The 71,454-nt window shown below is 47.3% G+C and overlaps 4 protein-coding genes across 4 annotated transcripts; 1 reads left to right on the top strand and 3 right to left on the bottom strand.

Moving 5' to 3' along the window:
* Positions 1-751: 751 nt before the first annotated feature.
* Positions 752-2,232, bottom strand: LOC109773604 (probable glutathione S-transferase GSTU6). The gene has a single exon (XM_020332302.4). The coding sequence runs from the start codon at positions 2,169-2,171 to the stop codon at positions 1,464-1,466; it is 708 nt and encodes a 235-aa protein (XP_020187891.1). The 5' UTR covers positions 2,172-2,232; the 3' UTR covers positions 752-1,463.
* A 34,492-nt stretch (positions 2,233-36,724) lies between these two features.
* On the bottom strand, positions 36,725-37,769 carry LOC141020493 (probable glutathione S-transferase GSTU6). Its single transcript, XM_020332300.4, has 2 exons — positions 37,347-37,769; positions 36,725-37,243 (listed from the first exon to the last, which is right to left on the bottom strand). Exons 1-2 carry the CDS (start codon positions 37,671-37,673, stop codon positions 36,860-36,862), a joined length of 711 nt encoding a protein of 236 aa, XP_020187889.1. The 5' UTR covers positions 37,674-37,769; the 3' UTR covers positions 36,725-36,859.
* Positions 37,770-40,233: 2,464 nt separating this feature from the next.
* Positions 40,234-41,294, top strand: LOC109773603 (probable glutathione S-transferase GSTU6). The gene is made up of 2 exons (XM_020332301.4): positions 40,234-40,624; positions 40,743-41,294. The coding sequence occupies exons 1-2, from the start codon at positions 40,301-40,303 to the stop codon at positions 41,124-41,126; spliced, it is 708 nt and encodes a 235-aa protein (XP_020187890.1). The 5' UTR covers positions 40,234-40,300; the 3' UTR covers positions 41,127-41,294.
* A 402-nt stretch (positions 41,295-41,696) lies between these two features.
* LOC109773602 (probable glutathione S-transferase GSTU6) lies at positions 41,697-42,703 on the bottom strand. The gene is made up of 2 exons (XM_020332299.3): positions 42,304-42,703; positions 41,697-42,217 (listed from the first exon to the last, which is right to left on the bottom strand). Exons 1-2 carry the CDS (start codon positions 42,625-42,627, stop codon positions 41,831-41,833), a joined length of 711 nt encoding a protein of 236 aa, XP_020187888.1. The 5' UTR covers positions 42,628-42,703; the 3' UTR covers positions 41,697-41,830.
* Between the last annotated feature and the right edge of the window lie 28,751 nt (positions 42,704-71,454).

The following is a 71,454-nucleotide window of genomic DNA, read 5'->3' as shown; positions in this document are numbered from 1 at the left end:
CGCCTGCTGGGCTGTGATGCGGGCCTCAGCCGCCAAGAGCAACGAGAAGAGCTCAGTGAGCCTGACCTGTTGATCCATGGCGGCGCGTGTGGAGATAGCAGAGACGAAGCCGTTGTAGTCGGGTTCGTGCACCAGGCCTTGGAGAATTTGGTCGACGAGGTCATCTTCTCCAAGGGGCTTCCCGGCGGCTGCGAGTTCATCGGCGATGCCCTTCATCTTGGTGAAGTAGGCTGCGGCCGAGAGGTCCCCCTTGCGCGTGTTTCCCAGGGCGGAGCGAAGCTGGATGGTGTGCGCCCTGGACTGCGGTGAAAAGCTCTGGAGCAGGGCTTGCCAGATGCTAACAGAGGTGGTGTGGTTGGAGACTTGCATGAGAACATCGCGAGAGAGAAGCAATCAGGATCGTGAGCACCTGTTGATCATGCGTTACCCAGATGGCGTGCTCCGAGTTGGGCGTGGTGACGATCTCCTTCTTCCCGTCTCCGATCTCCTTCTCAGAGACGAGGAGGGCGTCCGGCTCCTTGATCGAGCCGTCGAGGTAGCCCATCATCCCTGCCGCTTTGATATGCGGCAGGACTTGCGCCTTCCATACCAGAAAGTTTTCCCTGGTGAGCTTTTCGGTGATGGTGTGGCCGAGCGATGCGAGGGAAGGGGAGGCCATGGCGACAGAGGAGGAGGAGGATGACATAACTAGATGCGTTAGAATAGAGAGGCTCTGTATACCATGTAGAAAATGAGGCTAAAGCGTACGCTCTTAGCAGGGACGCGTGCATGTTAATATAGGCACAATGCCACGGGATATACAAGGTTGTTGGGCTGTGGATTGATCTCCAAGTCACAATCAAGGATAAGATGCAATCTCAACAGCCCAACTATGGTTACAACAAACTACACACACGCACACATATACGGTTTATAGATATACCGTATGTACATTGTTTAACAAGTACACTCTTTCAAGAATGGAGGAAGTAAGTGACTTGGTGGGTCCCACATGTAAGCGGCTTGGTTGGGAAGAGAGATGGTCCCTTTTTTCCATTTGGATGGGACCCATGTGTAAGTGACATTACCTAACAGGCACATACAGCGAGGTATTTTGAAGCAAAGAAATGATCAGAGGCGTTTCACCGGACAAAATCTTGACGAAAGAAGGACAAATCATAAAGACATAAGCTTTCAATGGAAAAATTGAGCAACCTAAAAAACAAAAGACAAACCCCACTAATGTGACAAAGCCAAGGACAAAAATGTAAATATCCCTTAAAAACAGAGGAGGAGCTGTCACGATGACCACACAAGTTTTTAAACTGGTAATATCACATGCTTGTATGTTATGTGTTCCTGAGAAACGACGCCATTATTCGGGAAAAAGGAAACAGAAACGTGGCCAGTTTAATAATTTCAGCTAATTGCACACTTGGCTATTTTCTCCTTGCATCAGCCACGCACCATGTCGCCATGCCGCTTTATTGGGTGCTTGCAGCCGCGGCGGAAAGCCGGGTCTGTATTCCCCCGGCGTACTCAACCACCCTGTCGACGTCCTGGAAGACCGCCTTGGCGGCGTCGAGCTCGCTAATGCGGTCCATCCATGCCGCCAGCAGCGGGGCCTTGCCGGCGTCGACTAACTTGTCGCCGGAGAGCCTCTCGGTGGCGCGCACCCACGGCACCATGCTGCCGAGCAGGACGTCGACGTACCCGACGCAGTCGCCGCCAAAGAACCCCTTCCCCTTGGAGCACTCCCTGAGGCCATCCTCCAGAGGACCCAGGGCCGCCGCCGTCTGCCGCGTCCACTCGGCCCTCTCCTCGTCGGTGGTCACCCTGAACACCTTCCCCCACGGCGCCAGCAGCTTGTCCTCGACGTAGGCGGCCCAGAAGCGCGCGACGGCGCGCTCGTAGGGGTCGGCGGGGAGGAGGGGCGGGCCGACGCCGGCGAAGGCCTCGTCGATGTACTGGAGGATGACCTGGGACTCGCAGACGGGCTTGCCGTTGTGGATGAGGATCGGGACCGTCTTGTGAACCGGGTTGGAGCGGAGGAAGAGCTCGCTCTTGTTGGCGAGGTCCTCCTCGACGTACTCGTAGCTCACGCCCTTGAGGCGGAGTGCGAGCTGCACCCTGACCACGTACGGGCTCGCCCACATGCCCAGCAGCTTCAGCTCGTCTCCTGTGTCTGCCATTTTCTCCCGTGGGTGTGCCTCAAGGTTCCGTGTGATTCAGTATTCTGTGGTTAGTGTGGAGTGTGGAATATATAAAGGATCGATGCGTCATTCATGATGCTTGTGCCGACGACTTTTCTCCTAAGCATGTGGTCACGCTCTCGTGCATGACCTGTGTTTACTTGCACAACGGTACTCAGCTACATTTTGGGAGATAAATATTTTTCGGAATTGCTAACTCATATCTAGATGAAATTTAAGGATGTCACATCTAAGTCTCTGGCCATTGGATCTGTTTGTTGTAATCTCGTGCAAAAATCTCGATCTTTTGTTTGCCTGTGTCGCTGTCGCCGTCGCTCTTTTTTTTCGGCCCATTCTTGTTTGTTGGCCCGTTATGGTTGTTACGCCAGGGAAGGGGCGGGCCACTTTTTTTGTTTCGTTGGAAAAAAAAAACTGCATGGTGTGCATGTTCGTGTCAGATAGCTGGACAATTTGTTTTCTTTTCGAGCTTCATTTTCTTGTCTATTTTTTGTGGTGTGTTCACTCACTGCAGAAATTTCATTTGCAAGCTCTTTTTATATTTTTCTTTTTCTTCATTTTTCTCCGTTGTTGCCCCTGTTGACCTGCTGTATGCTGCTGCTCTTTGGCATCTCTACGTGGGCTGCTGGCGTGTTTTTTTTTGCCCTCTCTTGTGTGTTTTAGGCTTGGCTTTTTTCCCTTTTGTTTTTTAGGCTGTGATGCTCAATTTTTTGCTTTTCTCTCTCTCTCTCTCTCTCTCTCTCTCTCTCTCTCTCTCTATATATATATATATATATATATATATATATATATATATATGCAATTTTCAATATTCATATTTTTAGCACGGCTCACGTGTTGTTGTTGTCCCAGCACGAGCGATCTGCGCATCCTTGTCCATGTGTTTTTCGGTCATTTCCGTATTTGTGTTTCTTTTTTCTTAGTTTTTTGAGCGGGATTGCTAAAATACATCTAGACGAAATTTAGTGATCACACATCTAGATGTCCAGCCGTCCGATCTAATGTGTCTTTGTTTTCGCGCTAGAGTGATCACGCGTGTCATGAACGATCTGGGCCGCGTTGTAGAGTATGTCGGGCCAGGAGGCCTACAGCGGCGCAGGACTGTTTTGCCTTTTTTTACTTTTTTTAGGCCGCCTTGCCTTTGTTTGTGTTTTTTTAGAAAACAAAGAGTGTAGTCCAGAAAATATTACATCGATACGGCAGCCTCCCTCGAGTCGTCACTCCCCTCTTATGTTCTTCCATTTATATTGTTTTGTTTCGAATCCAAAGGAGACGACCTGACCTGGCGGATTTGAGGCTCGGAGATGGCAGGGAACGTTGTTTTTTGGTTTTCCCTATTTGTTTCATGCACTCTTTTTTCCATGTCATTTTTTTATACTGCGTAAGCAAGTGTTTGCCTAATTGTTTTTTCACACACACACAAAAAATCCTGATTTTAGTTTGTATGTAAACCCCTCGACTCCAGAATAGAGCTATTTGTAGTTTTTGTAGTCGCCTCATTTGCAAGTAGGCATCTCGAAAATGATTTTTCTGTAGTTGCCTAAGTTGCAAGTCAACCGTCGACTCGCAACTACAGGGACATATGTTTGTACGGGCCCAGTTGTAAGTCAACTATCGACTCGCAACTAGAGGGGGCGTATGTTTGTAGGGCCCCTAGTTGTAAGTCAACCATCAACTCGCAACTAGGGCGGACGTACGTTAGTAGGATCCCAGTTGCAAGTCAACTATCGACTCACAACTAGGACGCGTTATACTTTTCTGTAGTTGCCCCAATTGCATGTCAACCATCGGACTTGCAACTAGGGGCGTATGTTTCTAGGGGCCTAGTTGCAAGTCAACCATCAACACGCAATTAGGACGCTTTGTACTTTTTTGTAGTGGCCCGAGTTGCATGTCAACCATCGACTCACAACTAGGGGACGTATGTTTCTAGGGGCCAAGTTGCAAGTCAACCATCGACTCGCAACTAGGACGCATTGTACTTTTTTGTAGTGACCCTAGTTGCATGTCAACCATCGACTCGCAACTAGGAGGGGCGTATATTTGTAGGGGCCCAGTTACAAGTCAACCATCAAATCGCAAGTGGGACATGTCAAACTTTTTTGTAGTTACCCTAGTTAAAAGTCAACCATCGACTCGTAACTAGGGGCTACATATGTTTGTAGGGGGCCAGTTGCAAGTCAACCATCGACTCGGAACTAGGGGGCGTATGTTTGTGGGGACCCAATTGCCAATGAACCATCAACTCGCGTCATACTTTTTTGTACTTGCCCCAGTTGCAAGTCGACCATCAACTCGCAACTAGGATGCGTCATACTTCTTTGTAGTGGCCCCAATTGCATGTCAACCATCGACTCGCAACTAGGGACGTATGTTTGGAGGGGGCCAGTTGTAAGTCAACCATCGGCTCGCAACTAGAGGGGGCATATGTTTGTAGGGCCCCTAGTTGCAAGTCAAGCATCGACTCACAAGTAGGGCGGACGTATGTGTGTAGGACGCGTCATAATTTTTTGTAGTGGCCCTAGTTGCATGTCAACCATCGACTTGCAACTAGGACGCGTCATAATTTTTTTTATAGTGGCCCTATTTGCATGCCAACCATCGACTCGCAACTAGGGGGACGTATGTTTGTAGGGGCCTAGTTGCAAGTCAACCATCGACACGCAACTAGGACGCATCGTACTTTTCTGTAGTGACCCTAGTTACATGTCAACCATCGACTCGCAACTAGGAGGGGTGTATGTTTGTAGGGGGGCAGTGGCAAGTGAACCATTGACTCGCAAGTTGGACGTGTCATACTTTTTGTAGTTACCCTAGTTGCAAGTCAACTATGAACTCGCAACTAGGGGAAAGGGCGTACATTTATAGGGGCCTAGTTGCAAGTCAACCATCGAATCGCAACTGGGGGTATGTTTGTAGGGGCCCAGTTGCAAGTCAACCATCGACTCGCAACTGGGGGGTATGTTTGTAGGGGCCCAGTTGCAAGTCAACCATCGACTCGCAACTAGGATGTGTCGTAATTTTTTATAGTGGCCCAGTTGCATGTCAAACACCGACTCGCAATTAGGGGGCGTATGTCTGCATTGGCTCAGATGAGTGTCAACCATCAAGTCGCAACTAGGACGCCTCGTGCTTTTTTGTAGTGGCCCCAGCTGCATGCCAACCATTGACTCGCAACTATAGGGGGTTGTATGTTTGTAGGGGCTCAATTGCAAGTCAACCATCAATTCACAACCAGGACGCGTCGTCCTTTCACAAGTAAAAAAAGACACATCCGTGACATTTTGGGCCGAACGAAAAAAGTTCTGTCATACATATGACACTTCTATGACGATAATTGTGACAAAACCCGGTATCATCATAGATGTGGTGGGCTCCTACTTCTATGACAAAAAATCATGACAGAAAATGGGCTTTTCGTCCTAGGCGGGCCAGAGACGCAGCTACATGACATTCTTTGGGCCGTCCATGACGGAAAAACCGTGGTAGAAGCGAGGGCGAGGAAAATTTCGGGGAGTTCCCGGTTACGGTGGGAGGTCGGGGGCCGAGCGATGCGCGTTTCTCTCGTACACGTACGCGCGTGTGTGTGAGGCGTTGGCTCTAACTGAACCCGAGCGAGGCGTTGGGCTCTAACTGAACGCGAGCGATTGCACTGCAAGCTACGCGTTACTGAACCCCAGCGATCGATCGATGGCTGTTAACTGAACCCGATCGAGCGATTCCTTCGCTACTGCTGCTAACTGAAGCCGATCGATGCTGCATCTGGGATGAACAGTGAGTGTTGCTGGGGGGTTTGGATGAACAGTTCCCGGTGGGGGTGGATGAACAGGACCCCGTGGTGTTGCCTCTGGATGATTAGGACCCCAATCGATTGAGCCGGTTGGGGCTGGATGAACAAGACCCCGTGGAGGGCAGGATGAACAGGACCACCCCGTGGAGGGCAGAATGAACAGTAGACGGTGGAGGGCTGGATGAACAGTAGCCCGTGGAGGGGTGGTTGAGCAGGAGCCCGTGGAGATGGCTGGTTGAACAGTAGCCGGTGGAGTAGCGCGTGGTGGAGGCTGGATGAACAGGAGCCCGTGGATGAACAGTCGCAGGTGGAGGCTGGAGGAGGTCGACGGTGGATGAACAGTAGCCCGTGGAGGCTGGAGGGGGTCGACGGTGGAGATGAACAGTATCCCGTGGAGTCCCGTTTTGCGGTACGCCACACCCCTCCCGATGAACAGGACCCCCGTCTCGACCGTAGCGCTCCAACACAAGTCCGTTTCCTCCGTTTTGCGGTACGCCACACCCCTCCCGATCAACAGGACCCCCGTTTCGACCGTAGGAGGTCCGTTTCCTACGTTTTGCGGCACGCCAGACCCCTCCCGATGAACAGGATCCCGTTTCAAACGTGGCCGGTCGAGCACAAGGCCGTTTCCTCCGTTCTGCGGTACACCAAGCCTCGTTTCCATCGGCTGTTCCGTCCAAGCCCTCGTGATGAACACGACGACGCATTCCGTTCCGACCCAGCCGGTTGGCTCCCCATGAACACGACGACGATGTTGTTTCTCCGTTCCGACCCAGCCATGTACACGAGCCCTGGCCATACGTATGCGCGAGTAGGCGTTCAAGACCCTGCCCGTATGTACGTACGTGGCCGTATTTTCTTTCTTGCACACTGGCCGTTGTACGTACGTGTACATGCTACGTGCGCGCCTCTACTACGACACGTGCGCGCCTCTACATCGACCAGTATGTATGTACACGTTCGCGACCAGAATGACAATGCTACGTACGCTTCGACCAGGTGGGTCTCGACTGTCAGGCACTTCCTTGCCTGCGAAGATGTAGCTGGTGGATCCCTGCAGTCAGGGGGGCGAATCGTTTTTTTTGCCCGGACGCACTTCCTTGCGTGCGAAGATGTAGCTGGCGGGTCCCCGCAGTCAGGGGGAAACGTTTTTTTCATGAAATACGGTGGCCCGTCCGGTGGGTCCCCGCTGTCAGGTGGAGGAATAATTATTTTGCGCGTAATAAGGAGGCACTTCCTTGCTGCGGCTGTGGACCCAGCTGTCAGCCTCTCCATGTACAGTCCACGTCCGATGGAAGCCGTTCCTTGACCACGTCGACCACGCCGCGCCGAGAGCACCAGGGCGGTGGACGACGGCGAGGCCTAGGAAGGGGATGATGCGGAGCCGGGGAAGACGCGGCAGTGGAAGCCTGCGCCGAGAGGAGTACGAGGGTTCACTGGTTCGGCTGCGGTGTGAGGCTGCCGTCGCCGCAGGGCCTGGCCAGCGCTGGGAATAGTAGGGGTCGGTGAGTTCTCCGCGGCAGCACAGCCGACCACGGGAGGCAGGAGCATGCGGCACGACCGGCGCTGCTTTGGGCGGCTGGAGCAACAAGACCAGAGGTTGAAGAAGCACTACGGTCATTGGATGGACATCATACGGTCACTGGAGCTAGAATCGTGCATATTGACTAAGTTGACATCATACGGTCCCAGATGTCAGGTGGAGAAATCATTATTTTGCGCGTCATAAGGAGGCATTTCCTTGCGTGCGGCCGTGGACCTAGTTGTCAGCCTCTCCACGTACAGTCCACTTCAGATGCTTGTCGGCCGTTGACCACGTTGACCAGGCCACGCCGGGAGCACCAGGGCGGTGGACGACGGCGAGGCCTAGGAAGGGAACGACACGGAGGCAGGGAAGACTCGGCAGTTGTTTCCCACGCGGAGGGGAGTACGACTATACGAGGGTTTACTGGTTCGTCTGCCGTCGCCGGAGAATAACAACAGGTGTGGGTGAGTAGAGGGATGGCTAGGCCAGCGATGGGAGTACGGTGGGGCGGTGAAGCCTGCGCGGCAGCACAGCCGGCCGCGGGGAGGAGGGAGCAGGCAGTCCCGCCGGCGCTAGTTTGAGCGGCTGGAGCAGGAAGAGCAGAGATTGAAGAAGCACGACGGCCGTTGGATGGACATCCAACAGTCACTGCTTGTGCGTCAACCTTTTTTTAGGAAAGCCTCAAATCTGTGGAAAACAGCATACAACCCATCTGCCATTATTTCTAATAATTTACAGCCCATTTGCTAATTCTGAAGGTTTTTTTGGAGCCCATATTCTTTTTGTTAGCATTACAGCCCATATTGTGGCCACGGTTAAAAAATTATACGAAATGTTGCATATTTCGGTGCGGTCCGAACTGTTTTTAATCCCGAAATTTTGAGTCACATTCAAACTGATTTTAAAAATAAATGTATATCAATATAAAATCCAACAAATTGTCCACGCATAAAAATTAATGCAATTTAAAATCTTGAAATGAAAAAAAGAAATTTGGAATTAATTGCCGGTTTGATGTGTTTTAAAAATATACAGCCCATTTCTCATTACTGATAGGCCATTTTCTCGTCCAGCCGAATGAAGCTCTCCTCGTCTTGAAAGATTTGCAGCCCAATAGGCCTGACAAAGCGACTTACTTGGCAAATCACAAAAAACTGGGCTAGCCATTTAAAAAAAACTATTGGGCTGGTATGTGGTAACATAAAAGAGAAGGCTCTCTAGACATGCTAGAGTGCCCCGCACAGCCCAGTTGACACCCTGCTTCCGTCTCAAAAACAAATTAGATAAATGCCACAACAAATATGGCGATTCATAAAAATGTCACTGCAATTTCCAAACTTTGAAAAATGCCACTGCAATTTTTGCAAACTTTGGAAAACGCCACTGCAATTTGCAAACTTTGAAAAACGCCACTCCGGACTTCGAAAAATGCCACTGGGGATGGCATGAAATGGCATTTTTCAAAGTTTGGAAATTGCAATGGCATTTCTTAGAAACACCAGATTTGGAGTGGCATTTATCAAATTAACCCAAAACAAAAAAACTGGGCGAGCTGCTGGGTCCCTGATGTCAGCCGCTCGTTGTGCAACTCTCTCGTTTATTGACTACGTTGACAATGGCATGGGACCGAGATGTCAGAAATCCATTACGAGGAGCCTTTTTTTATTGGATTGAAATAAGGAGGCACTTTGCTTGCGTACTGCCATGACCTTGGCGGGTCCCTGCTGTCATCCTCTCTACGTATAATCATCTCCTGGTTGTGTACGCGTCAATTTGGTAGGCCCACAAGTCAGCCTCTAAACCCGTGGAGGACAAATACAACCCATTTAAAAAAATAACAGCCCACTCCATATGTTCAAACGGAAAGTTCAACATTCAGAGCAAAGTAACAGGTCTGATCCACATATAGAGTACTGAACTTCCACGTTGACAACCATCATAGCCAATTTAACTATCTACTTCCACTAATACTCTAGTAGCGTACAAGTACTAACTTACTCTTAGCTAACTAGAAGATGCCGGCCGCCATCTGCGGTACACGCTAAACGCCGGCACCGGCGTCCTCCGCCTCGCCTCGGACTTGTCAGGTGGGTCCCAGCAGTCAGGGGGCAAACATTTTTTTCGCAAAATACGGTGGCCCGTCCAGTGGGTCCCTGTTGTCAGTTGGAAGAATCATTATTTTCCGCGTAATAAGGAGGCACTTACTTGTTGCGGCCGTGGACCCACTGAGACTCTCCACGTACAGTATACTTCCGATGGAAGTCGTTCCTTGACCACGTTGACCTCGCCGCGTTCCGTTGCATGCATGCGTCCATGGGTGTGGTGCATCCCCACTGTCAGCCTCTCACGTACAGTCATCTTCTGATGACTCTCGGTTGTTGACCACGTTGATCTCACCGTGCCGAGCGCACCCAGACTGGAACAACCCGGAGATGGGGAAGACGGGGCAGTGGATTGCAGATGGAGAGGAGTGGGAAACTTCACTGGTTCGGGTGCGCGGCAGCACAGTCGCGGTGCCGCCCACGGGAGACAGGAGCAAGAACACAGGTTGAAGAAGGAGCAGGGCTGTTGGATTAACATCCAACGGTCCAGCTGCTAGAATCATTTGTTGATTAAGTTGACAAAGCCGTGCGTACACGTCCGCTTAGTAGGCCCACAAGTCAGTCACCAAATCTGACGGGTCCCAGCTGTCAACGGGATGAATAATTTTTTCGCAAAACAAGGAGGCACTTCCTTCCGTGCGAAGATACAGCCGGTGGGTCCCAGCTGTCAGGTGGAGGAAACATTTTTTTCAGCTTAATAAGGAGGAACTTTCCTTGCGTGCGACCATGGACCTCGTGGGTTCCAGCCATCAGGCTCTCCACGTACAGTCCTCTTCTGATGACTCCCGTTTGTTGACCACGCCGCACCGAACGCAGCGAGGCGGTGGACGACGGCGAGGCCCCGGACGGGAATGACTCGGGGATGGGAAAACGCGGCAGTGGAGTCGTAGATTGAGAGGAGGAGAAGGGTTATAACTGGTTCTGTTGCGGCGTGGGGCTGTAGTCTGTGGAGAATAACAGGAGGTGTCGAGGGGTGGAGGGATAGCCTGGCCGGCGGTGGGGTAGCGCTTCGCAGCGATGCATGCTAAGCAGAGCCGCTAGCCGCCGGAGGCCGGACCAGGCGGTCCCAGCGACGCTGGAGGAAGAAGACAAGAGATTGAAGGTGCATGCCGGCCGTTGGATATAAATCCAATGGCTGTGGATGACACAATCATTTGTTGACCAAGTTGACAACGCCCTGTGTAGGCTTCGACCTATTGGCCCACATGTCAGCCTGCAAAAATGTGGCATATATTTAACCCGTGTTTTCTAGAATGTACAGTCCATTTGCTGGGCTGGGTGAACAAATAATTTCGCGTCAATCAGGCGCATTTATATTTTCTAAGAAATCCCAGCCCATTTGCACTTCCTTGAAATACACGTATTAGGTGGGCTCGTTATATATATAATGTTATGTTAGAAGGAGCAACTAATATCAAACAATAAACCGGAGAGGCACATTATATATATAATTAAGAAATTAGTGAGTTATTTCTCAAAATAAAAATGAGCGCGTTATTATTAAATTGGTCCTTAAAATCTTCGCAAGCTTTTGTACGCAATCACCAGGATTTTCCTTGCCTGTGAGTCAAAAACAACCAGGATTTTCCTTGCCAACTTCCGTTAAACATTTACTTTTATAAGTTAATAACACGTGGGATGTTTTTATAATGTATATATAAGTCTCTATAAAATATACGATAATAGTAATAATATAAATATATATAATGTGGTTAGAAGGGAAAACATAAATTGGACACAGCATTACTTTTATAAGAGACCTGCATTTTATACCCCACAGTAGGCATACTAACAAGTTCACACACAAATACAACAGAAAAGGTAAACATTCATATCAAACTCAGGTTCACAGGACACGTTCATATTCATAGCCAACTCAAAAGATTCATATATACACAAGCTCAACATATCTATGCATCCAAATGATTGATAGATCACACGACAATATTCATACATAATTCACAAAAAGATTCAGATATACACATGTTCAGTATGTTTATGCATCCAAATGATTGAGATCATAGCCAATATGATCCATGGACGAACTTTAATTACCTAGGGTACAGACTGGTAAATGGTGTTCAATCGGAGGCACTTCTTGCTAAAATTAGTTCTTGTACGAGTAAACTTTCGAGTACATAAGAGGCAGCACAGACAATCTGAACTTTGCTTGTAGGTTTATCCTGAAATAGTGGCCTCGTGCCGAGGGAGGTTTGAGCAACTTGGCCACTACTTTCATCCAACTAGTTTACTGGCTCATCTTGGTCCTGTATCTCGCCAAAATTCTACATTGCAGACGAGAAAGGAGGTGGTTGAGAAAATGAACCACCCAAATTTTTTGTGCAGTTCAACTGAAATGGAGCATCCTTGGCGTGCAGACTGATTAAGTGCCAGATGAATATACGCGTCAACCAACTTGTCTGGAATCTTTAGACTCCATGCCATATAGTTCGCTACCATATGTGCCGATAACCAAAAGGCACAAATTGGGACCAAAGACTGGACTGCGTTTTTCTGGGCTATGCACCAAGCAATATTTTTGGCGTTCACTCTCCTAATACTTGGAGTTTGACAATTGGTTGACGCCGGTTGATACTCGAATGAATATAGGCACTTCTTGTCAACATCGATGCTTGTCTGAGTGAACTTTGGAGTACATAGCAGCAGCATAAGTACCTGTCCATCTGATCATTTTGTGCAGTTCTACTGAAATCACCCGATGTAATGATTTGCCTGCGAGTTCAGGCTCCAAATTACTCCTTTATGAAATTGGCAAACAGTAGCACAATACCAAATTACCAATACATACGACAGGCACAATAATCAGGATAAAGACCAGTACCAACCTGTGTGAGGTAGCATATCAATTACTATTTCCTTTGACTGGAAGCCGAGATAAGCCAAGCGACTGACAGCAAAGGAAGAAAGCAAGCAGAGATTAGCGACTGACAGGAAAGGACGGAAGCTGTCGAGGCAATGAAGCACCCAAAGTTTTTGTGCAGTTCCACCAAAATCGAGCATCCCTGTTGGCACGTATATTGAGAGAGTGAGATTACTGTAATAGTGGGACTAGTTGATGAAACATACACTAACAAATAGAAGCACCCTCATTATCTTAATGGGTAAAGTTAGCAACATAGTAGTCTTGCTTAAAGAGAGGTATTAGTTTATTTAATCAGTGCCAATTAGCTCAACTCAACACTCAAAGCATTGCCATTTATCATAGGTTGCAAAACTTTAACATGCAAAGATAAAGGAGTTTCTCATGACAGTAGCACGATACAAATAGAGATGACAACAAACTAATATGGATGAAGGCCTTAGGCCCGTGCCAACCTGAGAAAAAAAGCTTATTCATGTAGTCCCATAAGAGATGATAAAGCACTCACTGGAATCATACAATAGTATATATTTTTGTGCACTTCAAATGTATGGTTGAAATCACTCTTGTTTACCAGTGCTGAGATTATATCGAAAGATTATCAAGAACTTCCAGCAGAGTTAAAGCACTGGCTAGGATACAGTTCATTGTATTGTCTTGTGTAGTTCCACTAAAATGTATGATTGGCACAACATGATCCCTGTTTGCACAAGTAGAAACAAGGTGAAACCTTCATTAGCTTAGTGAGAAAGGATAGGAAGACATTAGCATATTACTCAAACAGTAGCATCAAATTCATGATGGACAATACGCAAAACATTGCCTCATTGAACCAATGGCAATAAATTGACATGCAAAATAATAGCACTATTATGTCATGACACTAATAATATTCCCTCCCTGCTCCACCACATGATTCACCTCCATAGAAAAACATACACACGTACATGATTCAGCATAGGGTCCTACTAAAGATTTGTTTAACTCCAACAGGAAAATTAGGCAGTAATAAATTAGTGGTACTTAAGTACTCCTAATTAATTAAGTGAGACAGCAGAAGTGGAAGGGCTCCCTGGAGGATCGTCTCACATGTAAGGTAGTCATTGCCGGAGCCCTTGAATGGCCTCGACTGAGACCTCTGGCTTCAGCAAGATCGCCTTGGCACTGTTTATTCTTCTTCTTCTTCTTCCTCTTCATGCTCTATTTCTCTTTCCCCTCACTAGTTGGTGAAACCAAGTACATGATTGGCCTTCTAATTCAGAATTGGTTTTGTCAGTGAGGGAGTACAAGTGTACTAGTAAAAACAGCATTATTTTCTCATGGCAGTCGGAAAATAGAGATGAACACATGCATTAAATATCATTCTTACCTAAAGGAAGGTTATGGCGCCAATATGGATGATGAGGATTGGAACACAGATCTCCCTTTGTGCAGTTCCACCAAAATGAACCAACTGTTCCATTCTGACATTCCAGTTAAACAGCACAAAAGTCACTTCTTTTAAGAAGAGTTTTGTGTAGTGCACCAAAAGGTCACAACAGCAACCAGGTGAATTGGATATCCCTGTTTGCACAAAAAAAGGCACAGAGGAAACAGTCAGAGTCTCAAACAATTACAGGAAAAAACATTTGGCGAAACTTGTCATGGCTTATAACAGTGGCATGGCTTCATTTCTACCAGGGACATTAGATTAAGAACAGCTAAGGCTGCGTTCGGTTCACAGGTTTGGTGCAGGATTTTCGTAGGAACACAATTCCTACGGTATTCTTTCCCTTCCAACCGTTTGGAACACAGGAAAGGTGAATAGTGTTTCATAGGAAAGCTGGTCTGGTAGTACTGATTCCATAGGATTAGAAACATCCATGCGCTGCTCATTTTTTGGGCGGAAGCCCAAGGCAGGCGCTCGCTGTCATGCGTTAGACAGGTTGCTGTGCTGTGTTGCCGGAATAAAAAAATCAACCTATGTGTGGTACGTGAGGTGAGGACAAGAGTAGTCACTGTGCAGCTGAATAAACAAATAGCATCTCATACTGCCAAGCATGCTACTCTAAAAAAACAAATCTGTACATTTCGTAGTCCATCCGAACACATTCTCTTGAGAGTTTCCTCCGGTTCGCTGTTCCATAGTTTTATACCTACATTCCTTTGCTATTCCTCTATTTTCATCAAGACCTATGTTTTCTGCCCCTTTATTCCGAACGGAGCCTAAATATTTGGTATAAGGGCATGGGACAGTGGGTGCACCAGCAGTCCAGCACCATGTACGTAAACAGGGGCATAAAGTGGTGATTCATAGTTTGTTGCCCCGAGAAACAAACATCCAAGAAACATATCTGGGTTGGTCCCATTTTTGTTCACTCTAGCCACCTACTCCTATGTGTGGATAGCAAATCTAGTCCTGGTCATACCACTGTGTACAACGTTACCCCTATATTTCCCTTTTCGACCAAGAGACCGGTTGGATGACCAGTTTGTACTACTTTCACCCCTTTTCCTTCCTGTTTGTACCAAGTCCGATGTACATACTAAATTCCCCCACCCCCACTTTATTTCTTGTTTGAACCAAGTACTCCCTCCGTTCGGAATTACTTGTCATCAAAATGGATGTGTCTAGAACTAAAATACATCTAGATACATCCATTTCAATGACAAGTATTTTCGGACGGAGGGAGTACAAGATTCGACTCCATGAAGTAGCTTTACCTCTAAGAATAGAAAAAATATGTGACATTGGACCATCCGATCGAGAGGGGTTGAGAGGTAGAAAATGATGCACATGCAGCGATGTAGCGAGCTGGGGAAGTAGACCTAAGGCGGTTTCGAACGAAGATATACCTGAAGGTCGTCGGGATGTGGATAGGTGGGCGGCGGGAGGCCGGATCCGCCCACAGGCAACGACGAAGGGATCGGAGGACCTCCCGCGCCGACGCTCGGCCAGAGATAACGGTGCGGCCGGCAGTGGGTCTCCTCCCTCGCTGTCGACGACGGCCTAAACGCTGCCCCTCCTCCCCTTCACCGGCGGAGGGGGATACGTCCGGATCTGTAACCAGCGGTGAGGATAGAAAGCCAGTGTTTTTTGAAGGGAGAAAGACAGTGTTACTACCCCTATCTTGTTTAGATCTGGAGAGGATGAGAGTGTGTGAATAGAGCAACCCTAGTAAGCAAGCGCGGAGGCTCCGGCCTATATATACGTAGTGGGGTAGTTTTCCTTTTTCACTCCATCAAAACAATCGTTTAAAATTGTGTACTACTACATGCCAGGTCGCGATTTTTTTTAGTTGTTGATTGTTTTCTGAGATAGCTACCCGCTTGTTCCAAGTGGTGTTACGGTGTGCCAGGTCGCACTTTGTATCGTTCAAGTCTGGTACTACAAGTCCCTCCATTAAATGAACAACCACCCCCTCGTAAAAGTTGTGAACAAGCCCATGGCTAAAATTAGCGGAAACGTGGGTTGCCCCAACATGCATTATTATTTATATTTTCTACTCCCTCCGTTCCTAAATATAAGTCTTTTTTATTAGCCACACCTAAGACAAGAATTTTTTTATTAGCAGTGAACCCCACATGTCATAGACACAAAAATTGTGGCAAGATTCCCTTAGGCAAGCCAAAGTGTGTCTAACAATTTGAGCAACTCAGGTTAGGCAAGTGTGGCAAGTGTGGGAAAAATAATGTGGCAACATAAGACAAACATAGTCACAATCCAAACAGCCCCGTAATTTTTTGTGACATGCATGAAAATTTGTTAGTTAAATTTATAGTCAAAATTTGGCAAGGTGCATCAAATCAACACATGCAAGTATCAAAAGGAAAGTCACGGCATGCATGCATGCATGCGTTGTACTCGCTCCGTTTCCAAATATAAGTCTTTTTAGAGATTGCAACAAGTGACTACATACGAAGCAGAATATGTCTACTCCTACATACGAAGTAGCCCATTTGAAATGTGTAAAAAGACTTATATTGAGTGCAGTGCTTTGATGTGTCGCGTCAACTCGTACAAGACCGAGAAATTTGATTACTACGGTGCTGTTTGGTTTCTAGCCACACCTTGCCACACTTTGCCACACCTAACCTTAGGCAACTTTGACCAAGTTAGATAGGTGTTTGGTTCTAGCCACACCTAAGGCAAGAATTTTTTTTATGAGCAATGAACCCCACATGTCATAGACACAAAAAGTGTGGCAAGATTCCCAAAGGCAAGCCAAAGTGTGGCTAACAATTTGAGCAACTCAACTAAGGCAAGTGTGGCAAGTGTGGCTAAAATCATGTGGCAACATATGGCAAAGATAATCACAGTCCAAACAGCCCCTACAATGCCCTCTCCCTCGCGGACTGAGCTCCGTTGCCTTAACTGCACCTGCCTTTGGCTGCATGACAGGAGGGCCAACCACCTGTTGGGCCCACCTGTCATAGACGCAAAGGCAGGAGCAGTAAGTAGAAGCTTTCACTACACGCTATCCCTCCCGCACGAGGTGGACGGACATGCAGTAGTGGATTCAATACTGTAGAAGTAGGAGTAACATCATTGTTCGTCTTCTCGAAGAGGCGAAGAGCCAAGCGCAACCCGAACGTGGCAGTTGCGAACGCTCGCGTGGTGCGGTTCCTTGGAGTACTAGCCAGACTCTTGCATGAGACAAAATTGCTATTGTTTAACAATTAAACTCCATTATCCATTGGTTGATACTCATTCTACATAGGTCCACGCGCTTAGCACCGTTTCCTCCTGGGGTCACCAATGTTTATTTGCTAATTAATAGCATTGCATGCAATGAACTAGCCATTGCAAGTCATTAAAAGCATGCACACCTCTCATCTCTTATTGGTTGATATGTCAAGAAACAAGAAACAAGGTAGAAGTTAATGCACCGCGCTTAAGTGTTTTGGGACTATTTGGTTTTCGTAAGATGACTTACACACCTAGACGGAGGGAGTAGTACAACCCTGTAAACCGGAAAGGAGTATTTGCCTTTCTAGAGATTTCAACAAGTGACTAGACTACACCGTGTGCAGTACTCCCTCCCTTCCGGTTTATAGGGCTCAAATCTCATGAACCAAGGCATTTTGCGATTGGAGGAATGTATCTCGTACTTTACAAAACTACCCTAATTAAACTCATGCATTAATTACATAGTTCCCTCATTTTCCTCTCCGCCTTGGTCGCGGTGCACAATATTGAGCACTCCTATATGAATAGCCGCTCCATCTACATGCGGGACATTTCAAAGCATCCAGGCCAGCGTGCCATCCACCAAATCACAGCGAGGTGCTACAGTCATGACTCACCTGTCACCCCGGTGTGGCCGTCATGACCCGTCATATCACAAAACCCACACCTTTACCAGCAGTGGTAAGGTGTCCTCCAAGTTGGACTGGACGAAGCAACCATCATTTCATGGGAACGCTCGTTCAAGCCCTTTCTTCCCTTTCTTGAAGAAAACCTCACTCTAGGCTACTCACTTCTGCCATTTTCTTTTGTACCGACGAAGGAAAGGTGGGCGAATCAGTTATGCTGCTATATTTTCATTCCAAGAATCTTCTTTTTGCGAAGCACCGACCGATTCTCACATCCTATTCTTTTCCCATTTTCATTGCGATTGTGGTTTCCTTTCGATTGCTTTTTGTTTGTCAGTTCATTGATGGATCCTGGAGCACTAGGCAAAGAGTTGTCGGTGGACAACCCATTGGAGACAGCGATCTCCAGGAAGCGAGCACCGACCAACGAGTTGACCATGTTGGCGGGCCAACCCATAGAGACGAAGAACTCCAAGAAACAAGCACTGGCCAAAGAGTTGAGGACGTTGGCGGACGAACTCCTCAAAGAAAGTTGGAAGAACAGCAAGGGCCCCACCGTGCCTACCCCAGGAACTCTGATTGCCACCTATGTGAGGCTCAACACCGAGTTTGAGGAGATAGTCGCCGTTGAGAAGCAGTATTCCCCTGGCAAGGTGATGGCCCCCATCAAGGACGAGGAGATGGCCCCCGGAGGGATGAGATCCCCAGGTGAGCTGCACAAGGTAAAAAATAATGGCTTATTACCATAGTTGTGGTTTTTGATTATTTGCAATGTGCTTGCTAATATGTTAGGGTTGTGCAGGCCGGTGGACGTCCTTGATGATTCCAATGTCGTGGCCCATCCTGTTGGCATCGCCCCGGAGATCGATTCCGATGCCGCTGTCCATCCTGTGGACATCGCCCCAGAGATCGATTCCGATGTCGCGGTCAGTCCTGTGGACATCACCCCAGAAATCGATTCCCATGCCGCTGTCCGTGCTGTGGTCATTGCCCGAGAGATCGATGACAAGAAATAGTTGGTCGCGCTAATCCTTCAGGGTAGTTTGCATTGCCCTGTGTTTAATTACCAGAACGATGCGTGTTATCAAACCATCTTAGGGCTAGTGCACTGTCTTGTGTGGGCGGATCTTGCTACTTTTGTTTGATAGTGAATCATGCAAACCCTCTCTGAGTTATGGAAACAGATGTATCCTCACCAGCTTTTGATGTAATATATGGCATGCTTAGATGTAAGTTTGAACTGTTTATCATATCAGCAGGGCTTGTTTGATGATTCTTGGTGTTAATAGGCTAGCTACTGTGTGAGCTATAGTACTTGCAAAACACTCACCGAAGAGAAACGTTGGGGCCGATGAGCTCGTGGTACGCTTATACTTATCCCTCGTCGATCGACCAATAGCCCTAGCTCCTAAAATTGTAGGCTTAGCGATCGATCAGACAATAGTCGACATACATTCAGGCCTCATTTGGTTCATAGGGTAGGAAAATCGTAGCAAAAGTACAGAGAACGTGCAACACAAAATCATAGTAGTGCAGAGACGTACTCCCTCCGTTCCAAAATAGTAGATGACCTAGGCGGGCTAGTTTGGCCTAGTGGGTTTCAGTGATATGACGTGGTACAGTGCCGTCCAGTCTTCGCGTGTGGTAGCAGTATTGCGGGTACAGTAAGTTTTCTTGAAGAAGCGGAATTCAATGAAGTCATGATGGTTCCTTCGTCCGAACAACTTACAGTGGGAAAGGTTGGGCCTGCGATACGACCGGGGTAGACCAGGATAATTTTGTGCATGGCAGGTGGACCAAGATGGTCGACGTCCCACATGTCGGCGAATGAAAGTATTCTTTCCGATATAGAGGACGAGCAACGAGTATTCATTATTTATTTTTGATGAAAGCTATTGTCTCCACTGTTACGACGGAGGAGTGTGAAACGCGGCAGCCCAGTGAACTTGGCATGTGCACCACTCCCTCCTTCCTCATGTAATGCCCAGGTTACAGCTTTTTCTCACTTTCTCTCTATCTATTTCCTCTCAAATGTTTTTTACCTTTCTTTTTTAAGACACAATTGTTTTTATGCCTTTTTTAGAATTATTTTTTTATACCTAGGAGCACGTGTAGAGACGGGCTCTTGCAGAGCCCACTCCTTGACTTTGTCAATGCCTCTCTCTCCTCCACATAAGGAGTACTACTTGCTATGCATGCATGCGGCGGGCAGCTGGCGTCTTGAGGGGCCAGGGCGGTGAGAGCGGGCTCCAGAAGCGGTCCGGACTCCAGCATGGCCCACCTCACATTATCACCATATATTTCCTGGAGTCCGTGCGCGGCGGGCGGGCGATCTCTTCTCCCTCCCCCGTTTCTCTCTTCTCAATCGACGCCCGCCGAGCGATTAGATTTCGGCTATCGACGCTTTATTCAATTACGGTCCCACATGTCAGTGAAATTGCAAGACAACGCGTGTCCCCTCTGGTGAGTGGCGTGCGAGCCGGACTGTCGGGGTTGCGACGCGTACGAGTCGTAAGTGTGCCGCCTTTTCCTTTAGAACTTGCGAAGCGTAACATTTTTGCGCGATCGATCGATAGAAATCCAGAACAAAATGATGAGGGCGGTGCTTTCCCACTCGTTAGGTGGGCTAGTTCGAGTGATATGACGTGCTACAGTGCCATCCACTTGCTCCATTTTTATGTAAGCAAGAGTTTACACTCTTACGCGGGAGGAGTGCGAAACACCGCGGATTTGATTTTGATCGAGGGATAACTGTTCCCTGCCAAATAATGGAGGATTGTTAGCGATTATAGCATGATAGTTAGGGCATCTCCGGCGCTGGCCCACAAATTTACACCGGCATCTGTCCGAGGACACTGATGGATGCCATCTGATGCTACCCGCATACCTTTCGACAACTATATGAACTAACCGGACGAAATTCGTGCAAACAAAGCAAATTTCAAATTAACCGGATGAAATTCATTACATTTCGAAAACTTTTCCTACAAACTGGACGAAATTCATTACATATTTCGCACAAACCGTACTAAAACCTACTGTAAACCTAATCTAAACGATCGCCGGCGCCCGACCACCATGTCCGGCCATGAACCCGGGAAAGCCGGCCATTGCCTTTGCCTTCTCCTCATCCGCCTCGATAACCTCCTCCTCCAGAGCGGCGGCGACCTACCGTGTACTACTCTTCCTCGCTGCCGGCTGCGCCCCCGCACGCGCGCCGGCTTCGTGGTCGTGGCGGCGGAGGGCGGCCCGGGGGGGGGTGCCGGCGATCTCCTTCGTTTGCTCCTGCGACAGTACGTCGAAGAGAGCTTTGGAGCGCGCCCGGAGCGGATCCGCCGATGTCCCTCGTCAGCTCCTGCGACAGTACGTCCAAGAGAGCTTCAGAGCGCCAGGAGGCCATGGTTGAAGTGGTGCCGACAGAAGGAAGGGACCGGAGGAGAATAAGTGTGGGTCTTTGGCTATGGCTGGGAGCTAGGGCTCAAGTTATTATAGCGGGCGAATGGCAATGAGCCGCGGCAGACGGATGGACAACTGGTGCCGGAGTAGGTTCGTCGGGCGTGAATGCGGACGCTGCTTCAGTGACTTAACTACAGATGCGTTTGGGTTACTGACATGTGGGCCCAACGGGCATCTGGCCCGCATGTTAGTGACGCACCAATTGCACCTGTAGTTAAGTCCGGTGAATGCGGCATTGACATTCTGGAGAGACGGTGACCGTTTCAGGCGGGAAGCACGCGCTAGCGATGGAAGGGGTTTCGGTGTGCTGTGGCACTAAGATCGGTCGCTCACGATAGTACATACTCCGTACCATACTACCATAGTACCCTCTCTAGCTTAGGCTGTTTTATAGATTGTCGTTGTGATGGACGATATACATGAGCAAGGCGGTCTGAGTATGACCGTTGGTGTTGAGCCAGGTGAATACATGCTCGGCGTTCGCGTAGGCCTCCATCAAACGTCTAAACAGTAATGTCAGGCACCGCCGGGGCGCGCAGGTGATGGGCTCGCCGTTTGCGTTGCGCCATGAGCAGGACTTTGATTTAGAGGGCGACGTGCATGCATTAGCATGCTTTGACAGCGTGAGCGTGAGTGTCTGACGCGAAGTATTTCATTTTCATTTGGCTGACGAGGGTGCGTTGCAGCGACGAGTCCGTGGTTTGATTCCCCACATACGCATAATTTTGGTTTTTACAGTATTTCTTTCTCCATTGACAGGTAGGCCCGCGTAGATAGATAAAGAACACGAGCTGATGAGGCGCATGCGAACTGTTTGACTGGGCAACCAGACAAATATGGACGCTGAGCCAGTGACCGTATAATCACCATATCTCGTATACAATGATCAAAGTGAGCTATCAAGACAAGTTCGATGACCGCCAATGCAATTTACTCGGTAATAAATGACCAGGATGGAAGAGGAATCCAAATTTGCTTCGTCTTCTGTCCTTGAGCTCTTGACAAACCAATGCACTATACGGTTGTCCGGCCACTCCACCCCAGAGCTCTCACCAAGCGTCGTTCATGCCACCGCGCCGCACACTAACCGGTAAGGCAGCGATGGCATCCCGCCGCGCCGAGTTCCTCGCCGCCCACGACCGCACACAAAATGGTAGGGAAGCGATGGCATCCCGCCGTGCCGAGTTCATCGCCGCTCGGGACCTCACAACTATGTGGGGGGAATTTGAAAATGCCAAGGCCGAATGGGCGGTAGAGCAAGAGGCGGCCAAAGCCGCACAGAGGGAGCGGAAAAGTCAGAAAGCACTCGAGAAAAGAGAGGCCCGCCGCCGCAAGAAAGAAAAGGACGCACGCGCTGCTGCGGAGAGGTCGGCGGAGATCCAAGCACGGTGGGGTGTCGCGACAAAGCCGGGAAGGAGAACGACGGCATCTGGCCAGCATGTGAGAAGTAGTAGTACTAGTAGTTAGTGTGTGTGTCTGTGTCTGAGTACGGGCATCTACCAATACTACTAGTTACTACTGTAGTTTTTAGAGCAAATTACCAGTACATTAGCCTAGACTAAATGGAAAAATTCCTATCCTAAGCATCAAATGGCATCTCTTTCTCTATAGGAATTGAGATGCATGTCATCTCACTTCCTATGATTTTCATATTCCTATCCTATGAACGAAAGGAGGCCTCTGTTGGAGTAACTACTGTAGCTAGCAGTACTGCTGGTACAGTAGTTTTCTTTAAGAAGCGGAATTCAACGAAGTCATGATGGTTCCTTCGTCCGAGCAACTTCAAAGTGGGAAGTGGGCCTGTGATTTGACGGCTCATTAGTCATTGTTACTGCGGCGCGACGAGCTGGGTGACTCTCCCTTGGAGTTCTGCGTGCATGGCAAGTGGACCAGGATGGTCGACGTCCCACATGTTGGCGAAAGGAAGTATTCTTTTCGATATCGAGGAGCAAGGAAACCGCGTGGTATAGTATCACTGCTGATTGGTTCGCAAAAAAAAAGTATCACTGCCGATTTATAATTATTTTTTATTTCTGATGAATGCTAGCGTTTCAACTCTTACGACGAAGGGTGCCAAACACGGCACGTGCTGGATGTCCCACACGTCAGCGAAAGGAGTGGGACATGAACAGCGTGGTAGAGCCCAGTGTAAAAAAACAGCGTGGTAGAGCGTCTCCACTTCTTCCGCTTCTGGATCGGAGACCACACGTAGTAGTACTTAGTGGTATGAACGATACAAAGTGCGACCTGGAGAGAAAGACACGTCTAGTTGGAAGGTCTCGGGGCATACACATAAACAAATATAAAAGTTAATATGTGCCTCAAACTAATATAGTAGTAGTTGAGTACTTAGGCACGTACTCCATAACATCACCGTGCATTGCACGTACAACATTTAGTGGTAGTACGTAGTAAGAGACAAATGCCGCCCAAGAGTTCCCTTCTCGACCTACTTTTGGGTGTTTGGTAGAGTGTATGGAGGGTGCATGAGTCCACACTAGTTTAGCACAAATACACTAGAAGCATGCATGAAGAGAGCATGCATGAAGAGGGGTGTTGAGTTGAGCATGCATGAAGAGGGAACAACTATGCTGAGACGAGAACGCAACCAAACACACCCTATATGCCACGCATGTTCATACCATTTGTGCCTTTCTACTTCACTTACTGCGCTACATTACTCAGGTTCGTACGTCCACTCCTGGGTACATGTCCGTCTCGTAGTTCCAGTCCCACGTGTTCTTCATATAGATGGAACGATCCTTGCATAACACGTGCACCTTGATGCTAGATGTCTCGCGTGTTGGCAAAAGGATGAACAAAGCTCACGTAAAAAAAATAGAGTGGAAGAACATATATTCCGGATGACCGAAAAGGATCAAGGAACCTCGTGGTGGAGCGTCTGCACTCATAATATTTAATATTATTCAGCGATATAAAATTAACCAATCATCTCCATAGTGGACTGGAAGAGTAAGAAACACGGCAACCCAGTGTAGTTACATCATACTAGTACATGGCTAACCCACGCTATCACCATATTTCTTGGCTTCCGTGCGATACCTATCTCTAGTAATCTAGCAGCCTGTATCGCTTCTCCCTCCTCGTCTCTATCAAAGTGCGGCGGGCTGGCGTTTCTGCCGTCTATTGAGGTCGGTTAACTATCACATGTTAGCGACATGCCAAGAGCATTCTAAATTTTTTTTCCTTTCACGTTCCGTTTTCAAAAAGAAAAAAATCCTTCCACGTACGAATTTGCCTGTATGCTTTGAGCAACTTGCACGTCCTATACTGCTCCTATTTGATACTCTAACTTAGCTAGAGGTTAGACTAACTCATGACTGACCCTGAACTAACTGTAGCCAAAGAGGTGTTTGGGTGACAGGGTTAGATTGACAATAAATGCACTTCATGGAGAGAGAAAAGTTATTTTCCAGTGGTCCCAATGAGAACTATCTCCAGTTAGCACCTCTTGGGTGGGATAGTTTTTTTTGGTGGGTTCGGTGCAACTTGCTCCAATTTAAACCCTCATGCTTGGATACTTTAGGGCTATTTGAGCCCCAACTAGCTCAAACTAACTCTAACCCATGGATCCAAATAGGGCCTATGGCTAGTCTCGACGTGGAGCAGTCGCGTCCACCGGGAAGCGGCGCTCTCTCGGCCGTCGTGCCACTTCAAAGCCGGCGCCAGTGAGAGGTCGCCTCCGCTCTGGCCAGGCATTAATGCGGCACTGACGCTCCAGGGCGACGCTGACCGTTTCACGCGGGAAGCGCGCGCTGGCAAGGGAGTATAGGTTTTGAACCGTTTCAGGTGTAGTACTGGTAGTTTGCAAAACTACTCAATTATTGCACTCAGTTTCCTAAGAAATTGTGGTAAAAACTGTTACTCCACAGCCTGCTTCCCTTCTCCTTCCTCTTCCACCGCCCGCGCACGTCCGCGGGAAGCGACCGGTCAACCCTTATATAGGAGTGCTAGCACAAAAAGATGCATGCATGACCACTAAAATTTCCATATTAAAGCGCCACTCCGGCGGGAGTATGGCGTATGTTGTTACCTTCGGCCGGCCCATGGCTACCGGGCGACGGCGACCAGAGAAGAGGCGGCGGGAGGGGAATGAATGCAGCTACTGTTTGGGTTCGCCTTCCGGCTTAAATAAATGCGCAGCATCACGTGTACCCGCGGGTGCACAAATTGTAACATACGTGTCTGCTTAAGTGGGCGTCACGTAACTGGTGTGTGTGAGAGAGAGAGATTCTGAGAGACAGAGTGCATGTGTGCGACTCTACTCTTCGGACATGTACTCAACCTTTTGCATCGGGATATAAGTATAATGGTATTTACTTTAGATAGTGATTTACGTGGCCATGTTAACGTGGTTGTGTCAAAAAAATGTCACTTCCTGCTCGTGATTTGCATTATATAATTACAAGCAAGATTCTCGTGCATTGCACGGAACATCAATATGCATTTTTTTACAGAACACCTGTTGTGATTGACCCATGCAGGAGTAACCCCATGTGTAAAAACTAATGATATCTCGAGAATTTTATCGGAAAACTGGTATCTCGAGAATGTCATCGAAAAAATGAAAGATGAGAGATAAGGCGAGGAGGAGTGGAGCATGGTGGTGACTGGTGGTCGGATGGGCGGAGGCATGGGGATGGACGGCGCCGGCAGGCGGCAGCGGCCACCATGCATGCTAGATTGTTCCAGAGACTTATTCCTTTTTTAATTGCTGAGCAATGAGGTTGCGGGAGATAATGATGTGGAGAGAGGTGCGGGTATCTTTTGTAAAATTATCATAGTTTGCTTTCTATCCTCAGATATAGATCATACGGTCTGTATTACAAGATGGCAGGCACACCATCACCGCCAACTCGTTTTTTTATAAGGGTACAGATGATAAGTTTGCTGACTACTAAAGTAAAGTGGAATTTGTCCATGTTATGCAAGTAAATAAAGGTGATTGTTTATCATACGGGTAAGGTTGAATGAAGGGTGGTAGGAACAAATGCTCCGCCTAGAGCATGTGTGTGTGAGATGGAGTCTTAGTGTGTGTGTGGGGTGTGTGTGTGAGAGAGAGAGAGAGAGGAGAGAGAGAGAGATGGAGTCTTAGTTTGTGTGTGTGTGTGAGAGAGAGAGAGATGGAGTCTTAGTGTGTGGGGGGGGGTGTGCGTGCGTGCGTGTGTGTGTGTGTGTGTTTGTGTGTGTGTGAGAGAGAGAGAGATGGAGTCTTAGTGTGTGTGTGGGGGGGTGCGTGCGTGCGTGTGTGTGTGTGCGTGTGTGTGTGTGTGTGTCGCGGGGTCCTCTATGGCGGATGTAATTTAAGTGTGCATGGCTTCATCATAGAGAGGTGTATGTGTATGGCAGAGTCCACCAACGATGGGGTGCGAGAGAGAAAATGCACGTAGAGAGGGAAGAGAAGGTGTGTGCGCGTGAGAGGAGTCGACATCGAGAGAGCGTGTTTGTTCGAGAGACACCGAGGAAGACTACTATATATCGATGGTGCATGTAGGCGGGAATTAAACAAAGGGATGGTCTTATTGGTTTCGGGGATATAGGAGAAGAGTGAGAGGCGGGGGGGGGGGGGTAGCTAGAAGGAGATTGTTAAGTGTGAGTGTGTGTTTTACCCATCCAGGCGGAAGTTATGTGCACAAAAGAGGAGAACGATTCGATGTGGCGTTAGGATTGAGGGTAATTAACTACGTATGGAGACATAGAGACCTTGAACGTGCATGTGTGAGAGGTATACATGTATACGTGGGATGTGTGTGTGCGCGCGCGCATGATCGAGATAAAAGAAAGAAGACATAAGTCATAAGATCAACGACATGGGAGAGACGGATCGGTATGACAATATGCATGCATGTGAGAATGCAGGGAAGAAGGCCCGACAATTGAGCATGTGTTTTTGTCTTTAAGAGATAGTGGCGTGGGCTGGAGCTCCATCTATGGCGAGCAGAGGGAGTGAGGCGCAACGATTGTGCAAAAGAGACCAACCTATAAATGCATATGTATGGAGAGACATATATAGTGTGGGTGATAGGAAGCAAGATTCCGTGTGAGAAAGAAATGTTGACGGAGAAACTACAGATAGATACAGAGATGGAGATGCTAGCTAGAGGGACATCCGCTAGTTTGGGTGTTGGAGATGACCGTCGGGTGGTTCAAAGGGAGAAGTTATATATGTGTGTGAGAGGGCACTTGACTGCATGTAGAGAGAAACATATGTTGCGTGATAGGAATCAAGAGTGAGGCGAGAAAGAAGGTTGATGGAGAAACAGATAAATAGAAAGATAAAGATGCTAGCTAGTGTGCGTTAGAGATAGGAGTCGGGTGGATCAGAAGGCTGGGTTATGTGTGTGGGTGTGAGAGAGATAGAGAGATGGTGCATGTGAGTCACATACAAACAGATATCAGAGAGAAATGAGATCCAGAGAGACGGAGTTTTGTGTCTGCGAGAGAGAAAGATATTTCACAACGAGAGTGATAGCTAGAGAGACATACGAGGGAACACAATATATCTCTAGGGAGAGAGGGTGTGTGTGAGTGACATACAAGAGAACAATGGAGAAATATGAGACCCTGGGAGACAGAGTTTGTGTTTGTGTGTGAGAAAGAGATATTGAAGAGGAAGAGTCGTAGGTTCTCATATCTAAGGAGCGAAAGACATCTCTGTATGAGGGGTGTGCGAGTGGCACACATGGGAATAATAGAGAGAAATGAGACCCCGGAAGACAAAGTTTTGTGTTTGTGTGAGAGAAAGAGATTCCACATGGAGAATCATAGTTAGAGACACATAGCAGGGAGCAAGATATACTTAGAGAGAGATAGAGTGATGAAGGTCGAGGGAGAGAGTACCGTCAGTGTGTTACGAAGATAAAAGATCATTGTCGACATACAGGTAGCACGAGAGATACCTGAGAGACGATGAACGCGTATAGGTCCAGAGAGATAGTCCTATATAAGCATGAGTGATAGCTATATGAGACGAATATCTGGATTAAAGGGGATTCAAATATTTAAACTGGAGATCACGACATCGATAATATCATAACGCAAATTGGTGTATCGAACATGCATCTTCATTTGAATTTGGGCACACGTGTAATGTTATATAGTTTATCAATATTGGTGATCCATAGATTCTTCAATTACAAACAATGCATGGTTTATATGCAATTAATGTCTAAACGGGATTACACTATATGTTGCATGTGTGAAACACATTATACATGTTTGAGAAGTAAAAAAACCCCGCATGAAACACACATTAATTGGAGACAGTTAACGAGGAATGCATACATTGGATTTCAACATAAAGTGGTTTCAAATATTTGAAAATCCAAATTGATGGATACAACCTTATGAATCTGAGATCATGCCATTTGTAAACCATATTTATGTATAGATGGTGTTGTACTTTTGAAAGTATATAAAAAAATGATGTATATAGAATGTAATTCCAATTGAAAATGGATCCCGCCCGAAAAAAATAGAATACAAACGGGATTCGAATTGAGTTGGCACGGTAAACGTGCACTCTGCAAAATTTAAACGAAGCGGGGAAAGTCGCAGTAACCGCCCGAAACCAAAATCTGCGAGATGGAAATCACTACTGCCTATCCCTGCCACACAAAGCCTATCTGCTGGATTTCTATAGGTTTCGATAGGGGTAGGTTTGTAATTTCACCCAAACGTGACGTAACCGCCTCTCACCCGGATTCATACACGGTGGGCACCAAAACATAGTGTGTCCTTGGCCGAAATCGACTCCCTCCCCGATTCATATTCATACACGGTGGGCGCCAAAAACAAACTCTTGTCGGCAAATATTCGGTGTATGCGAGATTACCGTCCTATCCCCAACCGACTAATGTTGTTGTGATGTAGTAGAAATTTGAAACGGGGGCTAAGTTTGTAAATTTCCTCGCATTTGAGACAAGCGCGCCCTGAGTACATGGTTCCCCCCTTCCTCTCTACCTCCCTTTTCCCCATTCGTACTCCGTGGGCGCCAAAAACACCCTCTCCACCCCACCCTCCTCCGTCCGCTGCCGTCCGCCACCCCATCCACCGCTGTCCTCCTCCACCATGCCAGAGCTGATACCCCGACGCCACCGTCCATTACAAGAGATCGACCTCTCTCATCCACGGCTTCGGACCGGGATCCTTGCATCCCGTCCTCTCGCTTCATCCCCGCCGTCGTCCACCTTGCCGGCGCCGCTCCTACGACCGTCTCGTCCACCGCGCCCCGCCGCCATCGTCTACCCTCCTAGATCTGCTTCCATGCCGCCGACAGCCATCGCTACCGCATCACCGTCAAATTCTCAGCAGATGCATATACGGCGCCGCACCAGAGGCGCTACTCTTTCGTATCTGCTCAACTTATTTATCGCAGCAAGAAAATAGATCGCCACTGCTTTCCTCTGATTTCTTGTCTTGGTTGCGAAGTTGCCTTTGTCCAGTTTGCACCTTCAGATGCGCCATGGCACGCTCAACACTATACTCCCAATGCTTATGGTTTTCCCCTTTTATATTCCACACTAGTTAAATCACAGTAGATTAAATTTCAAAATTGGGCCAGTCGATTTTTCAGAGCTCGCCGGAGTTCGCCGGTGCGATCGAAGGGGCTCGGGTGGTTGTGGGGCCTCGCCGAACGGAGAAAACTCGACGTGGGTGGGGGTTGGGGCGGGGGTGGGGGTGGGGTGGCGGAGGAACACAGGCGGTGGGGGCCGGTGGTCCGGCCGGCGGCCCGTGCGGTGTTCTGTATGAGAAGAATCAGAGACGAGGAAGAAGAAGGGTTAGGAGACGTAGGATCTTCATCCAACCGCCTGAAATGGTCGAGAGACAGCTGGGAGTTGCATTCTTAATGCGCTCTGGTTCATCATGTGTGCGCACTGCGCAACCAACATTTTATTATCCAAAATCTGCTTGCTCTTCTTTACCATGTTCCTCTTCCGTTCTTCTTTAATATGTACTCTCTCCGTTCCTAAATACAAGTCTTTGTATAGATTCCACCATGGACTACATATGGAGCAAAATGAGTGAATCTACACTCTAAAATGTATCTGGATAAATCTGTATGTGATCCATAGTGGAAATCTCTACCAAGACTTATATTTTGAAACGGAGGGAGTATGATAGTAGTACAGTATGTTCCTTGTACTGAAGATGAGCAGGGACATTTGCAGTGTAGAGGTCTATATGGTCGGTTGTGATGGACACTTTGAGCCTCTTTGATTCGTAGGATCTTGTAAACATAGGAATAGGATTTGTAGTGGCCTGCCCACTTGAATCCTTTAAGAATAGCAAGGAAATGCGGGGAGCTGTGTCGCCTTTGAGAGTTACACTGGTATTAACAGTACCGCACCTTCACTTTGATGGCAAGTCTATAAACGAATTTCTGGTGAAGTCTCCTGTACTAAATTTAGAAGACATTGAATGGAAAAACCTTGTTATGCACTGGTCTCGTTCCCAGGATGAGGTACTGTCTATGAAATCACATGACAATTTGAACTTCTACTTTTCCGCATGTGCCTTACGGATCTTTTTTGCAGGAAATCTGCTCAAAGAAGAATTCCGGTTTGACAAGAACGACAGGATATCGCAAATATGCTGCCCGCTGCTTTGCTCTTGCTAGTACCTGTTGTCCTGTATCACTGTACTTGCATACATACCTGGTTCATTATGTGACAGCAGTATGCATGATAGCTTGCTTATCAATTGTTCGCTCCAAATTATCTGATCTGTATGAATGGTTACATTAGTGTAGAATATATCCAATGCCAATGTTTTTTAGCTCTGCATTGTTCTTGTAAGTACATGCTGTCATTTATCAGTGTACTTATAATGACAGGTAGTTGTTCATGTACCATCACTCTGTAGCTTATTTTCCTTTGCCCTCCATTTTCTACACATCAGATCTATATTTACTCTTACCATAAGGTTGGTACTGAAGAAGTTTAGCTGTGCATTGCTCTTGGCTGTACCTTTTGCCTGTATCGCTGCACTTACATTTATAGCTACTTGGTTATGTAGCATCACTCTTCATCTTATCTTAAATATTCTCCATTTTTCGTATATTATCACATCTATATTTAATCTTAACAAAATGTAGAATAAAGGCAATGCTTTTGAAGAAGATTCTGTGGTAAACTTCTTGAATTGCACCCCCATCAGCATGGACAAGGCCTTTATAGAGCCTGTCTTCACCAATAATGTAAGTTTGTCCATCTCAAGCCTTCAAACTTTGTTGTATATATTTGGTTAGGCATGACTGCAACAGCTGTTTATTTTTGGTGTTTGCATCAAATTGCTTGTTTAAAGTTTATTATGTAGTTCATAAACAAAAGTTTGTCCTTTCTCAATTTAAGTTTTCAGTTGTACAACCAAGTTCCTTCTTCATACCATGTAAATTAAACTATACAGAGCAAGTGATCTTCTTTTGCACTGCATGTATGCTTCTGTTCTTCATCCGTAATCCAGTGGTGTGGTGAACCTACCCACTACAGCACAATGTCATATTCTGCAATGTCTTAACTATGAACAATGTCATATCATTCTACTATTATTTAAACCGTCTCTTTATTTGTCAATCTGAAATGGTATAAATTGACATCACACTAACCATTGATACTTATGAGTTCTTGATCTGTAATCCAGTGGTGTCGTGAAGCTGCCAACTCCTTCACAATGTCATTTCCTGCCATGTCTTGACCTGAACAATACCATATTGTGTTAATGCAATTTTAAACTGTGTCACTTTATTCGTCAGTAACAAATGTGATGAATTGTCAGCACTGATACTTTTATGTGCAAAACCTGTCATCTGTCTGCTTGTTTATCTTTCAGAGTGAGGAAGATATAAGTGTTGAACAAGTGTAGTCTCATCATCTTGCTCAGCTGCTTGCGCTGCAGCTCCCCGGCATGGCTAACCTTTCTTGAACTCTATTGAAGTGCTGTCGGTTTTGTATATTATTTTGTCGGCGTGTTTATTTGCACTGGTGGCGATCTTTGATGCCCAGTGTATGTAATCTGCTGTCTGCTTGTGCTTTATTATCATAGTGGCGAACTTTGATGCCAAGTGGATGTAATATGCTGTAATTTCTTTATTGTATAGTCTAGGTTTATTCTTATTCACGATGCTGCAGTTATTTTACTGTATATATATCCTGTCTTCGCAGTAAACCGGCCAAACCGTAAAATTACGGTACATAATCGGGCCGTCATGCAATCACGATGTAGGTTGGGCCTGAAACGTGCCGAACAGCTCATGGGCCGGCAGCAGCCCGAAATGAACCCCGGCCCATGATTGTGCGAATCAAATCACGGGCTTTTACCAGGCCAAAATTGTCTCGGTCCTTGTTTGGCCCAGTCAGATATCGGCTGCGAGCAGGCCGGATGCAAACCGGGCCGTAGTTAGGCCCAACTATATGACGGGCTTTTAACAGGCCGAAATTAATATAGGGCCGAAATGTTAAACGGGCCCTTAACAGGCCAAAACTAATATCAGGCCGAATTACTAAGTGGGCCTTTAGCAAGTGGGCCCAAAAGCATAGTGTCCAGTTGACGGGCCAAATCCGATATGGGCCATAATTGAGCCTAAAGCCTCTTAAAGGGCCGGACCTGTTCTGGGCCGTAATTTGGCCCACAACATGGTAGGCTTTTAACGGGCCGGATCTCATATGGGCCACTATTAGGCCCGGAGCGTGGCAGGCCATTAATGGACCGGATCAAATATGGGCCGGTATTTGGCCCAAAACATGGCAGCCAGTTAATGGGCCGGCCTACTAGGGTCCTCAAAATCTTGTGGGCCTACAGCTGGGCCGGCCCATTAATGTCGGCGAAATCTCATGGGCCTTTAGCTGGGCCAGCCCATTATGATCCGCAAGAATCTTGTGGGCCTTTACCTGGGCCGGCCCATTATGGCACACAAAAATCTTGTGGGCCTTTACCTGGGCCGGCCCATTATGGCCCGCAAAATCTTGTGGGCCTTTAGCTGGGCCAGCCCATTATGGCCCGCAAAATCTTGTGGGCCTTTAGCTGGGCCAGCCCATTATGGTCCGCAAAATCTCGTGGGCCTTTAGCTGGGCCGGCCCATTATGGTCCACAAAATCTTGTGGGCCTTCAATTGGGCCGGCCCATTTAAACTTGATGGGCCGGTCCACGTGTCAACATACCATAGGCGCGTCTCGCCCATTGGATGAGTGACACCTATGCCAACGCGGACCTGACAGGTGTCTCCTCCAGCCAATGATGATTTTACACGTGGAAAATCCCCATTGGTCGGGGCTGTTAACGGGTTATCGGATCCAAAACCCGACCCGATAGCTTAACGGCGTTCCGTTACGATGGATGCCACGTGTCGGTCACCCTTGACGAAAGCACTTCTATAATGCGCGATTTATCGTCATGGAAGTGGACACTTTCGTGATGATAATTTTGGTAATGTCATGGAACACTTCTACGACAGCACAGGTATGACTATCTTGATTCTGTCATAAATTTGTCACGGATGTACATGCATGACAAAAAACGTGACCTACTGTGACAAACACGTATCATCACGAAAGTGTATTTTTTTGTAGTGTTTCTTGCAGTAGCCCCAGTTGCATGTCAACCATCGACACACAACTAGGGGGTGTGTGTTTGTGGGGGCCCAGTTGCAAGTTCATCATCGACTCGCAATTAGGACGTGTCGTACTTTTTTGTAGTTGCCCCAGTTGCAAGTCAACCATCGACTTGCACATGACGCATTGTACTTTTTTGTAATGGCCCTAGTTGCATGTCAACTATCGACTCGCAAGTAGGAAGGGGGCGTATGTTTGTAGGGGCCCAGTTGCAAGTTAACCATCGGTTTGCAACTAGAATGCATCGCACTTTTTTGGAGTTACCCAGTTGCAAGTCAATGATCGACTCGCAACTAGGGCGAGGGGCGTATATTTTTGTAGGGGCCCAGTTGCAAGTCAACCATTCACTCGCAACTAGGGGGGCAAATGTTTGTAGGGGCCCAGTTGCAAGTCAACCATCGACTCGCAACTAGGGGTCAAATGTTTGTAGGGCCCAGTTGCAAGTCAACCATCGACTCACAACTAGGGGACAAATGTTTGGAGGGTCCCAGTTGCAAGTCAACCATCGACTCGCAACTAACTCTTTGATCTCCATATTAAGTTTAACCTTTTTTATTTCTCTCCAAGACAATCATTGATACAAATTATTGGAAAGTAAAATGATTTTTTGTGCAACCATGATAGAGATTAGCATGGCTCTCTCATTGAGACTGAAAACAAACAGCCACCCATCCATACGAAAATGTTTCTGTTTTCAATTTTTGAAAATGCTTGTGTTTTGAAAATGTACGCAAATTTTGGAAAAAACTCATGTTCATGTTCATGGTTCTATTTTTTTACACAAATTCAATAATGTTCGTATTTTTAAAATTTTGTTCAGAGTTTTAAAAGATGTTCATGCTTCTAAAAAATGTTCATGTTTAAAAAAATGTTCCCATTTAATAATAATAATAATAATAATAACAATAATAATAATAATAATAATATAGGTTTGCATTTTCATGAAATGTCTGAGGTTTTACAAAGTATTTACAATTAAAAAAAGGTCCATGTTTTAAAAATACTCACTTTTCTAAAGAAAAAAAACATATTTTGAAGTTTCAAAAACCGGTCTCTAATTTGTCGCTGTTGATGATTTCCTAATGTTGTTGTTCCATTTGGGACACGTAATCTACACATGTCAACTGGTTAGTGGGGAGCGCAGGTAAGTTGCAGTCCCTAGTTCGATCTATGGTAACCTTAGTTTTTTTTTACTATTTCGTTATTTTTACTGGGCAAAATGGGATGGGCCAGTTGGGGGTACCCTGTACGAAGAAAAACACAGCTGGGCAGCAGGCGTGTAAAAAGAAACCAGTGCGAAGGAAAAATCATCAACGGACAAACAAAACAAATAAGAAGGCTACAAACAAAACTTAGATGTGACATAGTTATGTCACATCTGGATGTGTCCTAGACATATCCAATATTTTTTTTCATCCCTACAGGTTGGAACGTAAAGTGGGTAGTTCAATCTTCACCTGGATTCAGGTGGGGGAGTTCTACTTCTACCCCCCGGGTTGAAAATTTGAAAAAAAAAATCTAACGAAGCTTCCAAGCTCTAACAGGCGCCACCGTGTGGTTCCTTTTTTTTTCCTGAAAAGGAGAATGACCCCGGCATCTGCATGTGCAGGATGCATGCATCCATTTTATAAATTATTCATAAAGACCTTATAAAGTAGTACATCCGGTAGTCTGAAGCCATCATCTAAGGCCCTGTTTGGTTCATAAGTCCTAGGACTTTTTCTAATCCCAACTAAAAAGTCCATAGTACCTAAAAAGTCTTTCTCTGTTTGTTTTCAGGGACTAAAAAGTCCCTAGTCCCTCCTTAGAGGTTATTAAATGACCATGTTACCCCTAGTATACAGAAAAATAACAACCAAACAACATCATGGGGCGCCGGGGCAATGGGTGCAGGGAGGTGCATTGTTGGAAAAGTCCCAAAAAAACTCTCCTTGAGAGTCTTCTTCATTTAGTCACAAAAAGCAACCTTTAGTCCCTAGTAGTCCCTCCTGCTTGGTTAAAAAGTCTCTAAGAAGGACTTTTTCTAGTCCCTACACCAAAAAGTCCCTGGAAACAAACACTCCCTAAGCAACATTTGTCGTTACTCCTATCCACTTGATGAAATGGTGTTGATAGTCCAGCAAACAAATATCACACAAATGCCTAACATTTAAAGCCAGAGTCCCCAACCAAGCCACAAACTGAGTTTGGGGCGCAAATCGGTCCGACGCACTCTCATAGGTCGTCGCCGCCCTTCTTCCACTGATCCATCTTCAAAGAAGGTACTGACGCATCAACCTTGCCAAGCTGCCGTCGACGCCCCCGCCTCCTCCCTGCGCGTGCCCATCATCACACATCTGTCGCGGAGGCCCTGCCGCGCCACGCCGCCGAGACTCCACGTCGTTCACATGGAATGCCGCTCCACGCTGGATCCACTGGTCCCTCAAGCCAATGCAAACCTTCAAGAATGACGCCTCCGAGAAGGGAATGACACGTGCGCCGCCGTGTGGTTCTCCCAGATTCGACACGGCGGCGACCATAGGTGGCGCGGCGCGGGGCGACCTCCTGTGCGTGGCCAAGATCGAGGGCCCCGTGACTTCTTGACAAAAAAGGAAAAAGAAAACAAAATTACAAATACAAACTATGTGAATAGTAAGTTTAATACAGTAGCACTTTTTTGTTTTTATTTGTTTTGAATACCATGAAAGTCATTTTGTCGCGAAACTTTATGGTGAGTGATACTTTGGACAATGTTTGTTTCGACCAAGTTTCACATTTTATGAATTTTCTACTATTTTTATGTATTTTTTGAAATTCAGGTGTGACTAGGTTCCGTTGTGTATATTCGTAGTGTGGATCACGCTCCAGCCAGCCGATATTGGCGATTGCTGAGAAATTTTTTATTCGCAAGAGCAACGGAACCAGTACAACAATCAGTAACACACTCTGGTGTTGGCAACGTAGCATTGCAGACTCCGAGCTGATGATGTCTAAACACGTGGTTATGGGCAGCTTAGTTGCCTCCTGCCGTGGCCGGTGCCGCAGCCTGCGCCTGTCTCATCTTGGCGAACTCGACCACTCTTTCGACGGCCGGCAGGACAGCCTTGGCGGCGTCCAGCGCGCCGAAGCGCTCCACCCAGGCCGCCAGGAAAGGGCTCTTGGCGTCGTCGAAAAGCCGCATGCCATACAGCGCCGCGCCGGCGTGCACCCAGACGACCAGACCGCCGAGCGTCACGTCCAGGTACCCAACCCTGTCGCCGCCGAAGAAAGGCTTCCCCTTGGAGCACGTCTTGAAGGCCGCCTCCATGGTCTCCACCGCCACGAGCGTCTGCTTCAGCCCCTCCGCCTTCTCCTCCTCCGTCTTGCCCCTCGCGGCCTGCAGCCAAGACGCCAAGAGCTGCGCGCGCGCACGCACACATCTCGTCAGCTAATAAGCAACCTCCGACACACATAAATACCAGGGCACGGCGGCACTGTTAACCTAGGACATGGCATAGTACCTTGTCGTCGACGTAGGCGGCCCAAAAGCGAGCGACGGCGCGCTCGTAGGGGTCGGCGGGGAGGAGAGGCGCGCCGTTGCCGCTGAAGGCCTCGTCGATGTACTGCACGATGACACGCGAGTCGCAGACGGGCTTGCCGTTGTGGATGAGCACGGGCACCTTCTTCTCCGCCGGGTTGGACTCGAGGAGGAGCTGGCTCTTGTTGGCCAGGTCTTCCTCGACGTCCTCGAAGCTCAGGCCCTTGAAGCTGAGCGCCAGCTTCGCTCGCATGACGAACGGGCTCGCGAACGTGCCGAGTAGCTTCAGCTCATCGCCTCCTCCGGCCATTTTCTACTAGCACGGTACTACTGTAGTTGTGTTGGAATCTGTTTAGTTGTACTGTGTTCTGCATCTGTTCATCAGAGCAGGAGGAGCCGCGTATATATTGTGCTCTGATTGTTTAACTGGTTGCAGACGCAGGAAGTCTTCGGGTGACAACTCCAATGTTCACAATGTTTGACCAGGCTGAGTGATTCCAAGATTGGTTTGTGGAGCGCGTAAACAACGTTATCTTGTCGAGATGCGTATATCTTGGAGAAGAAGCCAGGGAGGGAGTAAACAACATCTAATCCTGACAAGGTGCATACCTTGGAGACGAAGAAGCCTATGGAGTCAGTCTGTCTTTTGTCATGCGAAGGCGATGCCTTATGCTGGTCGTTTTTCTAACTTGGCTTCAGGGGAGCCAAGGAGCCCCACTTCCCACGAACATACAAGATGTACTATTTGACACGGCACGATGAGCTATGTTTCTTCATCTACAATGTACAATAATGTGTTTGTGTGCGAACACAACATATGGACTGGAAGATATTGGTAAAGTCAAAGAAGTTGGTTAAATTAACATACTGATTTGTTTTCAAAAAATTGCATACCGAGATCAAGAAACCTGCTGATCATTAATAATGATCTAATACGCAGAGGTGGTATAGCAGTTGTGCTATATCGAGCAAGTACAGATTGTAATTAACAATTCGGAGGGGGTTTGGTTGCAACAGTAGCGGGCGCAGAGCAACATCGGGAGGAGGGAGCGCGAATAACATGGAGAGTTTTCAGGTCAACAGTAGCGGGCGCAGAGCAACTTTTAGCGGATCCCGTAAAACGCCCCGACCCGTAAATAACCGTCAAAATACGGGTCGGCGCGGAAAATCACGCCTGAACAGAGCCCGCAAATGCGGCCGGCCCGTAAAAATTTTGAGGAGCGCGGCAAAAACTTGAACCCGCGAATACACGGGCTTGCCCCCCCCCCCCCGCCCCCCGTCGGTGCCCTGCATATAGCGGTAGCGGTTGGTGAGGGGGACATTTCAGCCCGCGCTTTTCCCCACCAACCACCTCCCCTCTCCCCCTCGCCCCGCCGCTGGACCGCCACCCAAGATTCTGGTGAAAGTAGCCGGCGGGAGCACGCCGAAAGGCCACCACACGCACGAGGTTGCCCTCCGCCACCCCCTCCTGCGTCGGCGGGCTGGAAAGTTGCGGATCTACGGCCCTTCATCGTGTGCGGCCGGATTTGGCATTTCCGGTCGCCGGTGGCTGCGCCAAGCTATGGAGTGGTCGGGAGCATCTCGCGCAGCCCCGGCAAGGTCGCATCTCCGCATGCATGTACGGGTTCGTCCTCCCGCCGCCGCCGACGGTTTGCGGGCATGAATTCGGCTGGTCGTCCACCGGGCTCGGCGCTCGCACAGCGGCTCTGTGACTCGCCGATGTCGTTCATACAGTGCGACGACTGCACGCGGACAGTGCTGCGGCTAACCTCGGGCACGCTGAAGCACCCTGGGTGAGTGTTCTTCAAATGCGAAAACGACGGGGTACTTGCTGTTTTTGTTCGGCTCGTTTTGATAGCTCATTTTTTGGTTCAATTGCGGTAGCTCTTTTCGAACATGCTCATTCATGTGTGTAGGAAGATGGATACTCATTTTGGTTTTGGGAAGGCGAATACATTGATTTATTGATAGAAAGAAACTTAATAGACGTCCGTGCCCTCCTTAGTAGAATCGAAGGCAATGATGCGGCTGCATGTGCAACTAGAGGGGAAGCAACGCCTACTTCTTTCAAACCAAAGATGAAGAAAGAAGAATGCAAAATCAAGAATTCAAAGATCAACAATGAATGCATGGAGAAGATATTAGTCCAACTAGTGGGAGCAGTTATGGAAGTTAGAAATCATCTAAAATGCATACTTATGGTTCTTGTTTTCTTTGGTCTTACTATTCTAGCAAAGATTTGGTGATGTCTTATGTACCCATTGTCGTTGAAAAAGCAAAGAAATGCATTATGTTGGATCAAATTGAGGTGCAATTTAGATTTTCCGGGCCGGGAGGAGCGGCGCCAGACCAGACCCCGCAAAGCCGACCCGTAAAAGAGCATATTCCGTGAATATCCTTTTTTACGGGTCTGTTATGCGGGGTCTGCATCTGCAGCCGTGCGCGCTGGCCCGCGAAGCCGTTTTTTCGCGAACTGCAAACGCATTTTGCGCCGACGGGGTCTGCTAGAGATGCTCTGAAGATCATCATTTTTCTTCCATCTCGTTGGTGTATCTGTTTGAAGCAAGTGATGCCTGAATAATGCACTCACACGACACATCTCTGCATAAATCTCCAACGATATTTACCACTTCAAAAATAAATCAACCTTATATATCCGCCCAACATCAAACGACACTATTTATCGAAACTGCTCTGTTTCGTGGCCGATATGCACCCGACACTTGAATCCAGCTGGGTAGAAGTATACTCCACCATAATGTGCGCTCTGACGTGCAAGAATAGAATAAATTACATCGATTAGTACATCGTGTTTGACTCGTCGACTTCCCCAACATAACCCCACTTGCTCTGATCCACCAAATACCAAAACGAAACACAAGCCAAAAGGAGCTCAGCTCTCACACTGAGACACACAGCCACATACAAACACAGGTGATGGCAGGAGGAGACGAACTGAAGCTGCTCGGCTCGTGGCTAAGCCCATTTGCCACTAGGGTGAAGCTTGCCCTCACCCTCAAGGGCCTGAGGTACAAAAACGTGGAGGAGGACCTCTCCAACAAGAGCGAGCTGCTCCGCAGCTCCAACCCTGTGCACAAGAAGGTGCCAGTGCTTATCCACAACGGCGCTCCCGTGTGCGAGTCCACAATCATCCTGCAGTACATCGACGAAGCATTCGCCGACATCGGCCCCTCCCTCCTCCCCTCGGACCCCCACCAACGTGCCGTCGCTCGCTTCTGGGCCGCCTACATCGATGACAAGGTTTCACACGTTACTCTTCTCATCTTAGCTACGTGGTATCGAGATCAATTTATGGTTTGGGGCTTCGACATTTAGAAGGTGATTTTACTGATCATTGAAGTGATGCGCGTGTATGCAGCTCGTGATCCCATGGGTGCGGTCGTTCAGGGGCAAGACGGAGGAGGAGAAGTCTGAGTGGATGGAGCAGACGTTCATCGCCGTGGAGGCCCTGGAAGGAGCCCTGAGGGAGTGCGCGAAGGGCAAGGGCTTCTTCGGCGGCGACAATGTCGGGCTCGTCGACGTCGTGCTAGGCAGCCTGCTCACGTGGGTGCACGCGACCGAGGTGATGTCGGGGACCAAGATGTTTGACCCTTCTAAGACCCCACTGCTGGCCACGTGGATGGAGCGCTTCGACGAGCTTGCCGCTGCCAAGGCCGTCATGCCGGACGTTAACAGGATGGTCGAGTTCAAGACGAGGCAGGCGCAGGCCATCTCTGTCGCTGCAGCTTCACAGCGTCAGTAAACTAAGCTGGCATTAGGTGTTGGAACTACTAGGAATGCCCATGTACCCGTTATGTGAGGATTTATTTTGCATATTTGCTTAAAAATAATTTACACCGTATTGTTCTAATGTACTGTATCTTTTGATCGTCATTTGTGTGTGAATCTATAAGAATAACTCTTTACACAAGCAAGAGTCATGGAGTTTCTACACTCGTTCTCAAATGCACCCTCGTGAAATATAAAATATAAACATATATAGTTTAGAAATAAAAATATTATTTTTTTGGCAACAAATATTGTTGAATTACCTTCCTGCTTGCAAATTTTCATGATGAGTTGTCCGAAGAACACTTTCAGTGTGTCATGAGCTGATGTGCTCAGATTTTAAAGGATATTTATTTTGAAATGAATAAAGTATTTAGTTAGATATTTCCTCCGTCTCAAAATAAATGTCGCAGACTTAGTACAACTTTATTTTCTAAGAAGTGAAACTATTCAAATGGCAAGACCAGAAATACGAATTCCAAAAAGAATACAAGTAGTAAATGATGTTAAAACTTCACAAAATATTACAAATGATCTTAAAACCTTCACAAAATATCACATGCATTAATTATCCTTGGCACCATTACAACAAAAATCGACATACAAACAACAATCATATATGCTATATAGAAAACATGCACTTTTTTTTATTCAATGGAAGTCACGTCCCCATGATGTTTACTTGGTCTCTGAAGCAGCGGCGGCGGCAGCAGCCTGTGCTTGTCTCTTCTTGGCAAATTCGACCACCCTATCAACTTCTGGCAACGCCGCCTTGGCAGCATCGAGCTTGCTAAAGCGCTCCATCCACGCTGCCAGGAGCGGAGTCTTAACAGGATCAAATATCTTGGTTCCGGATATCACTTCTGTCGCGTTCAACCAGGAGAGCAGGCTCCCAAGTGAAATGTCCACAAGCCCGACGGTCTCACCACCAAAGTAGCCCTCTCCCTTGGAGCACTCCCGCAGGGCTCCTTCCAGTGTCTCCACCGCGGCAAATGTCTGCTTAAGCCCCTCGGACTTCTCCTCCTCTGTCTTGGCCCTCAACGACTGTACCCATGGGGCGACGAGCTACACAAAATCACATTACATTAGTAAAATCAAACCCCGAATGCCCGTGCCATAAATTTCAATGCACAAAAAGAGAGATGTGAAACCTTATCGTCAACGTAGGCGGCCCAGAAACGGGCAATGGCGCGTTCGTAGGGGTCAGAGGGAAGGAGAGCGGGGCCGATGCCGGCGAACGCCTCATCGATGTACTGAACGATGATCACTGACTCGCAAATGGGTTTTCCGTTGTGGACGAGCACGGGCACCTTCTTGTGCACCGGGTTCGAGCTGAGGAGGAGCTCGCTCTTGTTGCTAAGGTCCTCTTCGACATCCTCGAAGCTCAGGCCCTTGAAGTTCAGCGCAAGCTTCACCCTGGTGACAAATGGACTTGCCCAAGCGCCCAGCAGCTTCAAGTCATCTCCTCCGGCCATGGTCTCCTGCTAGATCTGTGTATGAAGGTTGAGCTGCTTGTTTTGGCTTGTGTTTCGTCACGTGGTTGTTGGATCAGAGTTATATGGATCATCTATATATAGTGTCTGGGTTGCTAGTTTGGATGCGTCATCCGTGATGCTTGCAAACTGGGAGCATGCAAGCAAGATCCCCATGATGGACATGCCCAACTTGGAGAAGAAGGCTAGGTAAACTGACACATCTGTTTGGTATAGTCTGTACTTAGGCCAACTCCACCGCGCGACCCCATTTTGTCCGGGTGTGTCCGTTTGGGGTAAAACGGACATACCAGACGACCCAGCGGCAGACCCCATTTTACTTTTTCATCCGTTTCGTGTCCGTTTCACCTCATCTCTGGACCAAAGTTGGTCTCGTTTTGAGGCCAAAGCGGACACAGACGGACACTCTCTAGCCACTTCTCCTCCGCCTCGGTCCGCTTGCATGTGCAGTGTGACCCGCCTGTCATACAAATAAAAAAGGCCCATCTTCCCACCCACCCATACAAATAAAAAACGGAGCGGCACGGGCGGGGCCCCGACGACGGCGAGGCCGCACCCGGCGAGCGCACGCGGCCGCTGGTGGTTGCGGCACCGGCTGGGCGCGAGGGCACGGGGGGCGGGCGAGCGGGCGAGCAGCGGTAGGAGGGGCTGCCAGGCGGCAGCGGGCGCGGTGCGCGCGCGCTGCTGCGGGCGCGCGTGGCGGCGGGCGGCGGCTGCGGCGCAGCGGGTGGGGCGAGCGGGGCGGGCGCGGGCGAGGCGGCGGCGGGGCGAGCGGGCCGGGCGGGGCGAGCGGGGCGCAGAGGGCAGGGCGCGGCGAGCGGGGCGAGGCGGGCGGGCGCGGCGAGCGAGGCTGCGACGGGCGGAGCGGGGCGCGGAGGGCAATGGGCGGCGAGCGGGGCGAGGAGGGCAGGGCGCGACGAGCGGGGCGAGGCGGGCGGGCGCGGCTGCGGCGGGGCGAGCGGGCCGGGCGCGGCGTCGAGGCTGCGGCGCGACGAGGCGGTGACGAGCGCGGCGCACAGGTGGGGACGAGCGAGCATGCGGATGTTTTGGATCGCTCTGCCGTGGTGGGCACCTCGAACGCAAGCCGGACACGTATGTCCGTTTTTATTTCCTTACCATCTTAAACGGACGTCCATCGTGTGGTGGAGTTGGCCTTATCAGTTTGAATAGTTCGGTCAAACCCAACCTTTGACCGCTAGCTTAAGAGGCCACGTAGGTTGGGGCATTGACTCCCGTGACGTATCGACTTATGTCTTTGTGCATTGCGGCACAAGCCAACGTTCGTATAGCATGACGCACTAGCGCTAGTACAGTTTTCTTTTTTCTATCCAGAGTTCATTTGACCCAATCTATATCTATAGATATACTTACTAATAAAAAAATATGTATTTTTAGAAAATGTTTGGTTGTAAGGGATTAGATTTTTTTAGTCCAGGAACTAAAGGAAAAGAAATCCTTCAGTAAAGTCTTTTTCTAGTCCCTTAAAAAAGTCCCTCCTATTTGGTTACATCGGGACTAAAAGTGACTTTTTCTATTCTAGTCCCTGTAACCAAACATAGCCTTAGCCCGTTTTGTTATTTTATAGAAAACCCTCTAATGTCTCTAACTTTAAACCCGCAGTACATATCAAATGACTTTTAAAATACACATATCTTCTGAAGCGTAACTCCAAATTTAACATGTTATATATGGAATTTGATCAGAAAAATATGTAGAATCTGAATATGATGTTGTTTTACCTGTTAACAATTTTAAAAATCCTATTTAAGCTGCAATATACATCAACAAAGCATTATCCGTCTTTTTTTCATACCGGTACTGATTCAGATTGGGGATGAACACCTCAGCAAAATCAAGATTGACATGAAATTGAAGATAAATTTGCTAGAGACACCCAATAAATAAGGACATGCATGACAAGAAATAAATGAAGGACCCAATAAAGATGGGATGTCCGCTATAAAAGAAAATAAAAGAGAAAATGCAAAGGAGATCCGATAAAGATGAGATCTTGCGCAAAGAAACGAGCAAGTGATTATGCATTTATTCATGTCATGTTCAAAATAGGGTGTTGTTACGGCGAGTAAAGAAAAATGACAAAAACAAACGATGACAAATTAGCACACTATGAAGACATAGATTAAATCTACATGCAAACCGTGTTGAAATGGAACACCTGTAGAATCTTAAACTGCGCTTTTATAGGTTAAGAAATGATGAAAAATTAGCACATTATGAAGACATAGATTAAATCTACATGCAAACCGTGTTGAAATAGAACACCTATAGTATCTTAAACTGCGCTTTTATAGGTTAAGACCATCTTTGTTTGGGCTGTAGCTACAAATTCACATATTATAGACCATTTTTTGTAAATAAAGAGTGTGTGGTATTTTTTTCTCTCGTTGCAACGCACGAGCCTTTTCGCTAGTTTATTTAATTGAGAGAAAAAATAGCCCTGTTAATTACAAAAAACCGAGAGAAAACCGGTACAACTTGTCCATAGAGAGCACCTGACCGACCTTGCTTCCCACAGGATCAACAAACACCGCCAAAGAAAGGACCGCCGCTGAGGTTGTCTACAAACTATCATCGTCACCACTTCTGCACAAGCAAGAAACTCCAACTTTAGGGCATTCGACCAACAATGACACCTTGCTACGACGAGCACACGAGACCTGCCTTCCTATGCCAAACTACCGGCCACACACGCCGGAGGCAAGGCAGCTCCAAGTCTAAAGACGAGCTAGGATAAAGAAATGTGAAGGTTGGGGTCGTGAAGGATCACCTAGCTAAACCAGTCGCTGCAAGAGTCGACGTCGTCAGCCAGGCCTAGCTGCCGCAGCACTCACTCCTTTGTAAGAAAAACAACCCTGAAAATGCCATAAATACGCCGAAGAGCCACACAATTTTTTCGTAACCTCGACCTCGCTCATCCACATCAATGTTGCCACATGAGACGCTGAAGACCAGCAACATGAAGATGAGTCCTTCCGAACGGTCTCCCCTTCAGGACAATGCCCCGAAGAGAAAAGGCGGAACCGAGCAAAACCATAGCACAACCATCGTCCCATCTAGGTGACTCGAATCAAGGTTTTCTCTGAAAACATGTCAAGTAGGAAGGCGAGAACTGCAGCCTCGACGCCTCCAACAAGGTGACGGTCCCATGGGCACCGTCGACAACTCTGGTCACAACTAGCACTGGTACGCGTCGGTGCTATACAAACGGTTTTAACCCCTTTCCGCGACGGCATTTGGAACTGTCCCAATGTTGGGGAACGCAGTATTTCAAAAAATTTCCTACGATCACGCAAGATCTATCTAGAAGATGCATAGCAACGAGCGGGGAGAGTGTGTCCACGTACCCTCATAGACTAAAAGCGGAAGCGTTTAATAACGCGGTTGATGTAGTCGAACGTCTTCGCGACCCAACCGATCCAACCACCGAACGTATGGCACATCCGCGTTCAGCACACGTTCAGCTCGATGACGTCCCTCGAACTCTTGATCCAGTTGAGGACGACGGAGAGTTCCGTCACCACGACGACGATGATGAAGTTACCGGCGCATGGCTTCGCCTAAGCACTACGGCGATATGACCGAGGTGTGTAACTGTGGAGGGGGGCACCGCACACGGCTAAGTGAAGACTTGGTGTCCCTTTGGGGTGCCCCCCTCACACGTATATAAAGGAGGGGGGAAGAGGAGGCCGGCCCTAGAGGGGGCGCGCCAAGGGGGGGAGTCCTACTTGGACTCCCGGCCCAAGTAGGATTCGGCCCCCCCTTTCCTATTCCAACTAGGAGAAGGAGGGAAGGGGGGAGAGGGGAGAAGGAAGGAGGGGGGCGCCGCCCCCTCCTAGTCCAATTCGGACCAGCCCATGGGGGGCACCCCTTGAGGCCCCTCTCTCCTTTCCCCTAAATCCCATTAAAGCCCATTACTCTCCTGGGGGGTTCCGGTAACCTCCCGGTACTCTGGAAAATACCCGAAACACTTCGGAACCATTCCGGTGTCCGAATATAACCTTCCAATATATTGATCTTTACACGTCGACCATTTCGAGACTCCTCGTCATGTCCATGATCTTATCCGGGACTCCGAACAAACTTCGGTCATCAAATCACATAACTCATAATACAAATTGTCATTGAACGTTAAGCGTGCGGACCCTACGGGTTCGAGAACTATGTAGACATGACCGAGACACATCTCCGGTCAATAACCAATAGCGGAACCTGGATGCTCATATTGGCTCCTACATATTCTACGAAGATTCGATCAAACCGCATAACAACATACGTTGTTCCCTTTGTCATCGATATGTTACTTTCCCGAGATTCGATCTTCGGTATCCTTATACCTAGTTCAATCTCGTTACCGGCAAGTCTTCTTTACTCGTTCCATAATGCATCATCCCGCAACTAACTCAGTAGTCATATTGCTTGCAAGGCTTATAGTGATGTGCATTACCGAGAGGGCCCAGAGATACCTCTCCGATACACGGACTGACAAATCCAAATCTCGATCTATGCCAACTCAACAAATACCATCGAAGACACTTGTAGAGCATCTTTATAATCACCCAGTTACGTTGTGACGTTTGATAGCACACAAGGTGTTCCTCCGGTATTCGGGAGTTGCATAATCTCATAGTTAGAGGAACATGTATAAGTCATGAAGAAAGCAATAGCAAGAAAACTAAACGATCATTATGCTAAGCTAATGGATGGGTCTTGTCCATCACATCATTCTCTAATGATGTGATCCCATTCATAAAATGACAACACATGTCTATGGGCAGGAAACTTAACCATCTTTGATTAACGAGCTAGTCTAGTAGAGGCATACTAGGGACACTCTATTTGTCTATGTATTCACACATGTACTAAGTTTCCGGTTAATACAATTCCAGCATGAATAATAAACATTTATCATGATACAAGGAAATATAAACAACAACTTTATTATTGCCTCTTGGGCATATTTCCTTTAGTCTCCCACTTGCACTAGAGTCAAGAATCTTGATTACATAGTAATGATTCTAACACCCATGGAGTCTCGGTGCTGATCATGTTTTGCTCGTGAGAGAGGCTTAGTCTGCGGGTCTGCAACATTCAGATCCATATGTATTTTTCAAATCTCCATGTCTCCCTCCTTGACATGATCACGAATGGAATTGAACCGTCTCTTGATGTGTTTGGTTCTCTTGTGAAATCTGGATTCCTTCGCCAAGGCAATTGCTCCAGTATTGTTACAAAAGATTTTCATTTGACCCGATGCACTAGGTATTACACCTAGATCGGATATGAACTCCTTCATCTAGACTCCTTCATTTGCTGCTTCCGAAGCAGCTATGTACTCCGCTTCACACGTAGATCCCGCCACGACGCTCTGCTTGGAACTGCACCAACTGACAGCTCCACCATTCAATATAAATACGTATCCGGTTTGTGACTTAGAGTCATCCGGATCAGTGTCAAAGCTTGCATCGACGTAACCATTTACGACGAGCTCTTTGTCACCTCCATAAACGAGAACCATGTCCTTAGTGCTTTTCAGGTATTTCAGGATGTTCTTGACCGCTGTCCAGTGATCCACTCCTGGATTACTGTGGTACCTCCCTGCTAAACTAATAGCAAGGGCACACATCAGGTCTGGTACACAACATTGCATACATGATAGAACCTATGGCTAAGGCATAGGGAATGACTTTCATTTTCTCTCTATCTTCTGCAGTGGTCGGGCATTGAGTCTGACTCAATTTCACACCTTGCAACACTGGCAAGAACCCTTTCTTTGACTGATCCATTTTGAACTTCTTCAAAACTTTATCAAGGTGTGTACTTTGTGAAAGTCCGATTAAGCATCTTGATCTATCTCTATAGATCTTGATGCCCAATATATAAACAGCTTCACCGAGGTCTTTCATTGAAACATTCTTATTCAAGTATCTTTTTATGCTATTCAGAAATTCAGTATCATTTCCGATCAACAATATGTCATCCACATATAATATCAGAAATGCTACAGAGCTCCCACTCACTTTCTTGTAAATACAGGCTTCTCCGAAAGTCTATATAAAACCATATGCTTTGATCACACTATCAAAGCGTATATTCCAACTCCGAGAGGATTGTACCAGTCCATAAATGGATCGCTGGAGCTTGCCCACTTTGTTAGCACCTTTTGGATTGACAAAACCTTCTGGTTGCATCATATACAACTCTTCTTTAAGATATCCATTAAGGAATGCAGTTTTGACATCCACTTGCCAAATTTCATAATCATAAAATGCGGCAATTGCTAACATGATTCGGACAGACTTAAGCATCGCTACGGATGAGAAGGTCTCATCGTAGTCAACTCCTTGAACTTGTTGAAAACCCTTCGCAACAAGTCGAGCTTTGTAGACAGTAACATTACCGTCAGCGTCAGTCTTCTTCTTGAAGATCCATTTATTCTTTATGGCTTGCCGATCATCGGGCAAGTCAATCAAAGTCCACACTTTGTTCTCATACATGGATCCCATCTCAGATTTCATGGCCTCAAGCCATTTTGCGAAATCTGGGCTCATCATCACTTCCTCATAGTTCGTAGGTTCGTCATGGTCAAGTAACGTGACCTCCAGAACAGGATTACCGTACCACTCTGGTGCAGATCTTACTCTGGTTGACCTACGAGGTTAAGTAGTAACTTGATCTAAAGTTTCATGATCATCATCATTAGCTTCCTCACTGATTGGTGTAGGAATCACTGGAACTAATTTCTGTGATGAACTACTTTCCAATTTGGGAGAAGGTACAATTACCTCATCAAGTTCTACTTTCCTCCCACTCACTTCTTTCGAGAGAAACTATTTCTCTAGAAAGGATCCATTCTTAGCAACGAATATCTTGCCTTCAAATCTGTGATAGAAGGTGTACCCAACAGTCTCCTTTGGGTATCCTATGAAGACACATTTCTCCGATTTGGGTTCGAGATTACCAGGTTGAAGCTTTTTCACATAAGCATCACGTCCCTAAACTTTAAGAAACGACAACTTGGGTTTCTTGCAAAACTACAGTTCATATGGTGTCCTCTCAACGGATTTAGATGGTGCTCTATTTAACGTGAATGCAGCCGTCTCTAAAGCATAACCCGAAAATGATAGTGGTAAATCAGTAAGAGACATCATAGATCACACCATATCTAATAAAGTGCGGTTACGACGTTCGAACGCACCATTACGCTGTGAGTTCCAAATGGCGTGAGTTGCGAAACTATTCCACACTGTTTTAAATGAAGACCAAACTCGTAACTCAAATATTCACCTCCACGATCAGATCGTAGAAACTTTATTTTCTTATTACGATGATTTTCTACTTCACTCTGAAATTCTTTAAACTTTTCAAATGTTTTAGACTTATGTTTCATCAAGTAGATATACCCATATATGCTCAAATCATCTGTGAAGGTCAGAAAGTAACGATGCCCGCTACGAGATTCAACACTCATTGGACCGCATACATTAGTATGTATTATTTCCAATAAGTCAGTTGCTCGCTCCATTGTTCTGGAGAACGGAGTCTTAGTCATCTTGCCCATGAGGCATGGTTCGCATGCATCAAGTGATTCGTAATCAAGTGATTCCAAAAGCCCATCAGCATGGAGTTTCTTCATGCTCTTTATATCAATATGACCTAAACGGCAGCGCCACAAATAAGTTGCACTATCATTATTAACCTTGCATGTTTTTGCTTCAATATTATGAACATGTGTATCACTACAATCGAGATTCAACAAAAATAAACCACTCATCAAGGGTGCATGACCATAAAAGATATTACTCGTATAAACAGAACAACCATTATTCTCTGATTTAAATGAATAACCGTCTCGCATCAAACAAGATCCAGATATAATGTTCATGCTTAACACTGGCACCAAACAACAATTATTTAGGTCTAAATCTAATCCTGAAGGTAGATGTAGAGGTAGCATGCCGATGGCGATCACATCGACCTTGGAACCATTTCCCACGCGCATCGTCACCTCGTCCTTAGCCAATCTTCGTTTAATCCGTAGCCCCCGTTTCGAGTTGCAAATATGAGTAACATAACCAGTATCAAATACCCAGGCGCTAATACGGGCATTAGTAAGGTACACATCAATAACATGTATATCAAATATACCTTTCACTTTGCCATCTGTAACATCCCAAAATTCTAAATTTTGGAATGTTATATAAAATAGATAGTTTTGCTTGGTTGTATGATTGCTTGAGTTAAATTCAAAACCTTTTTGAAAGTTAAATGAGAGGGAATAAAAGGCTTTCCCAAACTTTCATTTTTTGCTTTTATGACCTCCATGAATTCAAATTCTTTTCACCACAAAACCCTGGAGAGAAGATGACATGACTTCTTCCATTTATTTAAATGAAAAGGGTTGTTGAAAATATTTCAATTTCATTTGAAAATATTTCAAATTCAGAAACTTTAAGCAACTCAATGATTTTCATGAGAGAAGATAAAATGACTTCTTCAAAACATATGAAATATGAGTTGGAAGTTTAAAATGATCAAATTTAAAATCCTTTTGAATTTTTTTTTTCAATTTTGAGTTATTTGATTTTTATTCAAATTATTTTTCTCCAAAAATAAAATATATGGAAATTAGGGTAAAATGATTCCCTACATCAGAAAATTGGAGAGAAATAAATTTGAAATAAATTTTGGTATTTTTAAGATGATTTTTTTGGATTTTATTAGAGGAGCAGCACTCTTTGCTTTATTTGAATTATTGTGGATTTTATTTAATGCTAGGAAAATGTTCACGTTGTAGATATTCTTTTTCTAAAAAAATTTGATATATTATATGCCTATATAATATTTAATTTTCCTTTGTTTTATTCGTCTGTGTTTAAAAAAAAAACTTTTCCCCGCGGACCGAACTGGGCCGGCCCAGCTCCCAGGCCAGGCCACGACCTAGTGCCCAGCCGAAGCCCAGCCGCACCCGAAGCCGCTCCGCTCCGCTCGCCCGCTCGCGCCTGCGATCGGCCGCCGCCTCGCTCAGCCACCGACAGGTGGGACCCACCTGTCGGGTTCGTCCCCGACCTCTCGCCGGAGTCCCGCACGCGCACAGTCCGCCAGCCGACGCCGTGCTCAACCCGGACGCCTCCCTCGCCTTGCCCCTCGCCCAAGGCGACCCCCTATATAAACCCTCGACCCCGGCCCCGTTTTCGCCTCGAAACGCAACCGCCCTCGCCTCCCCACGCCCCACGCAAACTCGCCGGAGTTCGCGAGCTCCGTCGAGATCTGCCACCGTTGCCCCGCACTCCACCGCCGCCTACGCCCGACGCCGCCACCACCACCGGAGTCCCCTCGTCGCGCCGCGCCTCCCCGTGGGTTCGCCCGAGCCGGAGAGCCACCGGAGCCGCCGCCCCGTCCGTAACCGCCGCCGCCGCCGCCGTCTTCTCCGTCACCGGCGACTCCAACCGCCGCGGTAACCACAGCCCCTCCTCGTCCGTCTGATCTCTAAGGATCCAGATCCATTTCTTTTTTTCTCTCTCTAAGCGTTTTTTCTATTTAGAGAGCGTTCGTTAGCTTAGGCTCTGGAGCAAACGGTTTTCGTTAGTTAGCGTTCTGCGGTGAACGTTCGTTCAGTAGAATTTTTCTTTTTCTTTTTAATTTCGGCCAGGGACCCATCCGTGAATATTTTATTTACATATCAGCCCCTGGTTTTCAAACGATCACTACTTTTTACTCGCTTGTCCAAATCCAACGAAACCAACGCCCACTTCTTCATTATGATCCCCTCTATCCAGTTAATCAACTTAAACGTGTTTTTGAAAGTTTAAAATTTGATTTCAAACAATTTTGAATTTGAACTTCGTCTGATCGTAACTTGAGTTTTATAACTCCGTTTGAGTTGATTCTTTTTACAAATCGAAGGTCTTGACCTAAACTTTCTGATATGGCCAAATTCACATAATTTTGGTACTGTTAGAAATTGCTTTATGTTGCAAGAGTTATTTGGTTGGTTTTGATGTCTTCTGAATTGTCTTCTTCGTTCTATCCGGTCTTTTGAGTGATTGCTTATGTGTGGTTACCATTGCTTGCTTACGATAGATTGACCGGAGTGTGACGAGTAGAACTATCAGGAGTTATGAGTGCGAATCATCTTCATCAACATTGCAGGCAAGTTCACACTTTGATCATACCTTTCATACCCAGTTTTTATGCATTAGTTTAACCCTCAAACATTGCATGAGTAGGATTGATAACATGTGGGTATTGGAATGTAGTTGATGAGGTAGGAACCTATTGACTTGCATTCAACCCCTGGGAGTTACTACGTTATGCTTATACTGCTGTGCTATGCTCGTGGAAGTGGATTGGGTTTGAGTATATTTCATGACAGATGTGAGATTGTTAATTAATGGATCAACTTAAGGTGGCTACTTTAATTCACATCTGGGTGGATTGAGGCACCTGGAGAACCCAGTGTTGCCTGTATTTTTGGATATCCCGGAGTACCCGTGTGATCATCCTATGGACCGCCACCCAGACTCAAAGGGATCATAAGATTATTCATGCTAGAAACTTCCGTGTACAGGCACAAGCCATTATGGGCTCTGGCATAGTTGAGTAAGTTGTGTGAGCTCTTGAAGAGGTGGACTAGCAGATGTAGGGGGATTGTAGGTGTAACGGTCTGCCCGGAGTAGACAGTAAATGCTTCTGAAAGACTGTGTCTCGATCATCCGTTTCTCAAACACCGAGTAGTGCGAGAAATCGAACGGAGGAGATCGAGTCTTGTGGGGAAAAGTGCGCAAACCTCTGCAGAGTGTACAAACTAATCATGATTAGCCGTGTCCCCGGTTATGGACATCTTGAGTATCTAGTTCTTGGATTATCATGTGGATCTCATCATCATGTTACTTAATTCAAATTTGATTGGGTTTAATCACGTTCTTAATTGGGATTGAGTTGGAGGTACCTTCTCAATATTTTCAACCAACTTTGTAGTTAAATAAAAATATATTCCTTTGCAGTAAGGAAAAATTGGCTTTTCGCAAAAACATTATAACCATAGAGCTTTTCCACCAGCCATATATTCATGTAGTGATAGTTATTATTCATCATTATCCTATGGTGTGAATTTGCCAGTACATTCAATGTACTGACCCTCTGTGGCTGCAACGTCTCATGCTGCAGGATATCTTACGACGAGTAAGTGATACATTAGGGTTACGATTTCTACACTCAATTTTGCCGTTGGTGTTGATGGGAATCCACAACCTTGTTACTTTCGCTATTTGGATTGAGGCAATAGTATTTACGTTACTTTATACATGTGATTTACCTCTGTTATAAATCCTCAAGTACTGTGTGTGTCAGCATACCGATCCAGGGATGACACTTAAGCACAGAGACTTGACCGTCTGAGGTCTGGTTGCTACAAGATGGTATCAGAGCACATGTTGACTGTAGGACGTGGCCCTAGAAACTGGGGCGCCCATAGGAAAGATTTTCTCTACAACTTTCTTTTCAAAAGATCTTTTACCTCTCTTCTCTTCTGAGCTTATTCAAATATTCCCTTTTAGTTAGACTATACCCCCTTTCCCCTTTTGACCACACGAAGATTCAACTAATGCGACCACCCCAAGAAGTACAAGATATCGGACAACTAAGACCACTTTGGAAGGAAGAGGATTTACCATGCATTATAATAATGGAAACTGTAATGGTTGAATACTCCGAAGACTAGGAGAATTTTGAAGGCTCTGAAGAATTTCCAGATTAGTATGACCTAGGAAGGCTACCCTTATGGAACTTGCCATACTATTGAAGCTGTCAATAACCGAGATCAAGGTGTATCGGAGAAAGACCGGAACGTGGAGCATTAAAACTCAAAGTTTTTGTCAAGAAAACCCTAAGGCAGGGATATCAATTATGAAATGATAGCTCATGGCAATGACAAGGGCAGAAACACGGCTATCCATGATGTTATCGCCCGCTTATGCTATTGACATGGTGCTGAGTTAAACATGCATTTCATCGAAAGGATTGGATGACAAAATGGCTAATGGAGCACCTATCAGCAAAAGATGAAGTTTTAACCTTAGCTGGTGTATCACCAGGGTCTGGAGTATTACATCAAGGATTTTAAGATGGGCCTGCAGGAAGCCATATTTGACAAAGAAGTATTTTGTGAAGAACTCAGGACCCAGAAGCTGAAAGTAGCCAAGCTGGAGGAGCAAAACCTCTAGATACCAGAGATTCATCAGGAACTGAAGGACAGTAGGACCATGGTTCATGCCAAGGATGTTGAAACCAGAAGTTTGGAATGCAACTCCAGAGATATTAAAGGACATTACGAGAGACTTCGCATCAACAGAGATGATCTGGAAAAAAGGACTTGATAAGGATAAGCACGATCGGAAGGAGCCCTCGGAGACATGACCAAGACTTGAAGATTTTGATGACTTTGAAGATTTATTGACCATTAGAAGACCAAACCCCTGTTATACCTACGTTAGATGCGACATTTGTGAGTTGTCATTTGTTTGATGTTTTTCCCGATAGCCACAAATAAAATCTGTCTTTTCAAAACTATTGTTTGTATTGTGTGCATCCCTCTCTATCTCTCTTATCCCACCCCAAAACCCCTGGACCCAATAGAGGATGAATGGAGATGAACTCATGTTACCTGAACCGATAAGTCAATTGGAGACGGATCGATGGATTCAGAACATGGAGGATCACATGGAGAATAACCCTATAGCCAGAAAGGATATGACCCAGCATGCTCTTGAGTGCTTTGAAAGAGGTGCCACTACCTGGTAGAGGATGTACCAAACCATCAATGGATGGCAAGGAGTAACCACTTGGAAGGAATTTAAGTGGACTTTGTTAAAGTCTTGGCTTGTGTCCCAGAAATTGAGGCCTTATGGAAAGGATATGAAGAAAACTTGTGCATGCAAGCTTTGTGGAGAAATAGGACACAACCATAAAGAACACAAGGATGAACGCCCTCATTGTGAAGGAAGTCACCCAGCTGAAGAATGCCCAACTAGGCAAATTACTTGTTCTTATGTGAAGGGACTACCCACTACCCTACTCAGTGTCACATTTACCCCATGGTACAAAGAACCATCCAGCAGAAGAAAGAAGCAATGAAAGGAGCCCTCATGGAAATTCTAGAAGAACCAGTGATGGAGGAAGAGGTGGAGAACACACCCAAAGAAGAACCAATTAAACCCTGCACCAAGTCATGCTATTCATGTGGAGAAGGACACATCTCCCGGAATTGTATGAATGGGGATCTAGTAGAATTCCCGACGGAGGAAGTAGAGTATGACCCACAGGAAATAGAAGCCCTGATTGGAACGGAAAGGTCCAGGAAGAGAAGTAGATTGGATTCCAGGAAGGACCTGAGTCATATCACCTGTTTCAGGTGCAAGGAGTCAGGGCACTACTTCAACAGTTGCCCAAAAAGGAAACCTCGAAACATGTCAGAAGTAATATGTTTTCGTTGTAATGAAGCAGGGCACTTTGCCAGAGATTGTCCCAAGGAGAAGGAGACTTGTGATAATTAGTTGTGTCTTTGAGAAGTATGGTAGTAGTAGTAGAAGTAGTAGGAACAACTCTTTTGTATTGAAGTGTTGAGTTGAGGCATGTAATGGAAATGCAGGAGATTGTAATAATTGGAGAATCAATAAAGTTAGCATCGTTGGTACCGATATGGATTTTATAACTTGTTACTCTATGAAGAAAGATTTTGACCATTTTCGAGGATATGAGAAATATGGTCTATGGAGGAATTGGAGCATTTTAAGGGTGGTAGTACCCTATCAGAACACTTAAACCCTGGAGAAGATAAATGATATTCCACGGAGTGGACGTTGGACAAGATAATTACTAGTTTTATCTCGGTATGTGGGATATCCCACGAGGATGAAGAGATGGATTACTATTGGATATAAAGGAGGTATGATGTTGGAAATATGGAGAAATTGTAACTCCATGATGAGTCTGAGTAATCACGTCTTAGTTTGGTGCAAATAGAAGGAAGGGAGACAATACAATTGGATGGATTTTAAGTATGCTAGGAAGCTGGAAGTTGGATGTTGGAATAACGATCAGTTGCCCGATGATAAGTTCAAGTACTACAAGTGATGAGATGGGCCATAACCCACAGGCCCCAGGACCTGCCAAGAAGCAAGCACATTCTTGCTGAAGGAAAAACCCTGGAAGAAGTTACGATTTTATCAACAGACGATTTTATAGGAGTAACGCAAAACCTGAGAGTTGTGAAGAAACGATAGATGTTTGTTCGGCTTGCAGTATCAATGGATTTTTCTGAACTTGGTTCGTCGACAAGAGAAACTTCTGCAATGCTTGTGAGGATGACCGAGTGTTAGATTGTGAGGTTCGCTAAACCATATATCAGGTAATGATTTGGGTGCGGGATGGATTGATCACCATACCGACTTACTCTATTTATTCGCCTTGCTATATGGGATGGTAAATCTGAGTGACTTGCCTATAGTGGAGAGAGGACGATCAAAACCTTGTTTGAACCTTAGAATGGTATAAGTATTTTTCCCTTGTACAAGGATGCTTTTGCCAACCGTAGGTTATACGGTGAGGATCAACCAGACCCATTTCCTGCAGGAGAAACCATAAATCGTTGACCACCATGAGATATCGATAGTTGTTTAGTTTTGGCGCCAGACCCGTCAGCTAAGAAGACCCAGTCATGGAAGAACCTTACCAAGATGAATGGACAGAAGAATTGTGGTAAAGGTTATGCCACTATCGGAAGAGCCCAGAGAAGGAATTATCCTGAAGATCTGAGAAGACCGACACTGTCAACAATAAGGATGAAGTATATGAGTATTGATGAGACCGTAACGATGTTTCTAAAGGGTGGTACCACCCCAAACCCCGGAGACGATCAATGGAAATTGAGAAGACCCCAAACCTAACCTATTTCTTTCTAGCCTCTCCGAATCTCGAGGACGAGATTCATTTTAAGGGTGGTAGGTTTGTAACATCCCAAAATTCTAAATTTTGGAATGTTATATAAAATAGATAGTTTTGCTTGGTTGTATGATTGCTTGAGTGAAATTCGAAACTTTTTGAAAGTTAAATGAGAGGGAATAAAAGGACTTTCCGAAACTTTCATTTTTGCTTTTATGATCTCCGTGAATTCAAATTCTTTTCACCACAAAACCCTGGAGAGAAGATGACATGACTTCTTCCATTTATTTAAATGAAAAGGGTTGTTGAAAATATTTCAAATGCAGAAACTTTAAGCAACTCAATGATTTTCATGAGAGAAGATAAAATGACTTCTTCAAAACATATGAAATCTGAGTTGGAAGTTTAAAAGGATCAAATTTAAAATCCTTTTGAAATTATTTTTCAATTTTGAGTTATTTGATTTTTATTCAAATTATTTTTCTCCAAAAATAAAATATATGGAAATTAGGGTAAGATGATTCCCTACATCAGAAAATTGGAGAGAAATAAATTTGAAATTAATTTTGGTATTTTTAAAATGTTTTTTTGGATTTTATTAGAGCAGTAGCATTCTTTGCTTTATTTGAATTATTGTGGATTTTATTTAATGCTAGGAAAATGTTCACGTTGTAGATATTCTTTTTCTGAAAATTTTGATATATTATATGCCTATATAATATTTAATTTTCCTTTGTTTTATTTGTCAGTGTTAAAAAAAACTTTTCCCCGCGGACCGAACTGGGCCGGCCCAGCTCCCAGGCCAGGCCACGGCCCAGTGCCCAGCCGAAGCCCAGCCGCCCGAAGCCGCTCCGCTCCGCTCGCCCGCTCGCGCCTGCGATCGGCCGCCGCCTCGCTCAGCCACCGACAGGTGGGACCCACCTGTCGGGTTCGTCCCCGACCTCTCGCCGGAGACCCGCACGCGCACGCTCCGCCGGCCGACGCCGTGCTCAACCCGGACGTGTCCCTCGCCTTGCCCCTCGCCCAGGGCGACCCCCTATATAAACCCTCGACCCCGGCCCCGTTTTCGCCTCGAAACTCCGCCGCCCTCGCCTCCCCACGCCCCACGCAAACTCGCCGGAGTTCGCGAGCTCCGCCGAGATCTGCCCCGTTGCCCCGCACTCCACCGCCGCCTACGCCCGACGCCGCCACCACCACCGGAGTCCCCTCGTCGCACCGCGCCTCCCCGTGGGTTCGCCCGAGCCGGAGAGCCACCGGAGCCGCCGCCCCGTCCGTAGCCGCCGCCGCCGCCATCTTCTCCGTCACCGGCGACTCCAACCGCCGCGGTAACCACAACCCCTCCTCGTCCGTCCGATCTGGATCTAAGGATCCACATCCATTTGTTTTTTTCTCTCTCTAAGCGTTTTTTCTATTTAGAGAGCGTTCGTTAGCTTAGGCTCTGGAGCAAACGGTTTTCGTTAGTTAGCGTTCGGTGGTGAACGTTCGTTTGGTAGAATTTTTCTTTTTCTTTTTAATTTCGGCCAGGGACCCATCTGTGAATATTTTCTTTACAGGTCAGCCCCTGGTTTTCAAACGATCACTACTTTTTACTCGCTTGTCCAAATCCAACGAAAACAACGCCCACTTCTTCATTATGATCCCCTCTATCCAGTTAATCAACTTAAACATGTTTTTGAAAGTTTAAAAATTTGATTTCAAACAGTTTTGAATTTGAACTTCGTCTGATCGTAACTTGAGTTTTATAACTCCGTTTGAGTTGATTCTTTTTGCAAATCGAAGCTCTTGACCTAAACATTCTGATAAGGCAAAATTCACATAATTTTGGTAATGTTAGAAATTGTTTTATGTTGCAAGAGTTATTTGGTTGGTTTTGATGTCTTCTGAATTGTCTTCTTCGTTCTATCTGGTCTTTTGAGTGATTGCTTATGTGTGGTTACCATTGCTTGCTGACGATAGATTGACCGGAGTGTGACGAGTAGAACTATCAGGAGTTATGAGTGCGAATCGTCTTCATCAACATTGCAGGCAAGTTCACACTTTGATCATACCTTTCATACCCAGTTTTTATGCATTAGTTCAACCCTCAAACATTGCATGAGTAGGATTGATAACATGTGGGTAATGGGAAGTAGTTGATGAGGTAGGAACCTATTGACTTGCATTCAACCCCTGGGAGTTACTACGTTATGCTTATACTGCTATGCTATGCTCATCGACGTGGATTGGGTTTGAGTATATTTCATGACAGATGTGAGATTGTTAATTAATGGATCAACTTAAGGTGGCTACTTTAATTCACATTTGGGTGGATTGAGGCACCTGGAGAACCCAGTGTTGCTTGTATTTTTGGATATCCCGGAGTACCCGTGTGATCATCCTATGGACCGCCACCCAGACTCAAAGGGATCATAAGATTATTCATGCTAGAAACTTCCGTGTGCAGCCACAAGCCATTATGGCCTCTGGCATAGTTGAGTAAGTTGTGTGAGCTCTTGAAGAGGTGGACTAGCAGATGTAGGGGGATTGTAGGTGTAACGGTCTGCCCGGAGTAGAGAGTAAATGCTTCTGAAAGACTGTGTCTCGATCATCCGTTTCTCAAACACCAAGTAGTGCGAGAAATCCAACGGAGGAGATCGAGTCTTGTGGGGAAAAGTGCGCAAACCTATGCAGAGTGTACAAACTAATCATGATTAGCCGTTCCCCGGTTATGGACATCTTGAGTATCTAGTTCTTGGATTATCATGTGGATCTCATCATCATGTTACTTAATTTAAATTTGATTGGGTTTAATCACGTTCTTAATTAGGATTGAGTTGGAGGTACCTTCTCAATATTTTCAACCAACTTTGTAGTTAAATAAAAATATATTCCTTTGTAGTAGGGAAAAATTGGCTTTTCGCAAAAACATTATAACCATAGAGCTTTTCCACCAGCCATATATGCATGTAGTGATAGTTATTATTCATCATTATCCTATGGTGTGAATTTGCCAGTACATTCAATGTACTGACCCTCTGTGGCTACAACGTCTCATGTTGCGGGATATCTTACGACGAAGTGATACGTTAGGGTTACGATTTCTACACTCAACTTTGCCGTTGGTGTTGGTGGGAATCCAAAACCTTGTTACTTCCGCTATTTGGATTGAGGTAATAGTATTTACGTTACTTTATACATGTGATTTACCTCTGTTATAAACCCTCGAGTACTGTGTGTGTCAGCATACCGATCTAGGGATGACACTTAAGCACAGAGACTTCACCGTCTGAGGTCGGGTCGCTACACCATCCTTCTTATTCGTCAAATACTTTGGGCAGTTCCGCTTCCAGTGACCAGTCCCTTTGTAGTAGAAGCACTCAGTCTCAGGCTTAGGTCCAGAATTGGGCTCCTTCACTTGAGCAGCAACTTGCTTGCCATTCTTTTTGATGTTCCCCTTCTTCCCTTTGCCCTTTTTCTTGAAACTAGTGGTCTTGTTAACCATCAACACTTGATGCTCCTTCTTGATTTCTACCTCCGTAGCCTTTAGCATCGCGAAGAGCTCGGGAATTGTCTTATCCATCCCTTGCATATTATAGTTCATCACGAAGGTTTTGTAGCTTAGTGGCAGTGATTGAAGAACTCTGTCAATGACACTATCATCTGGAAGATTAACTCCCAGTTGAGTCAAGTGGTTGTGGTACCCAAACATTCTGAGTATATGTTCACTGACAGAACTGTTCTCCTCCATCTTGCAGCTGTAGAACTTATCGGAGACTTCATATCTCTCAATCCGGGCATTTGCTTGAAATATTAACTTCAACTCCTAGAACATCTCATATGCTCCATGACGTTCAAAACGTCGTTGGAGTCCCGATTCTAAGCCGTAAAGCATGGCACACTGAACTATCGAGTAGTCATCAGCTTTGCTCTACCAGACGTTCATAACGTCCGGAGTTGCTCCTGCAGCGGGTCTTGCACCTAGCGGTGTTTCCAGGATGTAATTCTTTTGTGCAGCAATGAGGATAATCCTCAAGTTACGGACCCAGTCCGTGTAGTTGCTACCATCATCTTTCAACTTAGCTTTCTCTAGGAACGCATTAAAATTCAAAGGAACGGTAGCACGGGCCATTGATCTACAACAACATAGACATGCAAAAACTATCAGGTACTAAGTTTATGATAAATTAAAGTTCAATTAATTATATTACTTAAGAACTCCCACTTAGATAGACATCCCTCTAGTCATCTAAATGATAACGTGATCGAAATCAACTAAACCATGCCCGATCATCACGTGAGATGGAGTAGTTTTCAATGGTGAACATCACTATGTTGATCATATCTACTATATGATTCACGTTCGACCTTTCGGTCTCAGTGTTCGGAGGCCATATCTGCATATGCTAGGCTCGTCAAATTTAACCCGAGTATTCTGCGTGTGCAAAACTGGCTTGCACCCGTTGTATGTGAACGTAGAGCTTATCACACCTGATGATCACGTGGTGTCTCAACACGACGAACTGTAGCAGTGATGCATACTCAGGGACAACACTTATACCTTGAAATTTAGTGAGGGATCATCTTATAATGCTACCGCCGTACTAAGCAAAATAAGATGCATAAAAGATAAACATCACATGCAATCAAAATATGTGACATGATATGGCCATCATCATCTTGTGCCTTTGATCTCCATCTCCAAAGCACCGTCATGATCTCCATCGTCACCGGCTTGACACCTTGATCTCCATCGTAGCATCGTTGTCGTCTCGCCAACTATTGCTTCTACAACTATCACTACCGCTTAGTGATAAAGGAAAGCAATTACATGGCGATTGCATTTCATACAATAAAGCGACAACCATAAGGCTCCTGTTAGCTGCCGATAACGGTTACAAAACATGATCATCTCATACAACAATTTATATATCATCACGTCTTGACCATATCATATCACAACATGCCCTGCAAAAACAAGTAAGACGTCCTCTACTTTGTTGTTGCAAGTTTTACGTGGCTGCTACGGGCTTCTAGCAAGAACCATTCTTACCTACGCATCAAAACCACAACGATTTTTCGTCAAGTGTGCTGTTTTAACCTTCAACAAGGACCGGTGTCGGTGTCAAAACCGGCGGATCTCGGGTAGGGGTCCCGAACTGTGCGTCTAAGGCGGATGGTAACAGGAGGCGGGGGACACAATGTTTATCCAGGTTCGGGCCCTCTCGATGGAGGTAATACCCTACTTCCTCCTTGATTGATCTTGATGATATGAGTATTACAAGAGTTGATCTACCACGAGATCGTAGAGGCTAAACCCTAGAAGCTAGCGTATGATTATGATTGTTGTTGTCCTACGCGCTAAACCCTCCGGTTTATATAGACACCGGAGGGGGCTAGGGTTACACAGAGTCGGTTACAAGGGAGGAGATCTACAGATCCAAATTGCCAAGCTTGCCTTCCACGCCAAGGAGAGTCCCACCCGGACACGGGACGAAGTCTTCAATCTTGTATCTTCATAGTCCAACAGTCCGGCCAAAGCATATAGTCCGGCTGTCCGAGGACCCCCTAATCCGGGACTCCCTCTGTAGCCCCTGAACCAGGCTTCAGTGACGATGAGTCCGGCGCGCAAATTGTCTTCCGCATTGCAAGGCGGGTTCCTCCTCCGAATACTCCATAGAAGATTTTGAACACAAGGATAGTGTCCGGCTTTGCAAAACAAATTCCACATACCACCGTAGAGAGTATAATATTTCCACAAATCTAATCTGCTGACAACTTTTCATAACGTGACATCATGCCATGGCCCGGTCATTATTCGAACCGTTTTTCTCAACCAGCTACTGCACATATTGCGAGGCGATTTTCTTGGCACGTCTTGTCGAGGCAGAGATCGTGTCCCCTTATCACGGGATTCTCATCAATACGGGTGTGGGTAACCCAACCGCGCCATTAATCACGGCGCTTGGGGAATAAGCGAGTTTACCAGGCAGGTGGGGAGGCGCACAGTTTCTACCACCCTTATAAAGGGACAAGGACTCCTCCTCTTTACCCACGCCTTCTTCTTCCCTGCTCATCCATTCTCGCGCACTCGAGCTCCAGCGCCCAAGTTCGCTTTTTCTCCGCCACAAACACTCCGAACATGTCCGGAGCGGGAGGCAAGTGGACGGCCTCCTCCGTTACGGAGGAGAACATCACAAAGCTCCGGGAAGCCGGATACCTGGCCGGAGACATCGCGCACCGGCTCCCAGACGTGGGGCAGATCGTCCCTACTCCAGAACCCCACGAGAGGGTTGTATTCCTCACCAACTTCGTCCGCGGGCTGGGATTTCCCCTTCACCCATTTGTTCGCGGGCTCATGTTCTACTACGGGCTGGATTTTCATGATCTGGCCCTTAATTTCATCCTCAACATCTCGGCGTTTATCGTCGTTTGCGAGGCCTTCCTCCGCATCAAGCCCCACTTTGGCCTATGGCTGAAGACCTTCAACGTTAAACCGAAGGTGGTGGTCGGCCAGCAAGCGGAGTGCGGAGGTGCCATGGTGGGCAAAATGCCCAACGCCACCTGGCTCGAAGGCTCCTATGTGGAGACCGTGAAGGGGTGGCAATCGGGTGGTTCTACATCACCGAGCCACGCGACACCAACTGGGTGGCGGCCCCCGAATTTCGATCCGACATCCCCATGCGGCTCACCTCCTGGAAAGAGAAGGGCCTATCCTGGGGTTCATCGGTGGAGCTGATCGGACTCCAGAACTGCATCCAAAACATGATAAGCAAGAAAATCAAGCTTGTCAACGTGGTCCAAGTCATGCTCTTCCACTGGATCCTCCCGTGTCAAAGACGGGCATTCAATTTGTGGGAGTTCGACTCGGCCAAGCACTAGACGCTGCGAGAGCTCTTCGATACGACGCACCAAGACATCTGGAAAGTGTTGTTCAAGTCCGCCGAGGTACCTCCTCCCCTTACCGAGGATCGCGGACTCAGTGCGAAGCGCCATGCCAATCCGGTAAGCTCCTTATATCTCATAGGATGTTTCTTTCCCCAGTATAACCATGTGTGGGATCTAAGCCTCCATGCCATTTAATAGGACTGGGTCGCGACAGCAGAGCAGATCGATTGTCCAGCCCCCCTGCCCGAAGATCCAACAGATGCTCTCTTAATGGAGATGCTAGTTCCAGTGCCTTATGAGGCGCCGGAGAAGAAGGCCAAGAAGAAGACTGCGGGGACCAGGAAAGGTCTCCGGCGCAAGGTCGTGTCGGACTCATCGTCCGATAACGCCGAAGCGCCCTCCTCCCACGCAAACGAGGAGGAGGAAGAGGAAAGTTCTCCCCCCCAGCAGGGGGAGACAAGAAAAGGAAGGCCGCCCCGTCAGGGGAGGCCGAAGGGTCGAAGAAGGGAAGGACTCTCCTTCCGGACTGCTCCACGGCGGCCGCTTTTAGCGACGATGAGTGGTTGCCCAGGGACAAGCCCCTGCTGAAGTCGTAAGTATTTGAATACCATAATAGTTCTTGGTATGTTTTATTTTGTTGCTTCTTATCATGCCGAATACGATCACGCAATCCGTCCAAAGCTCATATCGACGTATCCTCTTCGGAGGAGTCTTTGAGCTTGTTGGAGATGAAGAGCGATTCACTCCCGACCGCCTCTTCCCCCCGCCCTACGGACGACGTCGAGGTGTTGTCTCAAAGGGTACTGAACCAAGGGGAGATAGTCCTGGAGGCGCCCCAGGGCGACATCGCAGATGCTAGGCGCATGGGCAGCAAGATTCCCATGGGCTCCAATGACGGGGGCAGCAAGTTTGGCCCCCAGCCGAGTACTGCACCGGAACCTCCAGTGGTTCCGGGCTCTGTAAGGCGACCCCTCGCTAAGAGGGACAAGCTGCCCGTGCCGATGGCCTCTGTCCATCCAGAGGCATCGGACCACTTGCTGGAAGCGCTTCGCGGCGCTTCCATTTACGAAGAGCACCGCACTATCATGAGTGCGGTGGTTGAGAAGGTTCAGTCCGCCAAAAGCGGGCTGACTGAAGCCTGTGCCAGCCTCCTAACAGGCTTTCAGGTAAGTAATCAAATTATAAGAAAATGTTACAGCATAGACAGTAGCCCCTGATGTTCTGTTTGGCGTTCGCAAAGAAAGGTCGAACAGAGGATCAAATGATAATCACAGGAGTCTAATCAGAGTATGTCTATGTGCATAAGCAGGCTTCGCTGCTGGCCGCTGTCGCACGTACTGCGGAGGTCTCCGTACTGAAGCGGGACCTTGAGCAGTCCAAGGAAGAGCTTGGCCTTACCAAGAGGCAGCTTGAGGAGAACAAAGGTAAGTGATACCCCGTCTGTATATCGAAAAAACGAAGATGGTTGTTAAATCATAGGATCGTCATGAATTTTGCTAGGGGCCATGATCGAAGTGGCGGCCCTGAAGAAGGCGTTGTCCGAGGCCGAAGGCAAAGCGGCCAAGGAGCACACCGAGCGCGAGAAGCATGAGGCCCGGGTCGGTGAGGTTCAGCAGGAGCTCCAGGATTTCGTCAAAAAATACGAGTCCTTGGAGCGTGACTCTAAGACGCAAGGGTCCAAGCTTGCGAAGGCCCTCGAGAACGCAGAAAATGCCAAGGCCGAGTCCCAGAAGGCCCTCCAGGAGATTCAGGAGGTCAAGAAGATAGCAGCGGGTAAGGCATTCTTTATGCAAAGCAAGCATGTGAAGGAAACGTTCCTTTTACTTACCCGAATTCGGAGCTCTCCAGGAGCGTTCGCAGATCTGCCCCGCAGCGTATCGGATGCCGTAGAGTTCTACCGGGCTGAGGAAAGGGAGCTCAACGGAGAAGTTGTTCTGGTCTCAGTATTCTGGGACCGAACATCTGATGCCCTTGAGCGACCAGTTGAAGCAACTGGTCGAGCTTCACAAGGTGGCCGAATTGGCCATGAGGGGTCTTATAGTCCGGATGTGGCCTGGCGAGCCCCTGCCTGGCAGCTACTTCGGCCTGGTAAGGCGGCTTGTGAATGCTTGCCCACGGTTTGAAGTCATAAAGCGGTCCGTCTGCATTGAGGGTGCCCGCAGGGCCTTTGCCCGAGCGAAAGTGCACTGGGCGAAGATGGACGCCGAAAAGCTGGTGAAGGAGGGGCCGCCGGAGGGCAAGGAGCATCGCCACCCCGAAAAGTATTATGACAGTGTCCTGAAGGGTGCTTGCCTTGTGGCAGAGGAATGTGCTAAGGATGTAATATTTGAATGAATGTACTCATGTGATCCTGTAATATGAAACGAGTTCATGTGCTCTATGTAACGCTTGCTAATTTAAAATATTACCTTCTGTGCGGCCGTTTATAAAATTTGGAAGTTGGCGAGTCGTCGGCTTCTGCCCCCATGTAACTAGTACTGAGGTGTTCGGGATAAACCTGATCACTCTTTATCCCAATATTGGGTCCTTCGAAGGAGGTGTTCAGCACAACGAACCAGGCAATCAGACTATAAAGCTTTATCACTCTCACTTAGCCATAGAAGTCTATAGTTTTAAATTTTGGCAAAGCCCCTAGTATTCGGAAGGCAGAACTTGGGGCGCTATGCACGCCTAAATCGGACAAGGCCAACTCCTCGCCCGAAGCGGAAAAAATCTTTAAGGATTTGAGACCTCTCGAACAGCGACCAGCTCTCACCGCATCATGACAGTCAGTTTTCGGCTTTCTCTACTGAGGTGCTCATCCGGAAGAACCGGGACACAATCGTAGTAGTTCTCCCAGTGCTACCTTAGCCGATATAGCGGAACGTAAGGTACCAAAACATGGGAGCCGGGCAAACCCAACTATTGACCCAAGACATGATTCGGAGCTGATGCATATAATGCTATAAGTTCGGGGTGCCGCACTGTCAAAAGTGTTCGGACTTTTCATGCCGTGTTATGGGGTACACCGAAGCCCCTGGCGCACTGGTCGTATCCAAATGTACGGGTGCAATTTGTCATAAATAAGCAGACAAGGAAAAAAGATAAAGTAATGCAGTAATGAGCTAATGTTGTACATTATTATTTAAATGATACGTCAAAGCGTATGCATACATGTAGTGCAATAAGTAAAAAATAGGACTATTTGACATGTCCTATCCAAGGGCAGGCTGCGTGTGGGTATGTAAAACAGGTATATCGATCGTTATCAGAGACCACCTGAGGATTCCCTTGTACGTCAAAGCTTCTTGCTTCCTTGGTGTTTCCTTCTCGTGACGGGTCCAATAATCAGTCAATCGGAGAAGGCCTTCAGAGAATAGGGGCCTGAAAGGAAGAAAATGATAAAGGTATATGGGTCCTGAAGCGGTTGAGCCGCATTGTGGGCCGCGCCATGGTCGTGCCTCCGCCTATGCCCATGGTATCTTGAGTGCGTAATTATGTACGCGCGGCGCAAATTGTGCCGCTTGACTGGGGCTAGGACGAAGGCCGAATTGCTAGGCGAGCTGTAAACGTGCCTGACGATCCTCTTGCAGGGTACTCCGGACTCGCTTGAAGGTGTCCGGGGTCTTTTTCGCCGAATTGGCGGTTTGCCTCATAAGCCTGCTTTGCGCTTCTGCTGCGAGTGCCGCAGTGTGCTGCTCTGTGCGGAGCGAGCGTTCTGTGTTTCCATTAACTGTTATAACCCCGCGAGGTCCTAGCATTTTGAGCTTGAGGTATGCATAATGTGGTACCGCATTGAATCTGGCAAATGCGGTTCGTCCGAGCAGTGCGTGATAGCCACTGCGGAAGGGGACGATATCGAAAATTAACTCCTCGCTTCGGAAATTGTCCAGAGATCCGGAGACCACTTCCAGTGTGATTGAGCCCGTGCAACAGGCCTCTACACCTGGGATGACACCTTTAAAGGTGGTTTTGGTGGGTTTGATCCTCGAGGGGTCTATACCCATTTTGCGCACCGTATCTTGATAAAGCAGGTTCAGGCTGCTGCCACCGTCCATAAGGACTCGAGTGAGGTGAAATCCATCAATGATGGGGTCAAGGACCAAAGCGGCCGAACCGCCATGACAGATACTGGTGGGGTGGTCCCTGCGATCAAAGGTGATCGGACAAGAAGACCATGGGTTGAACTTTGGGGCGACTGGCTCCATCGCATAGACGTCCCTCAGTGCACGCTTCCGCTCCCGCTTGGGAATATGGGTTGCGTATATCATGTTTACCGTTTTCACTTGGGGAGGAAATTTCTTCTGTCCTCCTTTGTTCGGCGGCCGGGGCTCCTCCTCGTCGTTGCTATGTAGCCCCTTTTCCTTGTTTTCGGCATTCAACTTGCCGGCCTGTTTGAACACCCAGCATTCTCTGTTGGTGGGGTTGGCTGGTTTATCGGGGGTGCCGTGAATTTGGCACGAACGATCGAGTATGTGGTCCAAGCCGGACGGGCCCGGATTGCTTCTTTTGAACGCCTTTTTCGGTTGACCGGATTTAGAGCCACTGAATCCGGCATTAACTGCCGTGTCTTCGGCATTGTCGCCGTTATTGCGGCGCTTGTGTCTGTTGCGCCGTAGCCTGCCGTTGCTATCTTTGGCATCTGAATTGCCAGGATCTCTTGATGTGTTGTTGCTGCGAGCCAGCCAGCTGTCCTCGCCCGCACAAAAGCAGGTCATGAGTGTCGTGAGGGTTGCCATGGACTTCGGTTTTTCTTGGCTGAGGTGTCGGGCGAGCCACTCATTGCGGATGTTATGCTTAAATGCCGCTAAGGCCTCGGCATCCGGACAGTCGACGATTTGGTTCTTTTTAGTTAGGAACCGAGTCCAGAATTTCCTGGCTGATTCCCCTGGCTGTTGGGTTATGTGACTCAAGTCATCGGCATCCGGTGGTCGCACATAAGTGCCCTGGAAGTTGTCAAGGAATGCGTCCTCCAAATTCTCCCAACTGCCAATGGAGTTTGCCGGCAGGCTATTGAGCCAATGCCGAGCAGGTCCTTTGAGTTTTAATGGGAGGTACTTGATGGCATGTAGATCATCGCTGCGGGCCATGTGGATGTGGAGGAGGAAATCTTCAATCCATACCGCGGGGTCTGTTGTACCATCATATGATTCAATGTTTACGGATTTAAAACCTTCTGGGAATTCGTGATCCATTACTTCATCAGTGAAGCATAGGGGGTGTGCGGCACCTCTGTGCCGGGCTATATCACGATGCAGTTCATATGAGTTGCTGTATTCGGCCCGGCCGGATTTGCTTTTAGTATATCCGGCGTGATAGTCGTCGTCACATGTTGGGGCACGCCCCCGTGATCCGTAGATCGATCTTGCATGTCCTGCTTTGTTTTCCAATACGTCTCGCAGGTCCTGCGTGTTACCCCGGGCCTTGGTATTTTTGTTTGACTGGCGACGGGGTGCGGGCTGGACTTCGGCCTGATTTGCCGTTTTGTCTCGGCCACGAGGTGGCCGGTCAGCCGCATCATACGCTGGAGGCGTAGGCTTTAATGCTTCCTCCTCGAGTTGGGGTAGCAACCTGCGCTTTGGGTAACGTTTGGTTGGGCGCTCGAGTTCGTATTCCTCGGCCGCTAGGACCTCAGTCCATCTATCCGCTAGCAGATCTTGGTCAGCTTTAAGCTGCTGTTGCTTTTTCTTCAAGCTTTTTGCTGTGGCTATAAGCCGACGCTGGAAGCGCTCCTGTTCGACAAGATCCTCAGGCACGATAAATTCTTCGTCGCCGAGGCTCACCTCGTCTTCGGAGAGAGGCATGTAATTGTCATCCTCTGATTCTCCGTCTGCTGCCTGTTCCTTAGGGCTAGCTTGCCCATCCTCCCGCTCGAGGCCTGGCTGGAGGGGATTGCCTTCGTCTTCGGCACTATCCGCAGCGTTATTGTCTCTTGTACCGGTATCGCTGCTTTTGCTATGGCGGGGCTTAGAGCGGCGCCGATGACGCCGGTGCTTAGATTGCTTCTCGAGACGATTATCCTCCGTTGCCTTATTGCCATCGCTTTGTTTGGGGGTGTCCACCATGTATATATCATATGATGAGGTGGCAGTCTAGCGCCCTGTGGGCGGTGGTTCCTGTTCTTCTCCTGCATCGTCGTCCATACCGTCGATGTCTTCGGAGCCGAAATCAAGCATGTCGGTTAAGTCGTCGATAGTGGCTATTAAGTGGGTGGTGGGTGGGGAACGAATTTCTTCGTCGTCCGCTTCCCAATCAAGCTGGACACAGCTCGGCCAAGGGCCTCCTGACAAGGAGAGAGACCTTAATGAATTTAGCACATCGCCCAGGGACGAGTGCTAAAAGATATCCGCGGAGGAAAACTCCATGATCGGCGCCCAATCAGATTCGATAGGCACGGACGAAGGCGGTTCGGAGCCCGTGGCCGGGGACGAATCCAAGGATCCGGCAACACAGGTCTCATAGGAGGTGAAGTCAGTATTCGGCTCTATCGCCACTGAGTGTGCGGCCTCCGTGGCGGGGTCCATCCACCCGTCCTCGGACGGCGCAATCTGCTCCGGATCGAGGGCCGGAGTAGCCCCAGGTGAGGTCTCCCAAACACCATCCGACGGCAGAGCTAAATCATGCTCGTCGTGACTGTGCGGCGCACCTGACATGGGCTCGAATCCGTCAAAGATCAAGTCTCCGTGGATGTCGGCAGTATATTTTAGGTTTCCGAACCTGACCTGACGGCCAGGGGCGTAGCTCTCGATCTGCTCCAGATGGCCAAGCGAGTTGGCCCGCAGTGCGAAGCCGCCGAATACGAAGATCTGTTCGGGGAGAAAAATCTCACCCTGGATCGCATCGTTGCCGATGACCAAAGGAGACATCAAGCCTTATGGTGACGGCACAGTGGAACTTTCAATGAAAGCACCAATGTCGGTGTCAAAACTGGCGGATCTCGGGTAGGGGGTCCCGAACTGTGCGTCTAAGGCGGATGGTAACAGGAGGTGGGGGACACAGTGTTTACCC

This window comes from Aegilops tauschii, chromosome 1 (genome assembly GCF_002575655.3).
Source record: "Aegilops tauschii subsp. strangulata cultivar AL8/78 chromosome 1, Aet v6.0, whole genome shotgun sequence".
Lineage (NCBI taxonomy): Eukaryota > Viridiplantae > Streptophyta > Magnoliopsida > Poales > Poaceae > Aegilops > Aegilops tauschii.
This window is presented reverse-complemented; position numbering and strand designations above follow the sequence as displayed.

What these genes read in the sequence shown, in the direction of transcription:
- LOC109773602 (XM_020332299.3), bottom strand. Translation starts at nt 42,627, where the DNA reads ATGGCCGGAGGAGATGACTTGAAGCTGCTGGGCGCTTGGGCAAGTCCA. An exon ending in CCGCCTACGTTGACGATAAG is followed by an intron (nt 42,218 to 42,303) that starts GTTTCACATCTC and finishes GATTTTGTGTAG; the next exon opens with CTCGTCGCCCCATGGGTACA.
- LOC109773603 (XM_020332301.4), top strand. Translation starts at nt 40,301, where the DNA reads ATGGCAGGAGGAGACGAACTGAAGCTGCTCGGCTCGTGGCTAAGCCCA. An exon ending in CCGCCTACATCGATGACAAG is followed by an intron (nt 40,625 to 40,742) that starts GTTTCACACGTT and finishes GCGTGTATGCAG; the next exon opens with CTCGTGATCCCATGGGTGCG.
- LOC109773604 (XM_020332302.4), bottom strand. Translation starts at nt 2,171, where the DNA reads ATGGCAGACACAGGAGACGAGCTGAAGCTGCTGGGCATGTGGGCGAGC.
- LOC141020493 (XM_020332300.4), bottom strand. Translation starts at nt 37,673, where the DNA reads ATGGCCGGAGGAGGCGATGAGCTGAAGCTACTCGGCACGTTCGCGAGC. An exon ending in CCGCCTACGTCGACGACAAG is followed by an intron (nt 37,244 to 37,346) that starts GTACTATGCCAT and finishes GCGCGCGCGCAG; the next exon opens with CTCTTGGCGTCTTGGCTGCA.